The following is a 72,089-nucleotide window of genomic DNA, read 5'->3' as shown; positions in this document are numbered from 1 at the left end:
AAGTTAGCGCCCCTCTGATTGTTGGCAGGCCCCCCCCTGTAGTTGCGTTGCAGCCTGAGCTTTTCGAACCGCCGCTGTACCGCATCTATGTCTGTGGGGCTGTCGTCATCTTCGGAACCGCTGAACCCGCCATCCTCCTGGTGCATGGACCCCCTGGGTCCGCTGTCAGGTGCACGTCGGTTGTCTCCGTGGCAGTCCTCGTACGCAATGACTTCTCTCGCCACATCGGTCATCGTCATTTCAGGCTTGGCGATCAGCTTCTTCCTCAGCCGTTCGTCTTTGAGCCCTATGACGATCTGGTCCCGGATTCGGTCTTCTAAATCCGGGAACCGGCACCGCCGTGCGGCGTGTCTGACCCGGGTCATGAAGTCGTTTGCTGGCTCGTCAGGGAGCTGAAGTTTCCGTGCGAAGTTCACTCTCCAGTAGAGTTCTGACTTGATGGGCATGAAGTATTTGCTCAGCCCCTCGGTAAGGTCGGCGTAGGAGATAGTGGCGATCGGCTCCGGGGTGAAGATCCCCACAGCGGCATCGTATACGGCGGGCCCGCTGAGCCAAAGGAGGGCGGCTGCCTTGGCCCGGTCGTCCGTAATCTTCTTGACTACCAGGTACCCTTCTACCTGGCCCAGATGCAATTCCCAGCCTTCTGGGTGGCGAGTATCGAATTCTCGAATGTGGCCGTGGTTTGTCATGCTGTCTGTAATTGTGGGTGCCGCTGCTTGCGTTGAATGGAAGTTCAGCTTCCAGTGACTTCAGCAAGTGACCAGCTCGGCTAAGGGAAAAAATCTCTTCTCCCCTTAGGTAGTGACTTCAGCTTAGGCAAGCAGGCATCCCACCTTCGTCGCCAGTGCTTTAGCTAAGAAGCAGGCGAGACAGCAAGTTAACAGTTTAACTTTTTATTCTGAACCAGGCAAAGAAACAAGAGAACAAGACATCTATTTATACTGACAGCTGCCGGCAGTTTGACCAATCAGGGGTGAGTCCGTTCCCGCGCCGTTTGTCTCCGCCAATCGGGGCCGTCCGGATTTGACAGCTCGGAGCTGTCATCGGTAGCGCGTGTTGAGCTGTCAATCGCTGGCGCTTGCGCAGTTCCGCCTGGCAGCTTTTGACAGCTGTCAAAAGCTGCCGCGGTTTTACCTCAGCCCTGTTACTTCTATTTAACTCAATGTGTGAATACATACAATAACACTAAGTAAATACACAACACTTAGCACTTGGGTTTCTGAGAGCAGCTGGCAAAGGGAGAATTAATATTTGTATGTTATCATTAATTTCACATGCTGTACCACAACCAGGGACAGAATGAATTTGTAATCTACTGGATAGCCTGCATGGTAAGATTAATTTGAAAAGCTTTATTTGGGAAATTTGCCATGAAAGAAAAAGCCTTTGAAAAATGTATAGCACTTTTAAGCAAGAATACATATTCATATTTTGTGTAATGTCCTCTGAAATAATTTTTTGTCCTTTGATTAATTTTAAGTTCTGCAAACCATATGTTTTAACTGAATGTATAATAATACCAAACAAGTTTTCTCTTTAGGTCACAGTAAGGATAATGATAATCAATCACAGGACTACTTAGCCTTCCATTTACTTTCATAACCATAAAATCAAAGATAAAAAGAAAAATGACATTAAAATGTGCAGATTTCCAGACCTTTAGGAATTAAACTTTCCTGACAGTTCCATGATAACATATTCTTGCTATATCAAGAATGCACATTCAAGTTATTATAATCACTTGACTTTTAGCAAATGTTTATTCATTACATCCAAATATATTGTACCACATTATTAATAATTCAACAATATTTATTTATGTAAAGCATGTGTAAATTGTTTTCACCTAAAAATCTCAAGGCAGTAACATAAACAATTAAAACATTCAACTCTTTGTCTATTTAACAGTAGTATGATGTAATTCATTATTTTATAAAGGAGAATATCATGAGGCATTCTGTCCAAGATTTTGCTGAGATCCACATATGTTATATCTATGATATTCACTTGCTCAACTGAACAAGCACTTTTGTAAAAGGACATAAAATTGGTCTAGAATGAACTATCTGCAAGAAACCCATGCTGGCTCCTGTTAACTGTAGCTAGCTACAAGTGCTTTGAACATAGAATAAAAGAGTTGGAAGGGACCTTGGAGGTCTTCTAGTCCAACCCTCTGCTCAAGCAGGGGACACTATATCATTTCAGAAAAACTGTAATCCAGTCTCTTTTTGAAAGCCTTCAGTGATGAAACACCCACAACTTCTGAAGGCAAGTTATTCCATTGGTTAATTGCTCTCACCATTAGGAAATGTCTCTCTAGTTCTAAGTTGCTTCTCTCCTTAATTAGTTTCCAACCATTGTGTCTTGTCTTGGTTATTGATGTTTTGGAAAATAGTTTGACCCCCTCGTCTTTATAAGAGCCTGTCAAATATTGGAACAGTATTTGAGGGGCTCCTACAAAGATGAGGGGGTCAAACAGTGCTATCAAATCCCCCCTAGTCCTTCTTTTCATTAGATTACCCAATTCCTGTAACTTTTATTCATATGTTTTACAGCCCCCTAATCATCCTTGTTGCTCTTCTCTGCACTCTTTCCAGAGTATCAACATCTTTTTTTTTTAAAAAAAAGTTTTACAATACATTTTGACTTTAATCCCCCCCTCCCCCACCCCTATCCAACCCTCCCTATCCCTCTCCCCCATTCCCTCCTCCCCCCCCCCGACTTCCCAGAGCTAAATACAGGGTATAAAATCGAAAAACAAACGTAAACACCCCTATGTTATCAACAATAAACTATAAATTCTATCTCCCTCTAGCTCATATAAAATGAATACAAACAATATTAATATTACAAATAAAGTAAAAAAGAAAAAGAGGAAAACAGAAAAAGAACTTTACTCAAAATAAATTTTCTTAATCCCAGTCCTTATTCATATTAATTTCAAAAAAAAAGAAAAAAAACTTTCACCTGCTGTTTGCATTCTCCCACCTTTCTCTAATTTCCAAACAAATTCTCAGTTACGCGCCAAAAGCGCCTATCTCTGTTAACCTTAATAATCTCCGACCAAACTAAACTATGATAAAAAATAGTTCTTGCATATATCACGCCAAATGTCTCGCCGTTCCAAATCATCCTTGAGTTCAAATAAAAAGAATATAAAAAGAAGGTTTAGGCAGTCTCTAAGACAACTTGTTGTTAATTAGGAGCTTACGTACCCATTCTTAGTTCAACACATACTTTAAGTCCATAACCCTAATATACTTTTCTAGCAAGCAAATAACATCAATCTTAAATTGTGTAAAATATTAAAAAAAAACTTTCTTTCTCCTCTATGATAATTTTACTCCATTGACATTCTAATTTAAAAATTTAATCAGCAATCTTAACACCCCAAAACTTTTGGAGCACATCTGTCATGACCCCCAAAACTTCTTTAGACCGCTCCCCTCCCAGATCTTCACTGTAAGCACGCTTTGGAGATTCCATAACTTTCTGCTGGTCTTGCTCTTGCTCTCATCACACTCTTCTTAGGGCGGCACGCGTCATCTTCTGGCCTCCTGAAACATCCGATGAAACTGTATCTTGATCCCCTCCAACACCATTGTCCTCTGTCTGTCTATCTGCAACATCTTGAAACTTTCCCACACCGTATCCTTTTGCAGCTTCCAAAAAAAATAAGGGGGTTGCTTTTAACACATTACTATAAAAATCACGTGCCTGAGCCACAGTAACCAAACGATGTCTTTTACCTTCATGCGTCGCCACCAATCCAACATCTTTTTTGTATTATGGTGACCAGAACTGGATGCAGTATTCTAAGTGTGGTCTTACTAAGGCTTTGTAACTTCACATGATATGCTCACAAATATGCTGTTTGATTATCAGTTTGAATATTTTACTCAATATAGATATGATATGACTGTTTTTTTTTAGTAGTCCTCATTTCCCTTTTGGAAAACGGGAATGACATTTACTTTTTCCAATTTTCTGGAATCTTTCTGCATACAAAAGTGATGTTGTTTTTTCCAATTGCTATGGAGCCAAAGAGCAGGTATGTTTTACAACAAATTGGTAGTGTTTCCTGTACTGAATAAAACAAGCCAGCATAGAATGGTTGAGGAAGAATATGAAGATTCAAGTGTTGTATTCTCAGCACAGGTCCTATATGATTAAGGCACTTAACTTTCTCTGCTCCTTACTTTTCAGAGTGGAAGCCTAAGAGGCTGTATTTCTATGTTTAAGAAGTCATGCAGTTGTTTTGTATGTTGATTTTTTTCTCCCTTTATTTTTTTTACTGAGATGGAAAGCTTCTGTTTCGCTCTGTTCACTTCTCTTAATCATTCTGCAAAACTGCCTGTCATGATGCTCTGTGCTTGACTGAAAATTGACGTAAGAGCTGCTTTTAATAGCTTTGTGAAAACAAATATATTTTTGTATACTACTAATTATCCTAGTAGTATTCACTGATGTTTTATAATATTAATTTGGTGTGTTTCATTTCAACATTTTTAATTTTTTTTATTAAACAAAAATGTTAAAACATTTTGCTCTGGCAAAAGTGTATCTCAGACAAGAAGGAGACATGAATTAATAATACTTAGCAATATATTTAGCTTTTGAAAACTGTAAAAAGAAGTTAACTAAAAGTGATAGTAATAAAATGCTGTTCTCGTAGTATAATATACCGGTACATAGAATATGCTTTCTTAAAGGATTTCCTTACTTTCCCAAAATGGAGTATCTCATTTTGGTAAAGATGTATAAACCAACATTCTCATGAATGTACAAGACTGAGTGTTCAAAGCTTGGATTGCATCCATATCAATTTACAGCTGGTATAAGTTCTGCCCATACAATGGTTTGTTGTTAAAACCATAATAAATAAACAATGAAATTCTATTTATGTATAAACTTATATTGCAACTTTATTGATAGCTAGTCAAGTATTTCTCTACTTCAGCAAGAGACTAAACACTTCTGCAGTGTTTTTGCTTCAAGCAGTAAGACAATATAGCATTTGGCAACTTAACAGTTGCAGTTGGAAGATCATGACTGCAGTAACAGTGCAGTATAATAAGTTTGTTTATTCGTATCAGAAACATCACAATTAAAATAAGGCATACTATATGACATAAAAATTAAATATAAATATAGATTAAAGTTAAACAGAACTTGACCAGCAAATAGCAACATTAATAGTGTTCTGTTGTGCTGCCATGAGGTCTCAGGTATATACTGATCAGGACACAAATAGCAAGTGTACATATGTGTTGTTGTCTGCAGGTCACCACAATTGCAAAGAGTAGAAGCCACTGGATAGGCCAATTTGTTCAGAATATCTCTGAATATAATAAGTATCAGCAGTATTAACAATGATTTCCAATCTCCTTGTAATCAAACCATGCGCAGATAAATATATCCACTCAATCTACAGAGTAATAACAACTCTTAATACTTTTATTCAGATCTTGTTACTAAGTGGCCTGGTAGCATAAACCAATCGTTTGTCTCTTAGTTGCCATTATTTAATGCATGTGTAATGAGAAGTACTACACACAATTGGAAGTTTTAGAGTCTTTTAACTTGCTATTGGTTAAACTTTTTTTGTTAGTGTCTTGAATGCTAATTTGAAAAGTAGAACATGGTTATCTGAACTATAACACTTATTTTATTAAATAAAATAAAGCATTTCTGAGATTCAGGAACTTAAGTAAGGGTATTTTTTTTCATTTTATAAATCATATTACCCTGTTTGAAATGACAACACTTTCTATTCTTGTGGTTATTTTTATTCTGAAAAATATTACACTCAAGCTGAAAACTTTAGTGAGTGTTAGTAGTTCTACTCTGCAATAGCCTTAGTTAAGTGTAACATGATTTACTAGCTAAATGTATACAGGATTACTTTTAATGCAATCTATTCAACTTTGCACACATATTAATCATCTTTATTAAGTGATACACATTACAGTTGTTTTAGTTTTGGGAAGCGTATTTTATTCAAAGGCCCTTAATCCCACTTCTTGTCATATCAAGAATTTGGTACCCTTTTAGGAGTTCACTTTAATTCATTCAAATATCCCTTCATGTCAATTGAGCATGTACTCAGATATTTCCAGAAGCTGGATAAGATCTGAAACTAAACTATAAATGCAATCAGCTGAAAGGGTGCACCTCCTATTGCAATTCCTGTAATTTAAAAGTTTATGCACAGTATGTAGTTTGAGTCTGGGTATACTTGCTGAAGTGTAGTTTCTTGTTTTTCAGATTTCCAAAGAAAATCAAATCATACTATACTCCTTTTTTCAATGCAGAACATGCCATCATTTACACTGAAAAAAATTCTCTAGGAATAAATAGGACCATATCTAAGATGAGTAAAAATAATTAAAATAATCAAAACCAATGACAAAATATGTCAGCTCCCAGAATATTTTTAAATAGTCATTTTTGAATAAAAATATTTTAAAGACAATCATTAACATGACAATGTTGTGCAATATTTCATTAGGGATCCAGCTCTGGTTTAAACAAGGATTACAGGGTTTTTATTTGTTTTTTTTACAATACTGTATGGGTAAATCAATTCATTCAAGACTGTATTATTATCTAGTTTTAATTAAGAAAGCCTTATTTCAGATCCTCTTATAAATTTATGAAACATGTAAAACAGCACATTTTCTGTTTCAATAGAAATAGGAAAAAAATATTTTAACAAGACAGCTGAATTAATGACATTCCGCCCTACATAATGGAAAATCAGTATCTAATTATCAGAAAACTAAGTGATTACTTGACCTTCTTAACTCTTATATTTGGGCTTCTTATTGGGAATAACACTTCAAAACCTCATGATGAAAAGATTAAACCTTTTTAATACAAGACTGAATTTTGAGATTTGAAGGAAGTTTAAATGGATAAGATGCTTATAAGGAATCATGACAATTACTGTCTTTTGGTATCTCACAATTTAGTTAACTTTCTACATTTAGTACATAAAATGTCACAAAAAGCTGGTCCTTGAATTTACATATAAAAGTATTTTATTTCATAATAAATTTATTTCACAAATGAATAGATTTACAGAACTGAAGCTCACAGCCTGAATTAAAATAGGTATTAAGCATGCTTGTCACATACACTGATTCCCTGTCACCAGAACCTTCTATGTATGTATATCCACTGTGTTTATCCTGCCATCTTCACATCACTTACTATATAAATGCTCAGTATTCTTAGAACTTGGGATCATAATGTCAAAACCCTCCAAGCAAAATGGATGGGAACTTCCAATCTCTCATTACTTCTATCCTGATTATCTGTGGCTGGGAAAGTACTAGATTAATCCAAATCCAATGGGCAGTAATGATTATACTTTGCTAAATTTGACAATCTGCTTGATCTGTAGCCTCAATTATTGTTAATTATTAAAAGAGAATACCTTAAGAACTGCTACGTAAGTGTGTACACCTAAGTTGCTTCCATTATTTTTAATGACTTTCATGAGCTGTATTTTGTGATGAAATCTTCAGGTATTTTCACCACAGAAGGGTTTTCTTTTTATGACTAATTTTATTCCATAGAGCTAATTACTTTTACAGAAATAAGAGATAAAAAGATACTATGAATTCAAATTATTCATAGTATCTCCAATTTTAGTGTAATTTTGGCTATTGCCTTCCCCAATACAATGTAGCAAATGATGAAAATTACTACTGCATTAGCAATTGAAATACTTTTAGAGATATTGGCTTTATTTCAAGAAGCTGGACTTGAGTTCCTCAGTCATTGACACTGCTCATTAAACTGCAAAATGTGAACAAAAACATACAGGTACAAAAAAGTTACAGATACAAGGAATGGACTTCATGATTTATTCATTTTCTAGGACATATTCCTTAACAACCATGTTTGAAGACTGGAATCCTCTTAGTGGCCTGCTATACAGACTCAGTGGCAAGGATGGCCTTTTATCAATTTTATCTGATATGTCCTTACCTGTAGAAGAGAAATTTAGTTTTAATGTACCAAAACCAACTAGTAGTTCCTTTACCATTAGTAGAGAATCCTTCATATATCAAAGGTGAAACTAAAGCTGGTAACCTAGTCTCTATCTTTATCTCTCTTACTAAAAAGTACTTTATGAAAGCATACTAGGCATTGTGCATGACGACCAAAGCATCTATACTTTGCATAAATTTATCATTGCATGAAGACTATGAATCAGCAGATAAAACAAAAGGGGGAGGGGGAAGGAACACATGTGTTGTGTGTCTATGAAACTGAAGTGAAAGAATGCTGGGGTGATTTGTCAGAGAATGGATTGAAATCAATACTATAAATGCTAATATCCAAGACAAAGGGTTAAATAGCAAAGTCAGAAATGTTGTGAGTGTTGAAGAAAAAGAAGGCTACAGATATAGATGTTATCATTCAATAAATATTAAAATATTGGTTTATGGAACATATGTTTGACTGGTTTAAGATAAGTTGGAAAACTGAAAAAATATCTGATGGTTCCCCTGTAGAAAGGGAAATGTAGAACGAATAAACAGAAACATCAGAGAGGATTTAGTTTATTAAGTTTGCTGAGGAGGCTATTTAGCAGATCACCAACTGGGAGTATACAAGAGGTGAGAAAATGACCAAAAATCAGGATTTCAAGCGTAATTAGCCTTATGTAGTCTGGTGTAATAAAATATTGTTTGCCTAAAGAAGCAAAAATGACTGTGCATAACAGCTTGCTCTAGCAGACATTATTATATGAAAATCAGAACTGGGTATGATATAAGAAATAAAATTACACCAAATGTAGTAAGAATGGAGTACTTTGGACATCTATACTTTAAAACTAGAAGAAACAGAGTCAAGCATGAATGGATGTTAAATAAACATAGACTGAATGTGAAAGTGAGTGACCAGTATCAACAAAGTAATTGAGGTGATATGAACACATAGAGAAAATATACATTGATAAAAAAGTAAACTGAACTGTGAAGGAATAATAAATAGACTGAGTGAAAGAAGAATACTGAGAAAGTCATGGCTGTATAGACATGATTAGAACCCAAGATAGAGAGAGGTAAGAAGTTTAAAGAAGAAAACAAAACTCTAAAATGGTGTATGGACATGTAGAAGCAAAAATGAAAAAGGTAAGGTAAAGGTAAAGGTTCCCCCGCACATGTGTGCTAGTCGTTTCCGACTCTAGGGGCTGGTGCTCATCTCCGTTTCAAAGCCGAAGAGCCAGCGCTTGTCCGAGGACGTCTCTGTGGTCATGTGGCCGGCATGACTAGACGCCAAAGGCGCACAGAACGCTGTTACCTTCCCACCATAGTGGTCCCTATTTTTCTACTTGTATTTTTACGTGCTTTCGAACTGCTAGGTTGGCAGAAGCTGGGACGAGTAACAGGCGCTTACTCTGTTACGCGGCACTTGGGATTCGACCCGCCGAACTGCCGACCTTCTGATCGACAAGCTCAGCATCCTAACCCACTGAGCCACTGCGTCCCTCTAAAAATGAAAATGAAAAATGAAAAATGAAAAAAGTATGGCGCAAAGGAATATTGAAGGCTTTTGTCAAAATTATTAAACTTTGTGATTCCCATATTCTCTCTATCTCTGACAATCACCTCTAGTTTTGAGAGATATATTGAAAGATTTGATGTAAACTATTTGCAGTATTTTTCCTTTTCTGTTCCTCCTCCTCTTTTCTTGTTCAAAAATTATGCCTTAATTTTGCTTATATTTCTTACACATTTTCTTTATTTAGCATAATGTTGCTTGCTAAAAATGGTACACATACAAATATGAGTACATACCATACAGTAATAAAAATATCTTGGGGAATGAGTTCCCCATATCTTTTAATTTAAGTTATTTAACACATGCTAATTTAGCTTAATATTCAGTTTTTGTATTAAGGCTCATGGGATAAACTGAAGATGAAAATATACTGTCCTTTATGGCAAATAAGAATAACATACTCAAAATTTTGAAGAAACAAAAACATAAATATATATTTTATATGATTTTGTTATTCACAAGAATTTAATGTTTCATCCAGTTGTCTAGAGAGCATATCTATATGTTTGTTTATGGTTATGGTTTATCATCCTATCTAATTTTTCCCAAACTCTTCAATATTTAATGAATATATCAGACACAAAATATAGTATATAGTACCGGTTTTGGTTCAACTCTTATTAATGTAGGAGAACATGCAAACCTTTGAGAAAATCTATAATTGTGTGTGTGTAAATATGTATATGCATGTGTATGTATATACATGTCAGTAAATACATACACATTCAAACACAGATATATGTATGACCTATACATACATACATACATACATACATACATACATACATACATACATACATGCAAACATACATACATACATATTCTTCTGGTCAGTGTCTTACCTACATTGCATATGTTGAAATATTATGAGTAAAATCCAGTACAGCATTGGGAAAGTTGAAGTGCCAAATCACATATTAGTTTCATGAGCGCAACTAATGATTCATTAAATTAATAAAACTAGGACATTTTAAACAGTGCCCCAGGACTAATAAGGATAGGGTTGGGAATGGAAGGTTTTAATCAGGACATTTTCTTGCTTGGTATCATCTTGACCCCAATTTGCATTATTCTGGCTGCAATTTAAATGTTTACAAACTAAGAATAAAATGTAATATTCAGTTTGACTCTAAAAGTACACTTTATGTTTAAGAGTAAGTTTTGCTCTTAGCTGAAAATAATGACATTTATTTTGTACAGAATCAATTACTTGACAAACTAAAATTTATAACTAATCTATTTATATAGCTGAAAATGTGCTATTCTGTCTATTAAACTGAACTGTGCAACACAGCTACAATATTATTACTAGCAGTAGGTAACTAGCTAGGTTTTATATATTAGCTAATGAAAGTCACTAGGACTAATAGAAAAATGGAGAAAGCATTATTGTTATTGTTTACTTGTATCTTAAGTTAGCAGTATTAAATAATGCAGCCTACTTCTAAGATACATAAATTGCACTAAATGAAAAATAGCAATAGCACTTAGACATATATACCACTCCATTGTGCTTTACAGTTCTCTCTGAGCAGTTTACAACATCAGCATATTGCCCCCAGCAATCTGAGCCCTCATTTTACTGACTTCGGAAGGATGGAAAGTTGAATCAACCTCAAGCTGATCAGGACTGAACTCCTGGCAGTGGGCAGAGTCAGCCTGCAATACTGCATTCTCACCTCTGCACCATCATGGCTCTTATAAAATCTAATCTATTAGAAAATTTTTCTTAGTTTTGTTAATCAATATCCCTATTCCAGCATTTTGGAAAGAGTTTTTAAAAAATAGCTAAGGTTTGCCAAACTCGCTTCCCCTTAACTAATAACTTCATTCAGGGTATGTCGGCTTTTTGAAAGATTGTACCAGATTTTCTACCTGTATATGCACTATTCTCTGACCCGGCGCAGATCCCAGCGAGCCCCATGGTTCACCGAGGAGCTCCGGGAGATGAAGCGTCGGAGACGGGGCCTAGAGAGCCGTTGGAGGTCCAGTCGATCCGAATCCGACCGATTGCGACTAAGAATCCTCACCAGGTCTTATCTCGCTGCGATAAGGGTGGCAAAATCCAACTACTTTTCCACCCTCATCGCGTCCGCAGATAATCGCCCAGCTGCCTTGTTCAGGGTGACTCGCTCCCTATTAAACCAAGAGGTGAGGGAGGAACCCTTGCAGGGTCGAGCCGAGGAATTTGGTCAATATCTGCTGGATAAAATCGCTCGGATTCGAACTGGTCTGGACTCCAACTGGGCTGAGATGGAAGAACAAGACATGGACAGTCTTGTCGACGTCATCTGGGAAGAATTTGATCCTGTAACTCCTAAGGAAGTGGACAGGATTATGAGAAGGTTAAGCTCCTCCACATGCTTACTGGACCCGTGCCCTTCCTGGCTGGCCTATGCAGCTCGAGAGGCGACACGAGGCTGGTTCCTAGCGGTCATCTCTGCTTCTCTGAGTGAGGGTCACTTCCCCACCGCCTTGAAGGAGGCGGTGGTGAGACCTCTCCTCAAGAAGCCCACCTTGGACCCATCCTCTTTGAATAACTTTCGTCCAGTCTCCAATCTTCGCTTCCTTGCGAAGGTTGTTGAGAGCGTGGTGGCGCACCAACTTCCTCAGATCCTGGATGAAGCGGTTTATCTAGACCCGTACCAATCGGGTTTCAGGCCGGGCTACAGCACGGAGACGGCATTGGTCGCTCTGATGAATGATCTCTGGAGAGCCCGGGACAGGGGCCATTCCTCTGTCCTAGTCTTATTAGACCTCTCGGCGGCTTTCGATACCATCGACCATGGTATCTTGCTGCGACGCCTCAGGGGACTGGGAGTGGGAGGCACGGTTCTGCGTTGGTTCTCCTCCTTTCTCCAGGGTCGCTCGCAGTCGGTGCTGACAGGGGGACAGAGGTCGACCCCGAGGCCTCTCGCTTGCGGAGTCCCTCAGGGGTCGGTCCTCTCGCCTCTCCTGTTCAACATCTACATGAAACCGCTGGGTGAGATCATTCGCAGTTTTGGAGTAGGGTACCATCAGTATGCTGATGACACCCAGCTTTTTATCTCAACTCCAAACAATATCAGTGATGCCCTAGACGTGATGTCCCGCTGCCTGAAAGCGGTCCGGGAATGGATGGGGAGAAACAGGCTTCAACTGAACCCGGACAAGACTGAATGGCTGTACGTACCGGGAAACCAGGAGATTCAGAACGTCCCACTGCTTAACATTGGGGACAAGTTACTTCCCCCTGTTGATAGGGCCCGCAACCTGGGTGTCCTCCTAGACTCGCAGCTCTCCCTGGAAGACCACATTGGAGCTGTGACCAAGGGGGCCTTCTCCCGGGTTCGACTAATTCGCCAACTACGGCCTTATCTGGACCTGGATTCCTTACGTACAGTCACCCATGCCCTTGTGACATCTCGCCTAGACTATTGTAACGCTCTCTACATGGGGCTGCCCTTGAGATCCACTCGGAAGCTTCAACTGGTGCAAAGTGCGGCGGCACGGACACTCTTGGGAGCCTCCCGATACTCCCATATCACACCTCTCCTCCGTGCGCTGCACTGGCTTCCGGCTGCCTTCCGTGTGAAGTTCAAGGTGCTAACGATGACTTACAAAGCCCTACATGGCATGGGTCCGGACTACCTTCGGGAGCACCTTCTGCCGATGTCAGCACCCCACCGTCCTGTGCGCTCCCACAGAGAGGGCCTCCTCAGGGTGCCACCGCTCAAGGAATGTCGGCTGGTGGCCCCCAGGGGGAGGGCATTCTCAGTGGGTGCGCCAGCCCTCTGGAACACCTTACCAACAGAAATCCGGATGGCCCCTGACCTCCGTACCTTCCGTCGTGACTTAAAAACTTTCCTGTTTCAGCAGGCTGGCCTGGCATGATAGCGTTAATTGGGGTCCCAGTTTGTGTTCATTAGTGTTTCTTATTATTTTTATTGTTCGATCTGTATACCTTCCTTCCTCTGTACACCGCCCCGAGTCCCTCGGGAGAAGGGCGGTTTATAAAAACTAATAAATAAATAAAATAAAATAAATATTCAAATTTTAGGATCAGGTCTTAACAATGTTGATGTTAAATTTCTAAATCAATAGCAATAGCATGTTGAGTATCATGCACATGAACCTCACCCCCAACCAAAACCTTCAGTGTATTCCTATTCTTTCAAAAGCTCCATAATTAGCATATTTTCATTTATTCAGTCATCAAATTTATGCCCCAATCCAAACAAACTCTTATGTTTACACATAATAAAATAAAAAAATATATAGTAGTATCTCCCGCAAAAAAATCTTGCCAACTAAAACAACCCTTTATTAACACAGCTGTGTAGTGCATGTTATTCAAAAGCAAATACATTGCATATAGATGAGAAATAACTCCAGTAATCTACATTTCTCGGTAAGAGAAAAATAGAAAGAATGACTGAGAAGTTATTGTTTAGTTAAGAAAATAAATATCCAACTTGAAATGTTGCTATGTTTTGAAATGAAAAATGTCAATAGATCTGCAGTTCTGCCATACCATACAGCAGAGACATATCAGTATTTCCAGCTAGAAAAGATGCTATTATAATATAAAAGAGGTTAGAAATACAAGGGACATTATTAAAATTGCATTCCATGCATACTTTCATGAATGTAAATTACAATGGTGCCTGTGGAGCTTATTTTGAAGTAAGTATTGATAATCAGATGAAAAACCACTGAAGATCAAATTATCTGAGTTAAACTTTAAAGCATTTGATAGTGAAAAATAAAATGAAAAGAACATCTTATATGAAAAAAAGGATGAATAGTAAATTTGGTAAAATATGGTTCTCTAAGTTTTTACAGACATACTCCTAATATGAATAGTGAGGACTGTAACAATGTAGTTTCATTAATATTCATTTAGTGCAATTAAAATTGAATACTTAACTCATCAGTTTTATAAATATTATCATGAGTAATTATTTTACTCAATTAAACATATGTCCTTTTAAATTTTTATAAGCATCCCTTCTTTAAAAAACATCACCAAATGCCATTTTTGTTAAAACTTTGCTTGCTCCATCCATGCATTTCTATTTAAATAAAGATTGATGGCAAGCAAATTTAAGAAAAATTGCTGATAATGACAATTAACAGTGTCTTTTTAAGTCTTTGACTTTTAAGGATATTCAACATGTACTTTTTATTCTAAAATGATGGCTCTTTAGCCTTCCTGCTATCTTATTAGCATAATTTACATTTTCACTTTGAATGAATTCTTTTATCAGCTTGTGCATCTTTTTGTAAAGCCTCACAGCAGTATATAATGCTTGTCTTATTTCAACCCTCTACGAATCTTGAAATGAAACACCTTTTCTTGAAAAATCTAGTGCAAATGCATCATCATCATTTGCATGAATATTGTGTGAAACAAAAATAACAACAAATTTTAAAGGTTTTGTAATGATTATTTCCCTATCATTAAAAAATAAAAAAACATTTTACCAGCTTTTGTAGAAGTGGTACACACACATACTATAGCTCTATTCATGTTCAGATGTCAATTTATTCACCACAGATTACTCTTTTTATTAGGACTAGGTAAAATGTCATGAAATAATGGCAAATTTTCTGAATTCTGTCAGGCTGAAGTTCAGTGAGACAACTACAGGCTGATTCTATATATAGAATCATGGTTTCAGGAGAGAAGAACTGAAGGACAGAAGTGAGAAGCAAACTGAAGCAGTTTCAATCTTTAGATTTTGAAACTCAAATACTATACTTGCTGATTTGATGTAGTTGATCCATGCTTCATTGATAACAAGTCACTCAAAGAAATTATTTAAATCTTTGAGAAACTTAAAGTAGGAAAGGAAAATTCGCTCTAAATAAGGAGTAGTGTGTACTAATGCACAGTTATGATACATGAATCATCCAGATCCACAATCCTGTGTAAAAAATTGTCATATGTAAACTTTAGTCAATGTTGAGAATTGGTTTGCTTGTTTCTTCCTGAAGTATGAATATGTGAGGAACTATTGTCTCACCTTTGGTCACTTGAAGTAAAGAGATGAGATTCAGCTAGTCAATTGTTCAGAAATTGTGTGTGTGTATGTCACCTAATGGTTTTGTTTCTCAGAGGCATTCCATTTACATTTCATCAAAGTAACCAATTAAAGTTCAGCACAATTGCAGTAATTAAGCAGATTGCTTAAGTCTTTTTTGTAAAGAATATATATTACAGAACTTGCAGAAAGTGGCAGTTGATGTGCAATCACTCCGTGGGTTACTTTGAGTGACTCAAGGGAATCAATATCAATATAGATGAAGCCAACTGAATCTCATTATTGTCCTCTTTTGTAAGATCCCAAAACCAAATAAACCTTGCATTATGACAGCAACAAGTTGACTATTGTTATACTGGCTTTTGCATTGGAAGGACAAATCTATGGCCTTATAACCATGATAGCCAACCCAACTTAATCCAACTGTTAGGTATACCATTCCTTGGACAAAGTTGGGTACTTGAACTGTCAGAAGCACAGTTTTTGAAGTAGAACTCAGCCTTAAAATGCCTGCAATATTAATGTTTTTAAAGACTGGATAAGAATAAAAAAAAAATCAACCCATGTAAAGTAATCCTCTGAATACACAGGAATGACTGATCGCGTAGAAAAGCCTTGGTTGGTGAGTGAATGACATGGTTCTTTGGACCTTCCTTCTTTTTCTAATATAGCTACTGAGCCTAAGAGACCTTACTGCAGAAGAAGGAAACTGAGGCAAATAACTTGATTCACACCTTAAAAAGCAATCTGTCAGGCTTACACTTGTCTGTAAAACTGCCAATATATTGTTCAGAAGGTAAACTAGACAATTAGATGTAACATCATTAGCACAAATTAGATATAATCTCATTAGTGCAAAGGTAGGTGTTGAAGCCATTTTAAATTAAAAAAGGCAACAAAAGGCCCAGAGCTTTCTTAAATTAACAAAGGATAGACAAAACCAGAAATGAAGATTTTTTTAAAAAAAAAACTTAAGGAAAATAATAAAAGCAAATGCATTCTTAGACTATTATCCATAGCTGAATGTTCTTCAAAGAATTGACAAGAAATCATAATTTTAAAAAATCAAATCTGCAATCAATTGTTTTAAAAAGGGAAAGTCTAAAAAAATAGAAACAGGATCTATTTCTATTTTCAGATAAGTAAATATTCAGATAACTAAAAAAAAATAAGAATCACACTGACCTTCCCAACTTTTACAAATGCTTTTTGCTCTGGTTGTTATTGGCTTTTAAAAGCAATCACATTTTTGGCTCTGTGCATGTGCTGAAGAATCCTTGACTGACAAACTTAATTGGATTAGAACAGTATCCATATACCACTCATCTTCTTTCTTAGATGGTGTGACTGAATATCACCAGAAGATGGGAAGGCAGAATAGCTTTATTTTCAATATATGTGGTGTTTGGAGTTTACTTGTGCTCCTGACCAACTGTCCTTCCAAATATTGCACTAGAAATAATCGCTCTTGGTGACTTTAGGTATAGGTGCAAATTCATTAATGTGCAGTTGCAGATTGGCTTTTAAGTAGTTGGACAGTCCTTGTTTTTGATGTGCTGCAATGTGCAAAGTAGGTGGTAGCAGCAGAAACATTAAAACTTATTGGATTATTTGAGCTTGGGAAGAAACAAACAGTACCATGGATATGTGGGGACTGTCATATGGGGAAGATCCCCCAAGAAATGGATCCTTTATCTATTTAACTCTATTTCTTTTTTAAAGATTTCTCCCAAAGAAGTCTTATAAAATATTGATTATTGAATTTGTATGCTGTCCAACTTCCAATGATTCTGCCTTTTACTATGAAGTTAGAAAGCCTTTCTTCGTTACCAGACAGAATAACAGATTTGGGAGGGACCTTGGAGATCTTCTAGTCCAACCCTCTACTCAAGCAGGAGACCCTATACCGTTTCAGACAAGTGGTTGTCCCATCTCTTTTTAAAAACTTCCAGTGTTGGAGCACTCACAACTTCTGAAGCTGTTCTACTGGTTAATTGTTCTGTCAGGAAAGTTCTCCTTATTTCTAGATTGATCCTTCTCTGATTAGTTTCCATCTATGGCTTCTTGTAAGGATGATGCGATCAATTGCTACTTTAAAAATGCTCCTGATGAATTGCCTTACAAATGAGTCTTCCCTTGAAAATGTCGGCATCCTAACTACAGTACTTGGGAATTCATAGCACTACCGCTGAGGACCTGGCTTTTAAATATAATTGAAGAAAGAAAATAAAAAGATAAAGTATTTTTATCTATTTATCAAAAGTCCAAAAGACACAGAACTTAACACATTTTTTTTAAAAAAAATATGCTAAGAACATTGGAATAGACTAGCAGTCATATAATCCCACATACAGAGGAATATTTTTACTGATAATTTCCATACATAGATTAATAGATGGATACATGCCCACACAGAGATTTACTTAATTCACTTGCCACTCACAATTGAAGAGTACACCCTGATTTGGGGGTAGAATAGATGACAGGAATAAAAATTTCAAATAAAAATATATCAAAGAAAGTCTATATTCTCTAGTTATTTATTATTTATTGTGTAGAATCTTGGGGCTGAATTCACGTTTAGACTTTCATGCTATATCCCATATTGTTGTACAAATTAAATCATACTATTGGGCAACAGGCAAGAATTGTGAAATGAATTGTACTGACTTGTTTTAGTCTTTGATATTGATACTGATATAGTCTTTGATATATCAAAGACATAGATTTTTTATATATATTCTAGTACTTAACAAAGAGTTGCAAAATGACAGTAATGTGTAGAGTGCTAATGGATACAGATTGTCTTGTGCTGGCTATTGAGAACACAAAATGGAACCTTGGTGACATTTTAAAGAGAGAAAACTAATCCAAGGTCACTGTGTTCTGAGGGGAGAAGGACATTCACTACAAAGAAATAAATAACTTAATAAAAATAAACAAGAAAAAGTTTGCTGCAGGAAAGCATGGGTGCCAAAGATGAAGTTATTTTTTTTTACTTATGTTCACATTTCTTGTTTGTTCATCCAATAAATAACTGAATGAAGCTGCTTTAAGAGAATCTTCTAAGAATGCATTTACTTTTAATGAAAATATTTTTAGATTCACAAGTTAAGATAGATCACAATACAGAGCATGGATTGAAAGGAAAATGCAGTATACAATTGATCCTATAAAAGCAGATTAATAGAATAGCAATTAGAAGGTAGCAGAACAATAAACTTCTTTTCTATCTGTGTTGTGAGATCAACCGTAGAGAGAGTTTTGTTTGGTTTGGTTTTGTTGTTTTGACATTGCAACCAAGCAGAAACGAAAAAGATGATACCATTATGTGGCAAAACTTTATGTGTTTTGTTTCTGTATGATAAAATGATACATTTCAACTTGTCAACCAAAATAAAACCCTTAGTTTTGAGCTAACAACTGACCTTTGGTTGCATTTTCTGAACTGGGGCTATTTTCTTGTCTCGTTGGTGAAAATATAAGAGTTACAAATCTGAATTAAAAAAACCAGGATGCTTCCACACTTTTTAGCTTGCTCTGTCTCTGTCTCTCTCTACCCAACCTACCTTCCTGGGTTACCCAGCATATGGTGGGAGGAAAAGCTTACATGCAGCTCTGGGCTTCTTGAAAAGAAACACATGTTGGAAATAGCAAATATCCAGACGGAGTTACATTATCCTGAGTGTAATTTACTATATGCCTGGCTAGGTTGAGGTGGCCTTGGCCAAAATGAAGAGGCAAGGAAAAGAACATCATAAAAGGAACAAGACAGATCCTTTCCCATCAATCCCACCGGATTCTTGCATGGGCTGATTCCAGGCAGGGGAAAGGGCAGCGTTTCCTTGGGGAGGCCGGGGGGGGGGTTAGCTAGAAGAGACCCGGGTTTTACTCACTGAAAGTGGGTGCAGGAAACGTGGGAAGCCGACCTGGCCCCTGATTTGGCTGCCAGAGTTCACCCTTACGTCAAGCAAGCTGAGGGAGGAGCATGATATTGGGAGAAATCAGGAGAAAAAGCAGCGAGGGCGCCAGCCAACACACGCCGGCTGCTGCTGGACGGTCGCTCCCTCAGTGCTCGACTAAGCGCCGCGTTCAGCTGCTGGGGCCAGGAAGGCGGGGAAAGGGAGGCAGCCAAAGCGGTCGGGCTTTGTGAACCTCGGGAGTCTGACCCGGGTGGCGTTCAAGTGTTGGCAGTGGGTCCCAGAAAAAAACAAAACAGAAGTCTTTCCACGCTCAGCTCAGGCTCGACTGTGGGAAGTTCCCCGCTGCTAAGGAGCAGCAGGGCAGGGACGGACCTAAACGAAGGACAGCGCGGTCGTGGGGAAAGCAACAGCTTTGGGCGCGCGTGGAGCTTCTTTGACAAGCAAGAAGCAGCGCCGGCTCGTGTCTCCCCGTCCCTCCTCTGAGCTGCTAGTAGGCGCGGTGGGGAGGAGAGGAAAGAGGGCTCAGCCTCTGGATTCTCCCCGCTGAGTTTAGCGAGGGAGAGCGGAGAGGTTCGCCGGGGCATCTTTCCGAGAGGATTTCCCGTGGGAGCCACGCGGGACCCGTCGCCTTCCGAGTTTCCTTTCCCAGACGGCGCAGAGCATGGCAGCAGAAGCCCCTGCCGCTTCCAGCGACAGGAATCACACCTGGGGCTCGCCCCCCTGGCTGGACTTCAATGCCTCCAGGTCCTCCCTCCCTCAGTCCTCAGAGAAAGAGAAAGCCGGCTTCCTCTCTGAAATTGGCGTCGAGAATTTTATCACCTTGATTGCCTTCGGCCTCATTTTCACCTTGGGGGTAATGGGCAATTCTTTGGTTATCACGGTGCTGGCCAGGAGCAAGCCGGGCAAACCCCGCAGCACCACCAACATTTTTGTGCTCAACTTGAGCATCGCTGACTTGGCTTACTTACTCTTCTGCATTCCTTTCCAGTCTACCGTGTACATGTTGCCCAACTGGTCTTTGGGCACCTTCATCTGCAAGTTCATCCACTACTTCTTCACGGTCTCTATGCTGGTCAGCATATTTACCCTGTCAGCTATGTCTGTGGACCGCTATGTGGCCATCGTGCATTCCCGGCGCTCCTCATCCGTGCGGGTGTCCCGTAATGCGCTGTTGGGGGTAGGGATCATCTGGCTTCTCTCTATTGCCATGGCTTCCCCTGTGGCTCACCATCAGCACATTGTCCATGAAAAATTCCTCAACCAGACTTTTTGTTGGGAAGTGTGGCCCAATCTCCAGCACAAGAAAGTGTATGTCTTGTGTACCTTCATCTTTGGCTATTTGCTACCTCTGCTGCTCATCTCCTTTTGCTATGCCAAGGTAAGTGAGGCTGATAAGGACAGATATTCTACCCAACAAGTGCATGAGATAGCCTCTCTCAGGATCATGGGAACTCGGTGCACCAAAAATAGATAGTGGTTTATCCAGTGTCTATATCCAGTGATAATATGGAAATATGCAACTTGTATCTTACCTCTAATGGTGCTTCTTGCTATTTCTTTCCTGTGAGGTACATATAACGCTAAAAGCAAATAACAAACACTTGTGTGAATAGTTTGAGAGAGGATTGTTCAAGGTGCTGTTCAGACATTGAACAGCACTGTTTAGTGCTCTTCAGTTCCAGTACGTAATCTTATGCAGGATACAAATATAACTATATATTGAACAAACATGACAAGGGTTAAAGTTCCATTTGCGGACATTCTGTTGAGCACATAAATAGTTCAGATGTATAGATGCTAAAGGAAGTTATAGATGAAGTATTTTTGAGGGTATTTTGGAGCAGCAGATTTCAAGTTGGGTAGCACTCTGATCCCTCAAATGATAAATGAATTTATGTCAGATTCTCCCTTAAAAATTAAAACTAATGGATTTGTTAGAATTAGATTTGAAAAAGAAATAAATGTAACACTTAATAATTAAATGTTAATTTTTGCACCAGAGAGGTTATTAAACTTTGTAGTATTATAGCTGCCCATCAAAGGAAGAAGCATAGCCCAGAGCAAGTTTTGCATTGCTCTCTCTGCCTGTGTTAGGTTAATCACAGTTGTTTGCTTGTTTGATTGCCTCCCTTTAAGTTGGTCGTGAACCTCTGTTTTTCTGAATCACCTACTAGGAGTGGACAAAAATTAGAGGTTTCTTGAAATATATCCCAGAATAGCCGTTGCTAATGAATGAAATATTGACTGAGGTTTGAATTAACTACCGGTATTACTATCAAGGGAATTTTTCTGTTATGTTGGTAAAGTATGAATTGTGACACCAAGAAAGACAGCTGGTCTATTTTATCCTAATGCTGCATCATGACTATCATTTAAAAATCTGCTAATTGATTTTAGTGTTCAGGATAGGAGACAATCCACTGATGAACATACTTGTATATCTGGCTGAAAGAGAGAGAATTAATAGAAATCCTGATAACTTAAGGGACCTAATCACTGTATTCTGACTGATGATTCACTTTCTCTGAACCTTGAATCTGGTTCCATTGAATATGGAACAATTCAAACAGTTCTTTCTCTAGAAGTTAGTACTTGTTGCTGGCATGCAAATAAACTAACACCTACCTGAAATCATCAGTAATATTGATAATTTATCTTCGAAGCACTCGCTTTGTCAGCATATGCACTAAAATTGGAATGATACATAGAAGATAATTTATCTTTGAACAAAGTTTCTTTCAACTGCATAATGAAAAATCAGCTAATTTCAGAATAATTGTAAGAAGTTTCACTTGGGATATCTGTAATTCCAAGTTTTCCAATGAAACAGAAAAGTTGAACACCACACACCTGTTCTGATTTACCATCTGCATTAAACAGGAAATCTTGAAAGCTAGAAAGTTTTTTTAAAAAATAAAATAGGAGAAATATTCCATTTTAAACACCAGAAATATCAGAACAATCTTTTTTCTGGGGGGCGGGGAGAGGATGGAAGGGAATATGCCCATGCACATCTTTTTAATGGAGAATGAAGCAATAGGACTCTTCTGCTGATCTATGTACAGTCTTATATAGCAGTAAGTCTATTTTGTTAGCATAGAAGTCTCAAAGCTTTCCTTATGTAGCTGCCTGCCTTGTGAGTGGATAGTAGAAAGTCTGCCTAATGGTAACATGCTGGGATCTTGCCTGGATTCTCTTCAAGCCACATGTTATGGGGAATGCTTGAATGGAACAAAATCCTGTTCTATATTCTGCTTCTGGAGACATATCTCTATTTAAGTAATGGCCAGTGAGGTGAAACTGTTGGTACCCAGTATGTAACATCTGAGTGGAAATTCCACACACATACCTCTACGTATTGAGTTCTTGATATTCTCTAAGCTTGGCTGGGAAATAACCAAGCTTTGATAACACCAAGAACTCAATGGTTCCAACCAGGAGCTACATATATTTTTTAGTATTGGATACCTTTACATGCTATAATTAAAGAAGGATTATCTGATTAGCAAAGCACAAGCCCATACTTGCTAACTCAATTTGTAACCAGTACAGCCTCTTGACAGTATTTGGCTACAATTTCCAACTTTACTATATGTATAAATGCTAAGGATATCAATGACAGGAGAAAATGATTTGAATGTTAGATATTTCCCTTAAGATCTTCTATTAAAACCAATTCCTAGCTTTCTTCTCAGCAAATGAGAAGTCTTGTGAAAGATCAGCATAACAGCTGTCTATTTTCAGATAACGCTAATACTACTTGCAATATTGTTGAATGCAATGCTCAAGCAACACTGCTTGTTTTGCCTCTTCTCCTTTTACTTGCTAGCACAAGATATCCTTGAAGTTCCAATTATGCAGTTCTACAATTATGAACATGTTGTTTGGCCACAAAAGTTTGGCTTCAGTATCCATGATTTGATGTTACTATTTGTGAAGTAATTGAAGGGGTGTTTGTTTGTGGGGAAATAACATCCATGCTGACTTCTCTTTTCTCCATCTTAACATCTGGAATTGTTACTAATTTTTGAAAAGGTCATTAAAATAACAGCATTTTTAAAAATCTAGGAAAAGAACCAGATATAAATGTGCATAAAAGATTATTTTTTTATTTTTGCTATTCCCCAGAAGCAAAAGGAACTATATACTTAGTAATTATTGGTTCTATTCCACTCAACCCATGAAATATCTCATAAGAAATTACTTCGTATATTTATGTATATTTTTATAGATAATTGTGGGATATTTTTATCTTTTAACTTCTAACTTTATGCATAAAATAGATGCTGGTGAGGAATGGAAATGTAGTAGCAGAATTTTTCCACTTACCCTTAATTACTTCTAAAGATGATGACTTATGATTTTGTTTGGTTGCCATATCTAAGTGTTTTCTTCCAGTCCATCACAGACAGTGTCATTAGAAGAGAGAACTGAATGTCAGCCTCTTCTGTTGAAACTTATATCTTCATTATTGCACTTGAGTGGCCAGTAAGGTATCAAAAGATGAACAGGTAGGATCAAGGTACGGGACATAACTATATTTAAATTTTATTAGTGTGAATAGTAGATTTATCATGAAAACTAATGAGAGTGGAAATGCATAGAAAAACATTAAATGATTAGCAAGCCGCAAAATCAATTAGCTTAGCTAATGAGGAAAAAAAAGGAGCAGATGACCTGGAAATTGTTATAAACAGAACTTCAGCCACCAATCACATTGTTTGAAAGTCATTCATTTCTCCCTTAAAAAAGAAAAAAAGAAATTCAGATCTTAACATCAATACATAACAACACCTATGCTGCCAAAGGTACAAAGCTATATTTTCAGATTTCTATCATAATTTGTTTTATCCAATCCTTGGCCTGAAAATTTGCAATTGTAGATTATGTTGATAAATTGCATATACTATGGTTATAGCCAAGAAGATATGCAGTCTTAATGCAAAACAGTCGATCCAGAATCAAAAACCAATAATCCAACTAACCTCAGCCCTCAATGCAACAATAGCAGGAAATGACCAAATCACATAGGTTACTATTCCAATTTCTGAATAACATTTCTAACAGCAAAGTGATTACCACCAACCCTATTAAATAACCTCTGAGGTGTCCAGGATATATGATAGAAATGGTATTAAACTCATTTTGAAGTCATAGGAAACTAATTTCATATTGTGCATTGATTTTCTACTTCCCTCGATAAGCTTGTTATAAAATGAATAGTTAATATTAATTTCTTCAGTTTCCCCAGAAAGAATGGCTAAAGAAGTAAACATAATTCCTCCAGAATATCTCTCTATCATGGAGGTAAAGTAACATTTGTGTCTAAACCGAGTAAAATAAACATGTGCTTAAACTGAATATGTAGCCCAGAGCTAAATCAAGCTAATTTGTCCATTTGACAAGTTTTAAATCCAATTTCTGCAGAACTAAGTTGACCCAAAGAAATTACATTATGAGAGGAATGGGTTGTTCACTGCCTTCCCAAACCTGATGTAATCACTACTTTTAAACTGGGATTATAATATATGCTTATCTTGGGTCTTTTCATATATACCTTACAGAGGCATTGAAACTAATCCACAGAAATTAGTTATAATTGTAGTAAGAGTGGTTTACCTGCATGAGATAGAGATAAACAATATTTATACAGAACAGAATAGAATTTGGCCAAGTGTTATTGGACACATAAGGAATTTGTCTCCAGTGCATAAGCTCTCAGTATAAATACAAGCAACAAAGTGATAAATCATAAAATGCAATCATAATTCATAAGATACAACCAACAAGTGATATCATAGGAGTAGGAGTTGATAATAGGAAAGATGAGAAGGATAGTAATAGTAATACAACTATTTTTGAATATACTATTCAAAAGATAAAAAAGCTAAGAAGGTAACAAAAAGACTAGAACACTCTAGCATCCAACACTCAAATAAGCAAGGATTAATACCAGGCAAATTATCAGAAAACAATACTCTAATCTCTAATTACCTCTGCCAACACTGGCAGGCCAAGCTACTGTGTATAAATGTAGAGCAAGCCCCACAATCCCTAGCATTGATGATGTTACCTATCTGGGAAATGAAATGTCTGCAAGCAAATAACAAAACTCCTCACCAAGTACTCCACAGTTAAAAATTGAGGTATACATACACACCTCAATTTTTAACTGTGGAATATATATATATATATATATATATATATATATATATATATATATATATATATATATATATATATATATATATATATATATATATATATATATACCCTTCTATTCGAAGTGATAGTGTGACTGAAAGAAATTGTGGTAGGCTTACATGTTACTACCATCTTTCCATTAGGCCCTGTGCAGGTTATTTAACCTTGAAGGAAGTAAAACATCACTTTCTACTAATATTTAGTTATATTTTAGTGGAATTATCTGTCTCTTGGCTTACATAGAATCCACTGTCTCAAAATGAGATGTGATATAGCTGAGAGCACCTCATAATTTTAAATTCTTTTCAATCACACTAATAAATATAATACAATATATTGGGTCAGTCCATGCATTGTTACTTAATTATAGTTCATCAGAAAATACTCTGTTTAATCATGCACAACATTTTCCAACAGGCCTATACAAATTCTAAAATGAACAAGTAGCCAATTGTATTTATTTGCTAGATTTATGTAGTGGCTTTCCTTCAAGAGTTCAAGAGATGACTTGAGTTGGTGAGCACACTCCACTCCACTGTTTTGGCCTAAAATAGTTTTAGCAACTAGCCCGTAGTTTATTTTATTTACTAGATGTTTATCCTGCCTTTATTACTTTATAGGTAAGTCAAGGCAGTGAATATATATAATCCTTCTTTGTTGTCCGATTTTTCCTCATGACAACAGCAACCCTGTGAGTGGGTTGAGTGGAGAGATAGTCACTGGTCTAAAGTCCCAGCCTGCTTTTGGGACGTAAGAGGGGACTAGAACTTATAGTCTCCTAGTATCTAAGCCAGCACTAGCTCTCTGTTTCTGGTTCCAGGCTCAGTGTCTTCAAGAAAAGCACATTAATAATGCTTCTTTCAAAGCAAGTGATACTATCTCTTTTCAAAGAGAAGTTTATAACCCCTTGGCTAGTGGTGGGATTCAAATATGTGATCAACTGGTTCTCTGTGTGGATGCTGCTTCTGGAAGTCCATTCTGGACCTGGGCAACAAAAAATTAGCTACTGGTTCTGCTGAAGTGGTGCGAACTGGCTGAATCCCACCCCTGCCCTTGGCCTTAACTAATAACATCACTGGAAACATGGAGAAAGTAGTAGTACTGTTCTTTTTCCATTTTATTTACACCATTTTCTTTTGAGTTTGTTTAACCACCCTTTCTCCATATTTAGTTGGCATTAACAGGACATTTTTATGTAAACCTTTCTTTCTAGTAGATATCCTAGTGTTGTAGGGCATCCCAGTGAAATAGCATTTTAGTAACTTTGCAAAGAGGTCTGTTTCTAGTGCTAACTAATAAATAAAGGTGGATGGTAAAACTAGTAATTTAGGAATCAGTCATAAATGACGTGAATTTCTCTCAACTGGAAAATAGTTGAATTTGTTTCAATCATCAATTCTCTCCATTCTCTAAAACAATCTATAATATATAATTTGACATCACTTGTAAGAATGCTTTATTTTTAGACAGTTTAGACAATACTATTCAGATATGTCCCAAACATGCTTTTTTCATGAAGCAAGTGGACTTTGTTTTCCTTTGAAGACATTTTGCTTCTTGTTATGTATTGGGCTCAGTTGTAACACCACGTGGTTAGCTAGAGCAGCTAACGGCTCTTCAGCAGCTCAGACTCTCCGTCTCCAGAGCTGCTATTGGCCGCCCTTAGGCGGCAATGGGTTGCTTCAAACCTATTGGCTGCTGCCTAGGGGCCAGGCTATAAATTGCTGCAAGCTGCAGCCCAATTCTCAGTTCAGATCCTGCAAGCAATAAACCATGAGCTTTGTTGAACTCGCTTGCCTCGTCTCCTTTCCTGCGCGAAGAACTCACTACACAACACTTCTCATCCAAGAAGCTTCTTCAGCTCTGACTGTATGGTGGAGAATGGAAGGATTTATACTCCTTGCAGACAATCCTTCCATTCCCCACCATACAGTCAGAGCTGAAGAAGCTTCTTGGATGAGAAGCAAATGTCTTAAAAGAAAAACAAGAAAGTCCACCTCCCTTGCGAACTATAACCTGGATGACTGAGAATCTCCGTAATTATTCTGATATGATAAATTTACTATAGTATTTAAATACCAATTAGGCAATTTATATACAATTTATTATCTTACATTTTTCCAGAGATAAAAAGGTTTTATATATATTTCTATTTATTCTTGATTCTGAAAACAGCATTATACAATTATTCCCTACTCATTCATTGATTCATAACCTCAACAAACAATTTAAGTTCCAGAAAAAAATAGTTTTTAAAAGCGGTTCTTTGTCTGAATGCTGAAATGATAGAGGAGGATTAGCTCAATAATCAAAATGAGCAGAGAACTGGATCCAAAGAGCTTTGTATATGAACAAAAGGTATAATTTGGCTACATGTATGAAAATTTAGACTGTTTTCCTTGGAAATGTTATGATATTGTACCACATTTTGTGCTGGAAACTGTTAGAGTGGCTGAGATCTCACTATACTCAATCCATGAACAGAAGCTAATATGCCCAGTATAATAGAGACTATGGAAGTAATGAAGCGGTAAGAAATTGCACAATATATAAATCACAACAAGAATAATTTTGAATAATGATCCTTTTATTTTTTAAAAAAAAAACTTGCTGACTTTACAGATTTAAAGACCAGTAATTTAAAATAATTGTAAAATATTATTAATGGCCTGGAACACTTTTTTTTTATCTTATTACCAAGAAAAATATTTTTGCTTCTTGACAAAAATGCCAACACTTCTTTTGCCTACTCTATTTTTTTTCATCCTTAACAATCCAGTAATAAAGTTTTATTACACTAAAGAGCATTGCGTTGAATCTCAAGCAGCACTTTTATAAGAGGAATAAATTTCTCTATTAAAGATACCGGTAAGTTCCTTCTAATAGAAAACTGTCTTTTAATGAAATCTGTTTTGATCCACTCCTGTATATGAAAATGATCAACAGGTTTTTCTAAATTCAAAGAGTAGGAAGGAAGCAAATATTGAAATATTTTGTTATATTGGTTTGCAATGTCCTACAATGAGACATATCTAAGGTATCTCTGGGTATTGTATTATTATTATTTTTTTAAAAAAACAAAATCAACAAAAGAATATGTTAACTCTGCTCTCAGGAAAGGATAAAAGTCTAAATGTGTAATATACATATATAGGCATTTATCATACATTTATAGAAAAAAGATCTATAAGAGGGATTTTTCTCTACAACATGGAAATTTATAAATAAAAAAATAATGGTTATGGTGAAGGTGAAGTATGGAAAATATGGAAAATTAATGTAGTGATCCTACTAAATATTTGAGAATTATATCTGTGTATGATTTCTTAATTTTCTGTATTATCCATTCTTTTGCCAATTGAAAAAAAAATATCCATTTTTTTGATTCTCTAACAGCATAGTCTTACATCAGTCTACTTGAATTAAATTCTATAGGATTCAGTGCACATATTCTTCAAATTACACTTCTATGCTCTTGTACATATCTATAATAATTTATAACATGCAACAGCTGGTCATAACATATAACTGTATTTATTTCTAATACAAGGATTTGTTTCTATTTCAAGTGAATAAAAATAATGTAGACTATTTTTACATAGCTTTGTGTACCTTTCCCTCACTGCCAATGACCTCAATAAATTACTTTTTACTTATTTCTAAGTAACTATAGCCAACTGAGACATGTTTCTGATATGGTAAGCTTATAGATGTGAGATGTAGGCTTGGGGCTGAAGATTAAAAAAAATACTTGGGAAAGAAGGAAATACATCCCTCTGATTTTATTTTATAAGAAAGGTAAGGGATCTGAATGGACATATATTGTATTTTAATCGGGCATGCATTTAATTATCTTTTAATTTTTGTAAATTTCTGTGTTTTATTCTTGCCCTGTACACCGCCCTGAGTCCTTCGGGAGAAGGGCGGTATAGAAATGATAATAAATTAAATTAAATTAAATATAATGTTTCACTTTTACACTGAACTAAAATGTTTATGAGATAGCCTTAAACTGTTTGTATAAACACAAATATTTTTCAGTTTTAAAATTATTAACGTGGCAAATGAGTCAGAACTATCTAGTTTTTCTTACTAACCATAGTAAAGTTGCTATAAAACATTTGTACTATTCATTATCCTCAAATAAAAGTATGAGCACTGCATCTCCATATACAATAAAATAGTTTAAATAAATTTAATTAAAGTTAATAATTTTCTGATTTTAATGGGTGCCAATTATATTTTATATATACCATCTATAATTATGAATAGCATGTACATAACCTTATACTTACGATGAAACCAGACTTTTCTGTATCTATTTTTATATTATATTGACTTGTGAAAAGTGCATTAATCCTAACGCTTATCACATTTTCAAATTTCTTCTTTCTTACATTTTCTAATATTAAAGCCTTTAAAAGCATTCTGAGTAGAGGCAAAAATTACCTGCATAGTTTATTTTTTCACCAAGTACAAAACCTGTAGATAGTGCAGCTTCTTTGTGAAGGAAAGTTAAAACTTTATTCTTTTTATGCATAATACATAATAATTTGCTCATTTGGCATTCTGTTATATTATTATTTAACATAATAAAAAGGTAAAGGTTCCCCCGCACATGCGTGCTAGTCATTTCCGACTCTAGGGGCCGGTGCTCATTTCCGTTTCAAAGCCGAAGAGCCAGCGCTTGTCCGAGGACGTCTCCGTGGTCATGTGGCTGGCCTGACTAGACGCCAAAGGCGCACAGAATGCTGTTACCTTCCCACCGTAGTGGTCCCTATTTTTCTACTTGCATTTTTACGTGCTTTCGAACTGCTAGGTTGGCAGAAGCTGGGACGAGTAACAGGCGCTCACTCTGTTACCCGGCACTCAGGATTCGACCCGCCAAACTGCCGACCTTCTGATCGACAAGCTCAGCGTCCTAACCCACTGAGCCACCGCATCCCTTATTTAACATAATAGACTTCACTAATTTAGCACCCTCCAAATTTTTGAACCACAGTTCTTATGAGCCTCAACTTGGCGGTTAGAAAGGCTGCTGAATGGAGCATGGGATGTACCACTTTGTTTTTTTTAGAATAAAATATTGTAGTTCAGACTAGTAATTGCATGCTTTCCTGGGATATTAGTTTGTTTATGGTCTCTCAGTTTTGTGTGAAAGAAGGAAATTCATTCAGTTCCTTCTTTTCTATTCTTGTCTCCTAATGTCTCACTCTGCATAGAAATAATAGATAAATTACTTTTTAGAGAAAATTACACGTGGGAACCTCAGGAAAAATCAGAACCCATTAAATCCATGTTGTATATTTTTGGGGAAAATAAACAATATAAATAAAAAAGAATATAAACAAAAAAAACCCTCTGTTATTCTGTAAGCAATACGACAGCTATGCCATCAACTCCATGCCACAATTGTAATGTGTGAGAAATTTGTAATGCTAGTGCTGCAATCCTACATAAAACTAGGATTAAATACTGAACCCAATAGAATTAATTCTTAAATCTTGAGTGAGACTGTAACATAAGAATGTTACCAAGCCATACTCACTTTCCAGTATTGATGTGTAGAATTAATATGGATACTCACTTTAAAACTTTCCCTCTTGCCTGTCACAAAAACTAGCTGGAAGTTAAAAACAGATGATGTTGATATTGAAAGCAGCACACACATCTATTTCTCTAATCTGTTTTAGAAATACATTTTCCCCTCTATGTTTCTCAAGTGCCTCTAGCTAGGTTAGAGTATTTTCAGTTTGCTTCAATCTAGCCACAGTACAGTAGTTCAAAGGCTACTCTGCAGATGATCACCCATTAGTCAATTGCAAAAGGTAGTTTTACTTACATCCCATGACGATGCCTTCAAAACCATTGAACAACATTTGCCTATCGACGGTCATTGGGAATGGATTGATAGCTGGATAAAAATATCTAAACCAGGGATCTCCAAACTTTGCAACTTTAAGACTTGTGGACTTCAACTCCCAGAATTCCCTAGCCAGCATGGATCTAAACATCTGACTGTGCTAACCATTATACTCATAATAATTTCTGAGCTTGTTCTCTCTTCCTTTTTTCCCTAATAAATACAGTTCCACCACAACAACAATTTCTAGTTATCTGAAAGAAAGTCTTCAATCTCAGCTTCTCAAAAACCCAAGGACCCTATAGGCTTGTCTGGAAGCTGAGTGAAACTATTTTATCTCAGGTAATTAGAAAACCAGTGAAACAGTGGAATTGCACTTATTAGATAAAGCAAAGGAAGAATGAATAATAATAATAATAATAATAATAATAATAATAATAATAATAATAATAATAATAATAATAATAATAATAATAATAATAATAATTTTCCTGATGGATTTTGAATTAACAAAATTTGCTGGTGTTATATAAAAAAAGAGTTTTACTGACTATTCTATTCTACAAGTATAATAGAAGCAAAACAGCCCTTTGAAGAGATGTAGAGGTAAGGAAGATTTTATTAAAAAAAACAAAAAACTTTGTCATGGTTTATAAATGTGTGTGTATAAGTTTGTATGTGTGTCTGCAGACATAAAAATACTGATCTTCAGGAGGATCTACCCATAGAAATAAAAGGGGTTAGTAATGATAATTGGAAAATACAAGTAGGTGGACATAGCAGCAATGGGATGAAATGATAGCCTGAAGTATGAGGTGAACACTTATAAACTGATGCCAATTTGAACAGGATTTTCTTAAACTGGCTTAGGATCAGATTTGATAGGCACACAGGACAAGTATGTTGTGCATATATGCTCTTAATGAATGTGAATGTGGCAACAGGTGAATAGCAATCACATGTTAAGGTGTTGCCATTATATAGTGTGAATGTTGTGGTATGGACCAAATGAAAACATGATTTATTTACTGATTTGATTAATTATAATTTATACAAAAATGGTTTGGAACAAGAGGTCCATTTTCCCCCCAATAGATTTTAGCAAACCGTGCTTCAAATATTATTTTTCTATGTTTGAGGAGAATTAATATAGTTAGCAAGTTAGAGATTACAGTTGTGGGATGTATTAGATATTTCTGCTGAGAAAATTGGTTAGTATTTATTTGAAAGAAAATGCCAAATAGTGCAAATAAACTAATTATATGAAAGGTATTTATACTTTTCAGGTCCTCAATCATCTGCATAAGAAGCTGAGGAACATTTCAAAGAAGTCAGAAGCATCCAAGAAGAAGGTAAACAACTTTTCTTATAAAACAATCTATAGTAGAGCACCATATTTATTAAACCAATTAGTATGTTACAAAGTAATTTGCATGTTTGAGTTCCCTTTGTCATACTATGACAAAACAAAGAAAAGAAGGTGGAAAAATGATAGCAATCAAAATTAGAGCAGAAGTGTGAGATAACAGGTAACAGATATTAAGCTTTATTGCTTTCTGAGGAAAATTTTTGAAAAATAAATATACTGTCTTGAAATGCCATTTTTTTCTGCCTTCATATATTAACCAACCCTAAATAGTCCATCAAATTAAAAACAAATTGTTAATTTACCTTGTAATTTTAATATTTTTCTCAGAAGTCCTGTCCAGTTGTGGGGAGATCACTCCATTTCAATACAGGTAGTCCCTGACTTACAACATTTCATTTAGTGACTGTTTGAAGTTACAATGGTATTGAAAAAAGTGACTTATGACCATTTTTCACACTTACAACCATCACAGCATCCTGACGGTCATGTGAACAAAATTCAGATGCTTGGCTATTAGTTCATATTTATGACTGTTGCAGTGTTCTGGGGTCATGTGATCACCTTTTGTGACCTTCCGATAAGCAAAGTCAAGCCAGATTCACTATAACAACTGTGGTACTAACATAATAACTGCAGTGATTCATTTAACAACTGTTGCAAGAAAGGTCATAAAATGGGACAAATTTCACTTAACAGACATCTTGCTTAGCAACAGAGCTTTTGGGCTCAATTTTGGTCATTAAGTCTAGGACTACCTGTATGTAATCAACACCAACTTTCATAAGAAAAGTAATAATCTCTCCATACCTTGTTTTTAAGAGATGGCTTTCATCTCATTTGGGGAATAGAGTCTCAACAGTTTAGGTTTAACCCTATGTGAATTAACATCTACCCCAACAAATCTGCTGTGTTTATTAGTCAATGCAAGTTGTAGTTTAGTTTTAGTTGAAGGTTAATATAAAAATACAATTCATTTTCTCTTTTTCATTCAAGGATTCTTCATTTAAGTATTTATAAATGAAATATTTCACACCATTCTTATTATATGAATCTCTTGTAAACAAATAATGTCTTTTTTAATTTTAAAAATTTCCAGTAGATGTTGACTTTTTCCAAGATAAACCAGAAATATAAAAGATAAATGATTTTTCAGACCTCTCTCCTCAGCAGATACACCTGTGACTTTATTTAGCAGATCAGTGCCAATCATCAAGCATGCAATCAAATAACATTACCAAGAATTATATTTATTTTCTGTCTTGCTTAAAAGCAGAAATTATGTCCTTGCTTATGAGCCCTATACAGCAGTCTAAAAACAACATGATGTAATAAAGGAACTGTTATGTACTGGGCTCATTAGTAACACCACGTGGGTTGCTGGAGCAGCTAACGGCTCTCCAGCAACCCAGACTACAAGTTTCCAGCGCTACAATTGGCTATCCCTAGGCGGCAATGGTTGCTTCAAACCTATTGGCTGCCGCCTAGGGGCTAGACTATATATTACGGCTAGTTGCAGCCATTTGCTCAGTACAGTTTCTGCACGAAATAAACTATGAGTTTCCCTGTACTCAGTTACCTCATCTTCATTCCTGCGCCAAAGAACCTGCTACTTAACACTGGCGACGAAGGTGGGATCCTGCTTCACTGAAAAAAGAGTTGAAGTCTATGAGGGGAAGGCAGCGCACGCCGGAGGGAAAAGGCATTTCCCCCCCCTCTCAAGGTCGGCTAGCAAGCTACGCTAGCGACCTCATGCTCAGAGGACTCATTCCCTGAACCTGGAAGCAAGATTTGGAAGGAAATGCAGGAACCAGCAAAGACAGAATGCTGAAGGTCAGGAGACTTCGAGAATTCGACGTGAAGCACCTGGAAGAATGGACATCCTATTTGTCCCAGGTAGAGAACTACCTCAGGGCAAATCAGATCATGGAAGAAGCGCTGAAGGCCACAACTCTACTCTGTGTGTGCAGCCCAGCAACCTTTGATTTGGCCGAGAACCTTTTCGCGCCAACACCGATTGAAGCGGTCTCCTATGCAGACTTCAAAAAGAAGCTAACCGGACATTTCCAGCCCAAGATGTCTGAAATGGCTTGGTGGTTCAAGTTCGACCAGAGAGTGCAGCAACCCGGCTAATCAGCTTCCAAATTCATAGTAGGCCTGAGGCAGGCCGCACATCTTTGCAAATTTTCAAATCTAGAAGAGCGACTACGAGACCAGCTCATCTGCAGCCTTCAGGACCAAACGCTTCAGCAGAGACTCTTTGCCAGACCAAACTTAATGTTTTCAGAAGCACAAGACGAAGTGATGGCTGATGAAGCCGCCGTGGGTGCAGTTCAAACAGTACAGCCCGCCAAAACGACAAAGTTTGAAGAAACGGTCCACCTTGAGGATGCCAAATGCACCGATGAATCTTCCAAGGAAGAAGAGCCTGAAATTAACAGACTCCAAAAGCAATCCAACGCATGACACCGAAACAGCCAGCAGCGAGACAATCTCTTACCTAGATGTAAGGGGTGTGGCAGCAACCATTTTTGCACCGATTGCAGATTCCGTTCAGCCATGTGCAGAGCTTGCGGAAGGACAGGCCACATCACAGTGGTTTGCAGAGCCCACCAGAGAGACCAGCCACCCAAACACCAGTCAGAAGAACCAGCTAGGAGAGGTACTGGAGCCCAGGGTACAGTTAGTGTGGGGTTTTCAGAAGCTATAGAAGCGTGTGCTGCACTGGGGCTTGAAGCCCCCTCAAACCTAAACTCAGGCTCTTGGTAGAGCTACAAGGAGTTCCATGTAAGATGGAATTGGACTCTGGCTCTGCAGTCTCAATTATATCTCAAGGCACTTTTAACTTTGTGTGTAGGTGCAGTAACAATTGGGCTCAGTGGGTTAGGATGCTGAGCTTGTCAATCAGAAGGTCGGCAATTTGGCGGGTCAAATCCTGAGTGCTGCATAACTGAGTGAGCGCCTGTTACTCGTCCCAGCTTCTGCCAACCTAGCAGTTCGAAAGCACGTAAAAATGCAAGTAGAAAAATAGGAACCACTACGGTGGGAAGGTAACAGCGTTCTGTGTGTCTTTGGCGTCTAGTCATGCGGGCCACATGACCACGGAGATGTCCTCGGACGAGCTCTGGCTCTTCGGCTTTGAAACGGAGATGAGCACCGGCCCCTAGAGTTGGAAACAACTAGCACGCATGTGCGGGGGAAACTTTACCTTTACCTTTTAAGGCCCTCAGATATAATCCTAACTGACTTTCAAAATGCTCAAGTTAAAGTTAAGGGAGAAGCCACTTTGACGGTAAAATTTAAGGGGTTTTTTGGGCACCTGGATGTCACTGTAGTATGGGGGCAGAGAATGAGTCTCATTGGACTCGATTGTTTTGATGCCTTAGGTATTCAGATTACTGGTATAAACCAGACACAAACTGTAAACCTCGCATCAGTATGTGAGGATTATGCAGATGTTTTTGATTCAGCCCTAGGAACATACATAGGCCCGCCTATCTCATTTAAGCTAGATCCCAACGTAGTTCCAATCAGGGTTAAGCCTGGCAGGGTCACCTTTGCCTTAAAACATAAAATTGATTCAGAAATCAATAAGCTTGTAGAACAGGGCGTGTTACAGCCTGTTGATGGTGGGGAGTGGGAAACTCCTATAGTCACTCCACTTAAAGCCAATGGGGATATTCGTATTTGCACTGACTATAAATGCACTCTAAATAAAGCCCTCAAGCAACACACTTACCCGGTCCCAGTGGTCAACCACATTTTAGCCTCCTTGCAAGAGGGTACTATTTTTGCTAAACTTGATTTAGCACAGGCCTATCAGCAGTTGCCGGTTGATGAGGCCACAGCTGCAGCTCAGACAATTTTAATTTGAGCAGGCCTCAAATTAAAAAAGAGCAAGTGTAGTATTGGGGTTCCTTCAACAGAATTCCTGGGTTTCTGAATTGATGCTAATGGCATTCACCGTGCTGATTCTAAAGTGAAGGTCATTAAAATGGCTCCTAGACCCAAATCCAAAGGAGAGCTAAAAGCATTCTTGGGCCTCCTAAAATTTTATCACACATTTCTACCTCATAAGGCTGCACTAGCAGAGCCCCTCCACAGGCTTCTAGATAAGAAAGCTCCATGCAAATGGAGTAACTTACATGAAAAAGGTTTCCAGGACTTAAAAGCACTATTGTCAGAAAAGTCCACTCTAACTCACTACAAAGAATCTAAACCATTATGTCTTGCATGTGATGCATCACCCTATGGGGTGGGGGCAGTTTTAAGTCATGTAGAAAAAAATGGAACACAAGTTCCTATAGCATTTTACTCAAGGACATTGTCCCCTGCTGAGCGCAACTATGCTGAGATTGACAAAGAGGCCCTAGCCATCGTTGCTGGAATAAAAATAATCCATGACTATTTATATGGCAGGGACTTCACGGTGTATACAGACCACAAACCTCTGTTGGGACTTTTCACAACAGACAAACAACCCCCCCCCCACATACTTTCTCCAAGAATGCTGAGATGGTCTATTTTTCTATCTGCATAGACTTTTAAATTGATTCACAAACCGGGCAAAGAAATGGGCCATGCTGATGGCCACAGCAGACTACCACTGCCACTAATGGAACCAGATCTGGCTCTGGCTGCTAGAATACTGTCCATATAGGACATACCTGAATTTCCTCTCCATGCAGGAGACATTGCTGCTGAAACTGCCATAGATAAAACACTTAGTAGAATATTGTCATGGGTATATACGGGCTGGTTGGATAAAGTTGCCCTTATTCTCAATTTGATAGTGGATGAAATGGCCAACCTCAATGAAACTTGGATGGACCTCTTGGCCTTGTGCCCACCTGGGTTTTGGGTTTGGCACTAGCCATGAGGATGTGAAGTGGTGGTGGTCCTCTGCAATTCGTTACTGGCTTTCAGAAGCTCTGCCTTACAAATAACTTGGCTGCTTTAAGACATGTGGACTTCAATTACCAGAATTCCGCAGCGGCTGGCTGAGGAATTCTGGGAATTGAAGTCCACACATCTTAAAGCGGCCAAGTTTGAAGACCTCTGCTCTAGGGCATAGAGGGACTGTTGCTGTTGTATCACTCTTGTGGGTGATGTGTGCCTTCCTCAATCTTGGGTTCTGTATCAGAAACCTGGGGGCTGGAAGGTTCTGCACAGTATCTTAGCTGTTCTGAGCACTGCACTCTTTTGGACAGAGAGCTCTGGTGCTTTTTCCTGGGGTCTGTTGAAGCCTCTCTCTCAGCTTAGGAGTCCCAGTCCTGAGTGCTCCTACCACCACTGAGAATACCTTGGTCTTTACTTTCCACATCCTCTCCAATTCCTTTTTCAGGCCTTGGTACTTCTTCAGCTTCTCATACGCCTTCTTCCTGATGTTGCTATCACTTGGTGCCGCTACATTTACCATCACCTCTGTCTTCTAGATTACTAGATTTCTATATAGAAACCTATATATGGGTTTCTAATTGTAAGCTTCTCAGAATCATTTGGGAGATGGGCAGGATATATAAATTAAAACAAACAGACTGGGTGGATAGGGACATTAATGTACTATTCAGAGATAAGTCATGCTTAGGACTTACTCACAGACATATTGTGTACAATATAAATCTCCTTGCTGAAAATTAACCCATGATAACACCAGTGGTAAATTAAAACTAGAATAATACAAATGGCTGAAATCTTGGATGATATCTAAAATGTTGGAGTCCTTACAAGATTAGGTGGGTTTTTTTGTTTTTGATATAAATAGGTTTTACAGCCTAGCTTTGACGTGTAAACATAAATGATTTTAAAATGTATTCGGTCTTTGGGAGAATCACTCTTCAAAGGTTTTGCTTTTTATAAAATTACAATAAGCAAACAATAACAATAATGTAGAATCTCCCTCGTTGCAAACCATACCAATAACAGTACAATGGCTTCTGGGAGTTCCGGTGGCGGCGCGGCACCGGAGACAGCCGTTTCGGGCTGCCCGCTGCTCAGCTGTGTTGTTTTCACCCGAAACAGCGCCGATCAGCTGTTCGGGTGAATTTGAAGCCCCCTCCTCGGGAGAAGAGGAGGGGGAGAGGCCCCAGGTAGGGGTTGAGTTCTCCGGGGCCACCTGAGCTTAAAGCTTGGGCGGCTGAAGGATTGAACTCCCCCGTAGCCTGGGTTGCTCCCAGCTGTTCAGCGTCTCTGCTCCGGGATTCTTGGAGCAGAGCCAGGCGTTTGCGACCACCCCTGCCAGAAGGAAAGACCCTGGAATAAAAGGAGCAGGCAGAGCGGTACAGGAGGAAGAGGTGAAGAGGACTTTTATTTTTACTCTCTAGCTTAATGGACTTTTTAAACTTAAAGTGAAAGTGCGTAATAAGTAAAAGTAAAAAAGATGGCGGCCAAACCTCCCTCAAAAACTCTTCGGAGTGCTGGAACTTCCCCGGTGCAACAGACATCGTTGCAAGCCTTGCTTCCTCCTGCTGCATTGACATCGAAGGATTTACAAGATGCTCTTGAAAAACATGCCCAGGTAATTTTAGAAACACTGGGTGATAAATTGGCAAAGGTGGAGGAGAAATTGGAGAAAATGGAGGAGAGGATAGAAGAGAGGATGGAAGAGAAATTCAGTGCGATGAGGGTAGACATTTTGTCTACAGTGGAAAGTGTGGCTGAATGTGTGCAAGGTTTGGAAGAAAAAGTGGAAGATTTGACTCAAAAAAATGCTATATTAGAAGTAAAGGTATTGGAGAATGAAGAGTTAAGAGATAAAATGGACAGAGAATTAAGTCTTGTTCAGTTTCATCAGATGCAGTATGCTGTTAGAATCAGAGGCTTAAAAGAAAATATTAAGGAAGACCTAAAGCAGCTGATTTCTGAAGCTCTGGAAGCAGTATTGGGTCAGCCAGCATCTGAAATAAAGGGATGCATGGATAAAGTTTTTCGTGTAAATTCATGGATTGCTAGACAGAGAAAGCTACCTAGAGATGTGGTGGTTTATTTTGCAAAGAGAGAAACTAGAGATGAAATTATTCAAGCCGCCTATGATACTAAAGTAATGGTTGCTGACCAAGAAGTTTTGGTTTTAAAGGAAATTCCTCCAAAGATTTTAAGGAGAAGAAAGGACTTTGCATTTCTTGTGCAGGAACTTAAGCAACGTGATATAAGGTTCAGATGGGAGATCCCAGTTGGATTGGTGGTGATGCATGAAGGTAAAAGATACCGTCTGGTTACTGTGACACAGGCGCGTGATTTCTACAATAATGTTTTAAAAGCAACCCCACTATCACTTCTGGAAGCGGCAAAGGGATCTGGAGAAGAAGATGGACAGACAGAGGAGAATGGTGCTGGAGGGGATCAAACTATAACTTCGTTGGCTGATGTTGGAGAGCTGAGGGTGACACGTGCTGCTTTAAAAAGAGCAAAACAAATAAAAGAACAAGACCAGCAGAAGTTTATGGAAATTTCAAAGCGTACTTATAGCGAGGCAGTGGGAGGAGCGCGGCCCAAAGGCGACAGAGGGGCTATTAAAGATGTGCTCCAACAGCTTCGGGATGACAAGCATGGCGACTAAATTTCTAACCTGGAACGTTAATGGACTAAACTCGCCTCAGAAGAGAAAGAAAGTTTTTCAATATTTAAAACAATTTAAGATTGATGTTATATGCTTGCAAGAAACGCATATTAGGGCTATGGACCAAAATTTTTTATTGAACTCAAGGTTGGGTACGCAATTTGTCGCCTCTGCAATGAATAAGAAAAACGGAGTGGTTGTCTATGTTAAAAGTGCTTTAACAGCGGACTTAATTGAAGCAGATAAGCATGGAAGATACGTAATGATAGATTTGTTGTTAGAAGGCAAAAAAACGCTTTTAGTTGGACTGTATGCTCCTAATCAACAACAACAACAAGCTGACTTTTTTAGTTTACTTCATACAAAGCTTACTCAGTTGGATTACAAATCGTTTATTTTTATGGGGGACTGGAATGGTGTTTTGGACGTACAAATGGATAAGGCTGGTTTTTTTAAGCGTGTTCCGTGTCATGCCAGACTGCCTAAATCTTTTTTTGAAATGAAGGATGATTTGGAATTGCGAGACATTTGGCGTGACACACACCCGCATGAAAAGGATTATACTTTTTTTTCTGATAGACATCAATCTTTTTCCAGGATTGACTTCATTTTGTTGACTAACAATATTTTTTCTAGGATTAAGAAGGTAAAGATTTGTGCAAGAGCTATTTCTGACCATAGTCCAGTATGGTTAGAGATTAATAAGGACAATAGAGATAGGCGCTCGTGGCGCGTAAATGAGAACTTGTTTAGAAATCAGAAAAATGTGGAAGAGTGTAAACAGCGAATGAAGGATTTTTTTGAAATTAATATGAATAAGGATACTTCTATGGACATGGTTTGGGATGCTAGCAAGGCCTATATGAGAGGGGTGTTGATATATATGAATAATAGACACAGACGTACTTTGGAAGCTAGAAGGAAAGAATTGGAGAATGAAATTAAGGAAAAAGAGAATGCCTTGATTCTGAATCCATTGGATGTGAAGACTAAGGAGGTTATTGTTATGTATGTAAATAGTTAGCAATAGGCCTTGGAAGAGATTGCAAACACAGTGCAGCTTTGCAAGGTTTTAAGCGGGAAAATAAGGTGCATTCATTGGACGCCACAACCAAGGAGCGGGAAAAGAGACTGTTTGTATTGGTTACAGTTCAAACGCTTTCCCTATAAAAGGGTTGCAACATTTGACAGTTAGCAGTTGACTTTGTGTATTCAATAAACTCATTCCTTGTTAAACCACTCTGAGTCCTCGTCTATCAGAACCAAACAACTGGCGACGAGGATGGGATAGACAGAAGACCAGAGAATCGGCAGAATTGTCGCGCAAAGGCGGCGGAATTCGAATACGTGTCAAGTCAACTCAGCGGCCGCGGCAGAATAAAAAAATTCTCCGAATGGCGCAGATTGGGTCACTGAAGGAATTTGACCCTAACTTCCCCGAGGATTGGGAAGAATACATCGGGCAGGTCGAGGGATTCCTGTTGGTGAACGGAATCACCGACGACCGGAAAAAAGCGGCGGCACTCTTGACAATCTGCGGCACACCGGTCTACAGAGTTGCTGTCGGGCTGTGCCAGCCTCAACCAGTCTCCAGCGTGCCCTATGCCGACCTCCTCGCAAAATTAAAAGTTCACTTTACTCCCCGAAGGTCCGAACTCTTTTGGCGGCGCATCTTCGAGAAGCGGAATCAGAGACCAGGGGAGTCCATACAGAAATTCGTCGCTGCCGTCCGGGAAGCAGCAGTTCGTTGCAAATACGACAATTTAGAGATTAGAATTAGGGACAGAGTCGTGCTGGGCTTACGCGATGAACAATTACAGAATAGAATAATCGCCAAACCTACCGGCGATTTACAGGAAGTGTTAGACGAACTCCTCACGTATGAGTCAACCGGGTACCGCGACCCCCCCCGCAGTAGCATGGCGACAGCACCCGAAATTAACCAAGAGGGCTATGTGGACTGCGGGGAGGTGGATCAGCAGTGGGAGGAAGAGATCGCAGAAGTCTCCAGGCGATTCGGAAAGATGGCACCAAAACAACTCAGAAGCGAGGGGCCTGACCCCGGCCGCCGGCAACAACCCGCAACACCGCAAAGACCACCGACCGGGGCACAACGACCGTGGCGGGACACAGCAACCAGACCGCGGGACAACGAAACGCAGAACCGATGCGGCAGCTGCGGCGGCAACCATTCCCGCGCTTCCTGCCGATTTCGTACCGCCAAGTGCAGGGCTTGCGGCAAGACTGGCCACATCCAGGCCATCTGCAGAAGTCGCGGTCGGGACACCCGTCTGAACGAAGTCGATGTGTGGCCAGAGGGTAAGGTAACCCCTAATGCTAGTGGCAAGGAGACCCCTAAACCCCGGGTGGAAAGTCCAACTCTAAGGGAGGTGGCCCGCGTCAATCGGAGACGGCGGGGAAGGGGGCACAATTTTCCGGACGGAAAATTAAAAATTACAGTCCTTCTGCAAGGGGTCCCTTGCAGAATGGAAATCGACTCAGGGGCTTCAGTGTCGATAATTTCCACTGAAACCCTTGAGAAAATTGAACAACTAAGTGGGAAAAGAATTCCACTTAAACCAACAACTATTCAATTAATGGACTTCCAAAAAAGTCCAATAATCGTAAAAGGGAAGACCAGCCTTAAAGTAAATTTTAAGGGGTTTAAGGGGGTCTTAGATTTGGTAGTTACGGAGGGGAATAGGACCAGCTTAATAGGGCTTAATTGGTTTCCAGCCCTAGGAATTTGGATAGGGGGAATAAATTCAGTGATTAGAAATAAGACCCTCGAATCCGTCTGCAAAGAATTTGCAGACGTATTCGATGGATCTCTAGGCAAGTACAAAGGGCCCCCCATTAACTTTAACCTAGACCCCTCAGTAAACCCGATCAGGCTAAAGGCCCGGAGAGTGCCTTTTGCCTTAAAAGAAAAAATTGAGGCCGAGCTCGACCGGCTTGTAGGCCTCGGAGTTCTAGAACCTGTTGAGGGCGGTTTGTGGGAGACGCCGATTGTCACACCCCTCAAACCCAATGGGGATGTGAGAATCTGCGCCGACTATAAAGCCACCCTCAACATTGGGATGAAAAAACATGCTTACCCGGTCCCGACGGTGAAGCAGGTCCTCGCCACGATCCAGGACGCCGCCATCTTCGCCAAGCTCGACTTGGCGCATGCGTACTTACAGTTAACTGTTTCCAAGGAGGCTGCAGAGGCACAAACAATTGTTACCCACAAGGGGGCGTTCCGAGTCCACAGGCTGCAATTTGGAATTGCAGCAGCTCCAGGCATCTTCCAAGAAGTGATGGAGAGGACCTTAAAGGGCATACCTGGAGTATGCCCTTACTTTGATGATGTCCTAATAGCTGGAAAAGATGAAGGAATGTTAGTAGAGCGGCTGGAACAGGTACTGGGCAGATTTAGGAAGGCTGGGTTAAAATTAAAAAAGGAAAAATGTAGCATTGGGGTTAAATCCACTGATTTTTTGGGGTTCAGGATTGACAAAAGTGGAGTCCATCCTACCCCTGAAAAAGTCAAAGCAATAAAAGGGGCTCCTGAACCAAGGAACAAGGCAGAACTACAGGCCTTCCTAGGCTTGGTAAATTTTTATCACACTTTTGTACCACATAAGGCTGCCATTGCAGAACCGCTGCACAGACTCCTAGATAAGAAGACCCCTTGGCAATGGCAGAACAAGCACAAAGTGAGTTTCCAAACTCTAAAAGACATCCTTTCCAGTAATTCAACGGTGACTCACTTTATTGAAAACAAACCAATCTTCCTGGCATGCGATGCTTCGCCTTATGGCGTAGGGGCGGTGATCAGCCACTTAGACAACCAAGGAATACAAAGACCCATTGCATACTACTCCCGCACACTAACCAAGGCAGAGCGGAACTATGCGCAAATAGACAGGGAGGCATTAGCTATTGTGGCAGGAGTTAAGAAGTTCCACGATTACCTGTATGGTAGGAACTTTACTATACTGACTGACCACAAACCCTTGCTGGGACTGTTTACCACAGATAAACAGACTCCTCAGATTATGTCACCCAGGATGCTGAGGTGGTCCATTTTCCTCTCAGCATACTCATTTTCCCTCCAATACAGGCCAGGTAAGGACATGGGTCATGCAGACGCTCTTAGCAGATTGCCTCTAAGCACAACTGAGGAGGACCCTGCCCCAGTGGGACAAATAATGTCCCTACAGGATATTCCTGATTTGCCATTAACGGCAAAAGACATTGCTGAGGCAACCAATAAGGACCTCATCTTAAGGAGAGTAATGGCCTGGGCCATGAGTGGTTGGCCCAACGCCAACCCGGACGTAAAATACAGTCCATTTTTCAGAAGGAAAGATGAACTATCAGTTCATATGGGGTGCTTACTCTGGGGAACTCGTGTAGTCATTCCGGAAATCCACAAATCAGCTATCCTAGTTGAATTGCATGAGGGACACCCTGGAATAGTAAGGATGAAGGCCCTGGCTAGGAGTCACTTGTGGTGGCCAGGATTGGACCACGACATTGAGGAATGCGTTGCCAATTGCCATCTGTGCCAACGCTCCAGGCCTGAACAACAACACATCCGCACACATAAATGGGAGCTAGCTAGGAATCCTTGGTCCAGGATCCATATTGATTTCGCGGGACCTTTCCAGGGGTTAACGTTCCTTGTAGTGGTCGACAGTTACTCTAGATGGCTAGAAGTAATACCGGTCAGTTCAGTAACGGCAGGCAGAACAATACAGGCATTAAGGGGCCTCTTTGCCACTCATGGGTTGCCAGATTTAATAGTGTCAGATAATGGGCCACAATTCACATCTATTGAATTTCAGGATTTCCTCAAGGCCAACTCGATTAAGCACAAGACTTCTGCACCCTTCCACCCCTCCACCAACGGATTGGCTGAAAGGAACGTGAGGACCATGAAGGACGCGCTTAAAAGGATCATTCGAGGTGACTGGCATCAGAGACTAGCTGAGTTCTTGTTGGCTCAACACACAACCCCCTGTTCGGCTACGGGGAAAAGCCCAGCTGAAATGAGGTGGGGCAGGAAAATATTGACCAAGTTGGACAGATTACATCCTGACAGACTCCAACCAAACATTGAATTTGACATTCCTAACAGAACATTTGCAGTGGGGGACTTGATTTGGGCCAGGAACTACGCCCAAGGGGACAAATGGATTCCAGGGGTGGTAACTGAAATCTTGGGTCCCCTATCTTACATCATTGAGGGGGAAGGGAATAGGATTTGTAAAAGACACATAGACCAACTGAGGAAAAGATCGAGGGGGTGTGTGCCTGCTGAGGGGGACCAAGGATTAGTAAGGGGAAACAGTACAGACAACATTAGGCCTGAAAGCGTTGTGGGGGTTGGGCATGATAACACATTCCCTGATGCCCAACAACAACAATTCAGTCCAATTGATTGGGAAATACCCCTGCGAAGTAGGCCAGTGACCACTGAATTCCAAACACATCCTATTATTCAAGACAGTACATCTGTAGACAGTAACCCAGAGCCCAGGTCCAGTAGTAACCAGCAGCCTAGCAGTCAACCAGAAAGAAGGGTCCCTAATAGCCAAAGCAACAGATACCCGTCCAGAATACATAGGCCACCAAAATACCTAAGGGATTTTGTAAGAAAATGACATCAACTGGGGGGTAAGGGGTGTTATGTATGTAAATAGTTAGCAATAGGCCTTGGAAGAGATTGCAAACACAGTGCAGCTTTGCAAGGTTTTAAGCGGGAAAATAAGGTGCATTCATTGGACGCCACAACCAAGGAGCGGGAAAAGAGACTGTTTGTATTGGTTACAGTTCAAACGCTTTCCCTATAAAAGGGTTGCAACATTTGACAGTTAGCAGTTGACTTTGTGTATTCAATAAACTCATTCCTTGTTAAACCACTCTGAGTCCTCGTCTATCAGAACCAAACAGTTATTAAGTTATTAAGAGGACAATTTGATAAACTAATGGCTGACCAGGTGGCTACCAATTTGCGGTTTGCCAGGCATAACACTTTTTGCAATGCTAATAAGCCAGGTAGATGGTTAGCTTATAGACTAAGGAAAAAGCAGAGGGCTTCTAATATAGACAAAATTGAATATAAGGGAAAGGTAGTGTTTCAACAGGATCTTATTAAGGAAGCCTTTGTGGATTTTTATTCTAAATTATATGCTAAGGAGAAGATTAACGAAAAAGACATTGATGTATATTTGGAGAATGCTAGCATTCCGGCTCTTACGCAAGTACAAAAAGAGGAGATTAATCAACTGATTACAGAAGAAGAAATACTTACAGCAATTAAGGAGTTGAAGGTGGATAAAGCGCCAGGTACAGATGGTCTGACTGCGGCCTACTACAAAAATTTACAATTAGAGATGATAAAACCGTTAAAGGAATTGTTCCAGATAATCCAGAGAGGGGGAAAGGTGCCTCCGTCTTGGAGAACTGCTTTTATTTCTTTGATTCCGAAGGAAGACCAAGATGTTACTCAAGTAAAAAACTACAGACCGATATCACTATTAAATACAGATTATAAGATATTTGCTAAGGTGTTGGCTAATAGATTGATGAGGGTTCTGCAACAGGTGATTCATGGGGATCAAACTGGGTTTATTAGTGGTAGGCAAATGAAAAATAACGTGAGGCATATAGTTGATGTGTTGGAATTTTTGGAAAGGAACAACCAGATCCCTGCGGCGCTAATTTTTTTAGATGCTGAAAAAGCCTTTGATCAATTGAATTGGCAATTTTTGATGAAAGTTTTAGATAAAATGAATTTTGGGGATAAATTTTCGCAACCAATTAGGGCATTATATCAAAAACAAACAGCCCGAATAATAGTTAATAATAGCTTGTCAGAAGCATGTAATATCGAGAAGGGTACAAGGCAAGGGTGCCCGTTATCGCCTTTGTTATTTGTGTTAACATTGGAGATATTACTGGTAAAAATACGGAACTCGGAAAGAATTAAGGGTATACAAATTAGAGATCAGGATTATAGATTGAGAGCGTTCGCAGACGATCTGGTTGTTACAGTGACCCAGCCGAAGAGTTCTGTTGTGGACCTGATGGAGATAATAATGCAATATGGGAAGGTTTCTGGATTTAAAGTTAATGTACAAAAAACTAAAATTCTGGCTAAAAATATGACAGCATCGCAAAAGGCCCTTTTAGAAGGGTTAACTGGATTTGAGATTGTTAAAAGGGTCAAATATTTGGGGGTGCTTTTGTCGCCCTCTAATACAAAACTATATAAAAATAACTATGAAAAATTATGGGGAAAAATCCAAAAAGAAATGGAGAGTTGGGAAAAACTGCAATTGTCGTTGTTGGGGCGAATTGCAGCAGTGAAAATGAATGTCCTGCCTAAATTTTTATTTCTATTTCAAATGATACCGGTTCTTAAGAAAGATTCTAATTTGGAGGAATGGCAGAGAGGTATCAACAAATTTGTCTGGGCAGGGAAAAGGCCACGAGTTAAATTTAAGATTATGCAGGATACTCGTGAAAGAGGTGGTCTTAAAATGCCTAATCTTAAATTATATTATGAAGCTGCTGCGTTAGCAGGTATAAGTGATTGGATTAATTTGACACAAGAGAGATTATTAAATCTTGAGGGCCATGATTTGCTGTTTGGCTGGCATGCATATTTGTTGTATGATAAGAAGGTAGATAATGTGTTTAGAGTGCATATTTTAAGACAGGCATTGCTGAGAGTTTGGAAGAAGTATAGACATAAGTTAGACTGTAAGATACCATTGTGGGCAATTCCAAAACACGCAATAGAAAATATAAATGTTGGTTTTAAACATGATGTGACTACGTATAAAGAGATTTTAAGCTTGGAAAGAAACGTCTGGTGTTTGAAACCATATAGCCTCTTGCGAGATGAAGAGATTGTTCAAACTTGGTTTCAATATATTCAGCTACGGGCCAGGTGGAAAGAAGACCAGAAAATTGGCTTTACAATGACTGATGAAAATCTGATAAAGCAAATTAGAAATCAGGGACCAGCACATATTAAACGGATATATCTTGCATTGATAGAGATTGACTCAGAAACAGAACTTGTTAAGGACTGTATGGTAAAATGGGCCCAGAACATCCAAGAAGTTATTACAATGGATATGTGGGAAAAGATTTGGGTGAGGAACGTAAAATTTACACAAGCTCAAAATTTAAGAGAGAACTTTTATAAAATGTTTTATAGATGGCATCTAGATCCTAAAAAGCTTGCAAGTATGTATCCGAATTATCAGCCAAAATGGTGGAGGTGTGGTGATGAAGATGCAACATATTTTCACGTATGGTGGACTTGCAAAAAGGTTAAGGCCTTCTGGATTAAAATTTGGTGGAATATGCAGAAGATTTTCAAGCAAAGGATAAAGTTTTGTCCGCAACTTTTCTTGTTGGGAATAATTACAGATGCTACGGTTGTGGACATTAAGCTGATGTTGAATTTAATTACGGCAGCAAGACTCTTAATAGGTCAGTATTGGAAGAAAGAGGAACTGCCGACCATAGAAGAATGGACTTTAAAGGTTTCTGACCTGGCAGAGATGGCAAAGATTTCGGCTTATTTGAAAGATCACTCGCAAGAACGTTATATTATGGAATGGAGAAAATGGATTGAGTATATCCAGAACAAATATAGGACTAAAAAGTTTCATGTAGCATTTGAATAAGTCTTCCTTTTCTTTTTCTTTTTCTTCTTGTTTTCTCTATATATAATTAATATTAATAGTGTTTGTATTATCCTATATGAGCCAGAGAGTGATAGATTTTAGAGTTTATGGTTGTTAGCATATGGATGTTTATGATTGTTTTTTTTTTGTTTTTATACCTTGTACTTAGCTCTGGGAAGTCGGGGGGGGAGGGGGAGAGGGGTAGGGAGGGAGGGAGAGGGGAAGGGGAGGGGGGACTGTTAAAGAGAAAATGTATGTTAAAACTTTTCAATAAAAAAAACAACAGTACAATGGCTTCTGCTGTAACATAATACGGTGTTGCAAGAGATTTTCAGCTTATTATATACAATTACTATTTTCAAAGGGCTCCTTTCTTATTATTTTAAACTGTCATAAGTTATAGCATATATACCTCAGAGTTTTTTAAAAAGGACAAAGGAAATATACCTATAAATTAAATGTAAAGAAATATCTTTCATTTCAGCTACGTTTATAGATTGCCAGCGGACAATACCCAGGGGGAGGGCCTTCTCTGTGGGTGCGCCTTTGGAACCAGCTACCTGTAGAGCTTAGGACTGCCCCTAACCTCCGCTCATTCCGCCGGGACCTGAAGACCTGGATCTTCGAGCTTTCTGGCCTGGACTGAGAATATTAACTGGGGTTTTAATTGTATCTTAATTGTTATTGGGGTTTTTAGATTCAAGGTTAGTTTAATTATTTTAATTGTTTTTAATCTATGTAATTTGTTGTACTGTTTTAAAAAAAACCTTGTGAACCACCCTGAGTCCTACGGGAGAAGGGCGGTATATAAGTTTAATAAAATAAATAAATAAATAAATAAATAAATAAATAAATAAATAAATAGAGAGAATTATGGTTCATTATTATCAGCAGATGATACAACACAGGTTGATTGATTTTTTAAAAAAAAAACAACTCAGTTAAAATAGTGACAATCAGAGCTTTTTAGATGAAGATAAATTATAATTTTTATATTTATATTTTTTATAATGATATCAACTGCCAATTCAGATAACCTATGGAAAATTGGTTAACTGGTTATCCACATAGGCATCTGACATAAAATTTTCTGGACCAGTGACTATCATATCTCGGTCTGAAATCTCTTCATGGTTAGTTAAGATCTGCGAATCTGAAGAAGTCTTTGAGTTTTAAATGTTTTGACAAGGTTAATACAGAAATTTCAGCACACCAATGGATAATTTACAAAGCACTCCTAAGGCTATAACTCAGAATTGAATGGCTCTTACTTCAACTTAAGTGTTTTTAGGATTTTTATCTGTGGATTTGAAGGGGTAAATTCTTATCATAAAGTAATACCTTGCTCTTATTAAACCTCTCAAGCCACTGGAGGATTTGCTTACATATATCCTTTCTATTTTCATTGCTTTTATGATGCATTAGTAATTATTTGTATAATTTAGGGGAGCCAAGATGGTGGAGAGGCAGCAAAGGCTGTAAAGAGCTCCTCCAAAAGTAAACGTTTTATTTTATTTTACTTTATTTTTATTTTAACTTTTTAACCTCTTTTAATATTGTATTTTAACCTACCCCTTTTTAACTTTTTAAACCCATTTTAACCTTTTAAACCATAGTTTTAAACTTATTTTAAACCTGTTTTAACAAACCTGAATGGGGAAAAGAAGGAAGAGACAGCACTCTGCAGCAGAAAGTATATCCAAGCCTTTGAAGCAGCAGAAAATGGAGGATTATATTGCAAACAGACAGTCTGCTCCAGTAAGTAACTCATTCTCAGGCACCTTATCAGATAAATTTAATTTATGTGACTCATTGGAATGGGACTTACAAACCGAACTGGAGAGCAGACAGCATGTGGAGTTGTCCTCCTCCCTCTCAGAGAATGGCTCCCCTCCTTGGAATCTGGCAACAGCCTTTTTTACACAGGAGGGAGATGTAGCAAATTTGAAGGGGGAAAATGTGACAGACTTCCTCTCTAGACAATGCTTGCTTACAGCTCAAACTGTAAACTCAATATATGATCTCTTGTCAATTGTCATAAATAAGGTCGACTGCCTGAAAGAATCTTTTGCAAAGTTTGTTAGAAGCCACCCAAATATTGTAGAAGGACTTGGGAGGATAACCATGGACAGACATGGGATGGCTAACTCAGAAAATGAAAGTAGAGAAGGACCTTGTTCTCCTCCCAAAAATTTGAACACCTACAGAGAAAACACTCAATCAGGCAAAGGTCTAAGAGATGACCAATATAACTACAGTCTGCAAACTAACCAGGTTACTTTGCAAATTTATGACAAGAGAGTAAATAGAGGGCGTTGGAGCAATAGAAAAGCTATTAGGCTGTCCCTGAGCCAGCTGCTCTGCTGTGAATTCACTCTGATAGATCTACTACATGCAGAGTGGCTGCCAGCAAGAACACAATGTATGAGAATTCTCCTATCATTCAAGCAGCCCACAATTCCCTCCATGCTCTTCAGAATGAAACCCTTTCTGAGCTCCTTCTCAATATTTCCAATAAGGGTCTTTTGTTCAGAAAAAGTGTGCCCACTCCTGAAACAGCGTCACCAAGAGGGAACTGTCGCTTTAAATCTAGGCTGCAACAGCCCTCACACTACTAAGCCTGAGGCTGCTGCAACTGAACTGACCCTGAGAAAACAAAGAAGCAATATACAAACTGTGTTACCCACAGCTGCAGGAACTGCTGAGGATGTGTCAGAGGAAATGTTGATTGACCTATTCAGTCCATTGCCAGAACCTGAGCAAGTCAACATCATTCAAAGATTGGACGACCTAAAAGAGGCACTGACAACAACTCAATCTACAGCAAAGCCTCTATTTAATTTGGCTCCACTAACCACGCAACCTTGTGACAAGATATTTAATCAACAATCTGCCTTTACCTCAACAGTAAAAAAGGTGTTGTCACATAGGCTGAGAGTGGAGTAACTGCACTGACTGACCCAGCCTCTGAGAAACAACTGAAAGACAAAGGGCTTCATCACACAGTGCCCCCTAAGCTGACAAACACTAAGGACATAATCCAGCTTACATCCTCATTTGATTTAGAAGTTCCCACAACATCTTTCCACAAGATGAACCCTCAGCCATGCCCCTCCAAAAATGGACATAAATCTACATTTATAGACTTAAGCCAGTGTACCTGCCCATTGGAAAAAAAATCATTCTTGGAGCAAGAGCAGAGGCACACTGGCAACCGAGATATAGAGGAGCAACAACAAGTTCTGCAACCCATGAGGAGAAATATCGAACCTCATAACAACTGTGTTTATATGGGAAGCTTAGATGATATTGACCCAGCTCCAATGTCAAGTTGACATCTGGCATTTCTACCATCTAGCCAATCAACTAAGTCAGACCACCTTGCCTCTGGGAACCTCATACAGTTGATGACCTGGAACATAGCTGGCTGGAAAGGGATGGTTGATAGTGGACTAATGAGCTTTCTCTCTAGATTTGACGTAATAGCCTTTCAAGAAACCTGGCTAACCGAAGTGGATGAACCAGTACAATTGCCAGGCTTTCAGGGATGGGCCTCCCCAGCCCTAAAAACAAAGAACAAAGGGAGACCCTCTGGTGGGCTATGCATTCTTATAAAGCAAGAGTTGCAATGGCAGGGAGAGAAATTATATAAGGAAGATAAGTATTCGTACTTTTTAGCTGTCAAATTTGAATATGACCAGTTTGAGTTAATATTGGTAAATGTGTACATTCCTCCAAGCACATCCCAGCACTATAATTTGGAATATTGGATGGGCTTGGAAGTTATCTTAGAAGATATATCTATACTGTACCCTCAGTCCATAGTGGTATTATTAGGAGATCTGAATGCTAGACTGGGTCCCTCTCTGTATGAGCTTGCCCAGAAGAAGGGAATCCCAGGGGAGTTCTTTGATAATCATCCTCAGTGGCTCTCAAGAGACTGTAAAAGTAATGCCGATGGCCTGCTCCTAGTCTCCTTAATTTTTAAGGGTAATCTCCAAATTTTGGGAGGTAAGGACAAGAATTATACATACCCTTATACATACCACTCAGCCAATTCAAGTAGTGTACTGGATCTCTTTTGTGTGTCTAGAGATAAGGCTGACCTCTTCTCAGAGGTCACAGTACACCTTAGTGACAATAGCGACCATCAGCCTGTAAGTGTGACATTACGAGGCTGCTCAGATTTAAGACCATATAACATGGCTGACAGATGGCTCACCAAAAAGGTAGAGGTGACCCAAAATAAAAGGTTAATTTGGGCCAAAGTTGATACTAAGGCAATATTAGAATGCCTTAAAACAGAGAATGCTACTAAGTGGGCTAGAACAATACAGTCATCTACTACTGATTGGATGTCAGCCTTCAATGCATTCTCCAATCTTTGTAACATACTGAAGAAACACCTAACAGCTAAACCTACTACCAAAAGAGCCCAAGTGGGTAGACCTCGCTGGTTTGATTCTGATTGCCAGCGACAGAAAAAGAAATTGAAGGCAGCCATGAGGCTTGCCCAGAGAAATCCTACTGCCCATATACAAGCTAAGATGCTGCACACAAGAAGGGAATATAAAAAAAAATATAACATTAAAGAAAAAACGTTTTGCCATTTCAATTTGGTCAGAACTTGAGTTGGCTGCCAGAAGTCTTAATTCAGTATTATTTTGGCACTCTGTAGCAGGTATCCTGAAGGAATGGAGATTTGCATTTGACATACCAATCTCTGCTGCGGACTGAGAGAATTATTATCAGTGCTTGTTTGCCCCCCACCGAACCGGTAAAGAAATTATTTTTAAACAGTGATTTGGTAAATCCTAGAACTCTCCGCCCTTGGCCACCAGTCTCAGAAAAGGAGATACAGTCCATCATTAAAAGCTTAAAGAGCAATAAAGCCCCAGGCGAGGATTTTTTACCAGCAGAATTATTTAAAAAAAAATCCCAACTGGTGGGGCCCTGTATTAGCAGGTCTTTTTACACACATAAATAACACCTGCCATATACCAGATGGGTGGAAGATGGCAATAGTTGTCCCCATATATAAAAAGGGAATAAAAAGGATCCTAGTAACTATAGGCCCATCAGCCTGATTGACATTGTAGCAAAAATATATTCTAGGTACCTTTTGAACAGAATTGAAATCTGGGTAGAGAAAAACAACATCCTCACAGAAGATCAAGCAGGTTTTAGACAAAACAGATCTACTATTGATAACTGCTTTGTTTTGAACCATCTATTTGCCAAATATGCCTATAAGAGGAGACCCCTGTTTGCTGCTTTTATAGACCTTACAGCAGCATTTGATATGGTAAATAGAGACGTACTATGGAGTAAATTGACATCTCTTAAAATAGAACCCAGACTCCTGGCCTTGATTAAAGCCCTTTACACAAGTACCTGTCTGAGGTTGCGGTATGGGGTTAATGGGGCCCTGACTAACAGGATTCACACAAATAAAGGGATAAGGCAAAAGTGTATCCTGGCCCCATTATTATTTAATTTATACATCAATGACTTACCAGGGTTAATGAAAGATACCATGGTACACATGCTGATGATCCTAAATACTTATTGTAACAGCTTACTTTATGCTGATGATATGATTTTATTATCATACTCACAAGTAGGATTACGTAGGCTATTAAGAAGATTCAGCTCTTATTGCCAGGATAACTCCCTAATCATTAGCAAATCCAAATCGAAAATAATGGTGTTTGGAAGAAACCATCAGAGACATAAGTGGCAATTAGATGGCGAACCAATTGAGCAGGTTAATACCTTTGTATATTTGGGAGTAACTTTTTCCAAGACTGGATCTTGGGCCTGCCATCATCAACGGAGTACATTTAGAGCAAAAGCCCGTTTGAATTTATTGCTCAAACTAAAGAACCATAGTTACCCAAGGTCCCTAGCTCCATTACTCAAGGTTTATAAGGCTAAGGTTACGACAATGCTCTTGTATGGAGCAGAAATTTGGGGTCTTTATTCAACCACAGTTTTAGAACAAACACAGTCCCAGCATCTGAGATGTATTTTGGGTGTAGATCCAAGAACATCTGCTGCAGCAGTTAGAGCTGAATTGGGAATTCATACAATTCAGGCATTATCTAAAATTAGAGCTTATAACTACTGGTGCAAAGTTAATGAAATGGAGACTGATAGACTCCCCAAATTATGCCTACTAGAGCAAATAAAACTACAATCACAAATCTCCTGGATCACCAAACTAACAAATTTTGTAAGAAGCTGTGGCCTTCCTGTTTCTTGTGTAACAGGAGAACAATCTAAAAAAGAGTTGCCCAAAGAATTAAGGATATAGAAGCACAAACTGATATAGCTATCCTTAGTAAGGTGGGTAACTTGAAATGGCTGAGTAAATACAAATGTACTTTTCAAGTGGACAGTTATTTGAAGTTACAATTCCCAAAACATCTTAGGGAGATATTCACGAGAGTGAGATTCGAACAGCTTGATACAATGGTCAGATATGGGAGATTTCATGCTATACCATACAATGAGCATCTCTGCATTTACGGAGCGGCAGAGGTAGAGGACCTGGCTTACATCCTATTTGACTGTTGTCTGTATAAGAGGGTAAGAGACAGGTATCTTGGTCTATATACCAAACGAATGACCCATTGGGATCCCCATATCAAAATAACTTATGTCCGGTCAGAACTTGAAAATAACATTTAACGTAGCACAGTATTTAAACAAAATGATCCAGTTAAGATCTGTATATGTGGGACTGATTGGGGTAGATTGCAAGGGCGACTCCGAAATATAATGTTATCATATTTTATCTATATCTTAAATTTGTATTTTATTACTATTTCATCTTAAATTGTATTTTATTTTAATTCCATTTTAAATTGTATTTTATCAAATTCCATTTTGGATTGCTTTTATCAAGTTTTGGTGACGGTTTGTTGCTGGAACTTTGCACTTTGATATGGCCCAAGGGCTAATCAATAAAGTTGTTGTATAATTTAATTGTGTGACAGCCTTTTCACATTATGTATTGTTTTTTTTTCTCTCCCTCTCTCTTAGACTGCTCAAACTGTCCTTGTGGTTGTGGTGGTTTTTGGAATATCCTGGCTTCCACATCATGTCGTTCATCTCTGGGCTGAATTTGGAGACTTCCCCCTAACTCAAGCTTCATTTTTCTTCAGAATAACAGCACATTGCCTGGCTTACAGTAATTCTTCGGTGAATCCTATTATATATGCATTCCTTTCTGAGAATTTTAGGAAGGCCTATAAGCAAGTGTTTGAGTGTCAGATTGGTCACAATTCTCCTCTGAATGCAGTTAAAGATAATAAGAGTAATATAGATACGCCCCCAACTACTAATTCTACACATGTTTGAAGAATGAATGTGGTTGGCTGTTCTGCTGCTGTTTCATAGGAATGGACTTGCTCTAGCTGCTTTGATTTTAAAAAATGCAATTCCCAAACTGAGAAAATATTTCAATTTTGTATGGGTCATTAGTACTCAACTAATTGAAGTTCAGTTTATTTTGTTGCTGAAAGGAGTAAGAAAATCTGATTCATAGACAAAACACTTTAATGGCATTCTTACTGAAAGAAGTTTGAATGAGAATTCTTTTTAAAAATTAAAACAGAAATTGAATAAGATTGATATATAATTCATCTTGCTCTAATGCATTTGTGTTATGCTTAAAATATTGGGGTTTTTTCTTATACAAGTTTATTAAATTGCTTAAGCCATTTGTAATTGTAAGTTGAGAACTTTCTGTAGAGTAACTCTTGCATAAAATTAGTTTGTATAGATGTATTTTTAGATTTTGAGGAAAGTAATTCAAAACTAATAGTATTAATTTTATTCTGCTTCTGTCAATAGTTTTATGCATAGCAGATAATTTGATTATTTATTTAAACAATTCTGTAACTTGGATCCATGCTAACTATTTATCTCCCTGGTTTATGATTACAGTTGATTTCAAACTATTTTTTTCTGGTACTTGATACTTACATAAACTGTACAATGTCAGAAATACAAATTATGGGCAGTGAATTTGGTTATTTACTATAATTGCAAAGAAGGTGATGAAGCAATCATGCTTCATATGCATTTTTTAGAGGAGGACTAGAATAAGTAATGAGCTGATATATAGTTGCTTTCATTCAGACCTACCAGTTACTACTACTTCTAAGTGTGTTTGACAAAGGCACAGGATACATTCCTGTACATTCTGTGATGAACTGAATGAAAAGGACAATTATATTGGAGAATTCATCCTATCAAGCAATATATATATATATATAAAGTATTTGTCAAGGCTTTTTGAATATATATATGTCTTTTAAGAAGGCTAGATTTCAGATTGTTCTACAGATCTGACATGTTGAATGAGGGAGTAAGTACACAGTACATTGTGGCATATTACAAAATGCTATTTCTCCATTTTGATGAGTTCCTTGGCTCTGATCATTCTGAAACTAACAGTCAAAATGCTCCAAAGTTGGTAGAATAATAATAATTACAGATCAGATGCTGGAAACCCAGCTGTAAAAAGGATGAGATCATAAGAGGCAGCGTTAGAAAGAAAAGGTACAGAACTAAAAATACAGGTAATCCGCACTTCATGAATGCCTCATTCAATGACTGTTTGAAGTTATAACAATGCTTAAAAATAACTTTAAAACCAATGCCTGCATTTACGACTTTTGCAGCATCCTGCAGTAGTGGTCTTCCATTGTGGAATGGAGAAACTGAAGAAGAAGAGTTCACAAGAGAGTAAGCAGCCACCCTGTGGGGAATATACATTGAAACAAATGCTGTGGTACTTGCAGCCACAAGCCTGTTTGGAGCTGGGAGCAGTGAACCAGCTATGCAAACATTCTGTTGTATACCCCATTGGGTGCCTTATTATTGTGAATTTCTTAATCAGATGTGTCTTTCTCTGTTAATTTCAGCACATAGGGATTCCTACCCCACTTTAATCATGGTATAGGTCAGGAGTAGGCAACCTTGGCTCTTTTATGACTCATGGACTTCAACTCCCAGAATTCCTGAGCCGCACAACCAGCACAGTTGCCTACCCGTGGTATAGGTGCATTACTAACTGATGCATATTTGATGATTGACGAAAAACTAATTTTTTAGATTCTTTTAATCCTGCCCTTATTGTCTTTATAAATAACTCAAGGTGGAAAACATATTGAATATTTCTTCCTTCACTATTTTCACCACCACAAAAACCAAGAGAATTGGACTGAGAGAGAGAGTCACTAGACCAAGGTCACCCAGCCAACTTTCATGTCTAAAGTGGGACTGGAACTTAAGATCTCCCAGTTTCTAGCCTGGTGCCTTAACCACTACTAGACCAAACTGATTGTATATCAGGTGGATATGTCTTGCAGATATATTTAGATGTTTATCTCACTGATATATCCATGTGATCGGGAAGGAAGCTTGTCAGGAAAAGCTGTTAAGCACAATGACTAGCTGTGCTAGAATTTAGGGTGAGGTAAAGCAGCTTTGGTATGCTAGACACCTTTTTTTTAAAAAAAAGAAAAAAGTGACAGCAGGTATTTTCTTCAATATATCCCATTCTCTTGTTTCTCTTCAGATTGATCATATCCCATTTTGCTCAAGGATTCTGTGAAAGTGTTAGGTACTCAAGGTTACTTCATTATTATACCCAATTAATCATCAGTATCCAATAAATGGGAGCAGAAGAAGACACTCTACTTTAATCTTTAATCTGTGTCCTATACGGTTTTTCTCTAATGCTTGATATTGCATCAGCTTAAAGTTCCACGTATGTTTGAATTTGATCCTGAGAATGTCTCAATAAACACCTTCGGAGCAGGTTGTTGACGCTGTCTTCTGGAAGCATTAAGAAAATGGCCTTTCTTTTTAGAGGGAGATCATAGTCAGGTGCATAAAGGTTTTGCTAAAATAAATATATAAATAGATATGCCAATTATAAAGATGTTAATTAAGAGCTGTATATCCCCCAAAGTAAAATTCTTTTCTATCTTGAATGATTCAGTGATTCAAATAATTCAGGCGGAAGAAAATGCATGTTTATGAACATTACTCTCTTTTGGATACTTACAAAACAATATTTTTCATGGTTGTGCATCTCATAACCTGAAGAAAGAAGCATCGCTAACATGTAACAAGTAAATGAGAAGAAATGAATGCTGCCAAGACTGAATTTAATTCAGAGCTGTGCAGAAAAGATCACAAAGCAATGACTTTAAACAGATTGCGTTACTTGTTTAATTTCTGGTGTTTGTTTTTCCGTTTAAAAATTCCATATGTATTTCTGTACCTGATTGTATAACACAAAAATAAACACTGCTTGATACTGAATGTGTGCCTTAATATTGCATTTAATTTTAATAGGCATTTTTATGAGTTTTTAATTTACTTAGTCACTGGGTAGCCATGTACAAAGCTTTGTAAAGACGCATCTTTCTGCATCATCTTACTGGACTAAAATTTCTTGGCCCATATGTATATTTCTACAAAAGCAGAAGTTCTGCTCTACCATTGATATAAAATGTCTTTGTCAATGTTGAGACTTCCTTTACATACAGATGCAAGAATGCATGTAACACAACAGTACAGATAGTCCTTAACTTACAGCAACAATTGAGCCCAAAATTTGGCTCAACCGTTGCTAAGTGAGACATTTTAAAGTGAGTTTTGCCCCATTTCATGATGTTTCTTGTCACAATTGTTAAGAAAATCACTGTAGTTGTTAAGTTAGTAACATGGTTGTTAAATGAATGTGGCTTCCATATTGACTTTGCTTGTTAGAAGGTTTCAAAAAGTATTCATATGACCCTGGGACACTGCAATTGTCACATGTCAATTATCAAGCTTCTGAATTTTGATCATGTGACCATGGGGATGCTGCAATGGTCATAAGTGTGAAAAAGTCAGTGCTGTTGTAACTTTGAATGGTCACTAAATGAGCTGTTGTAAATCGAGGACTACCTCTACAGAAGTGCTTTAATACTATGTACAGACTAATGTGCACCATATACCACAGTACCCTTCTAGATTCCTTTTTTTTCCTATTTTATTTGTTTACTTCCCAGTGTATCCCACAAGTCTGGTGCTCTCTGGTAATGTGCTACTTACATGGCCCAACATTATTAGTGTTTAGGTAAGATAAGCCTGATGATGCAATTCAAATTGAGACTCAAACAACATTCAACGTTTACATATAACAACAATAATTTCATCTAGCTTTATAACTATGATTTGTGACAATTGCCCACCCTGTACGTATCTATTTCTGCAAAAGAATGATAAGTAAATGTGATGAACATTGTTTTAAGCTGAAATTCCTAATTGTTCCAACTTTTAAAAGTATGATAATAGTGCCAACTATTATTGCTATGCTGTTTGTAGAAGTTTCTGCTTCCAAGAGTCAGAGAAATAAACAGTAGCCATCAAATTGTATTGTAGTGACTTCATTGATAAAAGGGTAAATAAAATTATTGCAATAGCTAAAACCTATTTAAAAGCATCAGTCTGTCTGTCTGTCTGTCTGTCTATCTATCTATCTATCTATCTATCTATCTATCTATCTATCTATCTATCTATCCATCTATCTGATGTGCATCATGACATAAATTGGTGTTTGAATGATATTTACTTCAGTTTGTTATTTGATATTTATCTTGGTGTTTGACAGATATAAGTGTCTTTTGAAAGCCACATCTGTCTCTCTCTTGCCCTTTTTGCCTTATATAATACATAAATTCATGAATCCAGTTTTTCCCCAGTGTCATTTCATCGTGTGTTAAACTAATCCCCCTGTCTTATCATATTTAACATTTATTCATCATTCTTTGAATCTCCTCTTACCTGCTTCCAAATCTGTTTTTATGCAGCTCTATTCTTCCACAGGTGTATTTTTTGTTTTCCAGTTCATAATAATGTCAGCAAACAAATACATGCAGAGGGAGTGTGAGAGAGAGGTAAGGAAGGTGAGAAAAATAAATGCCTTTTTCTTCAACTGACAAATGTGTTAGTAAAAGAAAAAAAACAGCTATTTTGTTGATCTGAATGAAAACCAGATGTTAGATTTGGCAATTTTTATTGAAAAGTTTTAAAATACATTTTTAGAACATATACCCCATCTCCCCCACCCCCTCCCCTTCCCGCCCTTCCCAACACCCCCCCCCAACTTACCAGAGCTGAATACAGGGTATTACATCATACAATCTTACTCTAAAATAATCTAATTACTATAATTACTTTTCAAATCCTATCACACTTTAACTCTCCTTAACCATAGAAAAGATAAATAATATATCCTCTAATTATAATAACTAATAACTATTCATATGCTAAATGATACTTTATAGTCCCATATTTATTCTGAATATAATCAATCCATCTTCTCCATTCTGCTGTATATCTTTGTTGTGAGTGATCTTTCACATATGCTGAGATTTTGGCCATTTCTGCCAGGTTCGAAACTTTCAAAGTCCATTCTTCTATAGTAGGCAGATCCTCCTTCTTCCAGTATTCCACCAGCATGTCTTGCAAATTCTCCTGAGGATTCTCTTTCAAACATCTGATCCTCAGGGCAAACTCCATATCTCTGTATCGTATCATCACAACCTCTTGATCCATTTTATCCATATTATATGCAACTTCACCCATTTTGGCCTCCAACATCAGATTATTTTGTTTCACTTCTTCCACCCACTCATTCAGAGTCTCAATACAACCTGCAAGCCCCTGAAGTGCTAACAGAATGTACTCCCGCATTTCCTTGTTCTTATCCTCAATAAGCACAGCGACCTGTTCAGCTATTTTTTTCAGTTATTTTTTCAGACTGAGTTGCTAAAGCCACTTTTAAAGCATCTAGTAAGTCCTTTAAAGTTACAGGTGGCTTATGAGTAGATTTTAGTGGGATATTGTTATTGGTACTTTGTTTGTAGTTATGTTAAAGGGGAGTTAAAGCATATTATGAATTTGGTTAATTGTATATTATGCATAATTTTTATTTAGAATATGATTATTGTAACTATAATCCTGTATTTAGCTCTGGGAAGTGGGGGGGGAAGTGGGTGGGTTTGGGGTGGGAGGGATTTGGGGATATATTGTAAAATTTTGTTTTTGAAAAACTCTTTAATAAAAAAAAAGTTACAGGTGGAGCAGCTGCGGGGGATGATGTCAAAGACTGCAATCCAGATTGCTGAACAGGTGATGTCCCTGCACTTTTAGTAACAGGGATTCTAGGAGGCTTAGAAGCCATTTTATAGCCAGTTAACTCCGTACACACTTTCACTTTTCTTCTCCTTTAACAGCTTAAACCAAATCTTGTAAATTTAAGCAGGTCAAGTTTAAAGTCCAATTCCTCCTCAATATCCCAGCAAACACTTTCACTGTAAAAGAAGTGAGAGAGGAAAGAAAAAAAAAACCCTTCACTTCTTATAAAAAAAATCTTCCCCTCTCTTTTCCCTGTTCACTCAGGCGCCATTTTCCCTTTCTTTTCCAAGTAGTTATTGAGACGAGAAAAAAAATATTTTTCGAGAGTTAAAGCCTTGTACTTGCTATTTATATGACTCCTGTATCCGCTGTGCTGCTACAATGTTTCTAGATGTCAATCAGATCCAGCAGGAGTGGATTCAGCATCTTGTTCTGCTTGTAGCGGAAGAGTCCTCCGCTCCGTAGATTCCCAGGCTTTGGAGGAGCTCTCACCCTTCAAACCCCAGAACAAACGTTCTGGGGCTCTAGGGGAGCTCTACTCCTACCTGGGAACTCCCCCTCCCTTCTTCACCCGAGGAGTGGGGTTTTCACGCTGCGGAGCAGCTGATTGTCGGCTGCTCCGTGGTTTAAACAGCAATGAAGGGCCGGCGGTCGATTCCAACCGTCCACGACGCTGGAGAGCCACCCGGAAGTTAGACTGGCAATTTGAATTCACAACCTGCTTCCCTTTAGCACTGAGTAGAGATTTACTTTGCTTTGTTTCCCAATTAAGATGCCATCCTTACTTAGAAATACCATCAAAAGTTTAATTTTTACTGCCAATAATCAATTTTATGTATGGATATGTTAATTGTATACTGATTAATATATGTCAATAGTTCACAAATACTAGAAGAACTGAATAGAATATTTTTATAAAATGATAAATATATTAAATTATGTTTGTAGGCCTAAATATGTGATAAGATGCAGCACAGAGATGTTGCACATTACATTTGAAGTAGTAGTAGTAAATATTTACTGGATATGATTGAGACTAACTTCAAAGATGAGAATATTTTAGCTTCAATAAAGAATGGAGATGATGGATGTATTAACCCAACTAAAATTTGACTGCTGATTATAAATTCTAATTATGCAAAACCAACAAAAGAGAGATGCTAGTTAGGAGGGGAATATTTTATTAATTTACTCTCAGAATTTATTGGAGTTATTGATGTAACCAGGCAAATCTGGAACATAGTTCAATTTCAATAACACAGCGCTCTCTCTCTCTCTCTCTCTCTCTCTCTCTCTCTCTCTCTCTCTCTCTCTCTCTCTCTCTCTCTCTCTCTCTTCTCTCTCTCTCTCTCTCTGTGTGTGTGTGTAAAAGAGAGAGAGAAAAGAAAGTCAAAAGGAAAGGGAAGAAAAGAAAGAAAAACAAAGAGAAAGAAAGAAAGAAAGAAAGAAAGAAAGAAAGAAAGAAAGAAAGAAAGAAAGAAAAAAAAAGAAAGAAAAAGAAAAAAAGAAAGTTTATATGTACACAACATGAAGAGGATCATCTTTTATTACAAATTTTATTAAAAGATAGTAATACTGGGAAAAATATTCTGTACGTCCATTTATAATACTTCATAATTAATTCTATACCACTATGTCCTCAAGGTATACTGTACTTTTGGCAAATCAGTTGATATATTTCCTGGTCAGCTTCAGAATAATCTACATTGGAGTGACCTTTCCATTTGCAATGTTTAACAGCCTGGGTCCCATTATAGCTTTTGTCAATTTGGGCTTTTACATAATACCATTAATCAGCTTACAGAAAGTGTAAACCTGTGCCATATCCATTATTTCTTGCTAATGAGAAAGACAATACAAGTCAGCACGAACGTATTTTTAATAATATAACAATAAGCACAACTAAAGCCCAGTTTTACCCCAAGTGTCTTCCTACCAACCTATGCAAGTGTCTATGGAGATTCTCAGTCATCCAGGTCATGTTTGTCCTAAAGGTGTTTTTCACAAAGCAACTGGACTTTCTTTTGTTTTCTCCTTGAAGATGTTTTATTTCTCATTCAAGAAGCTTCAAGATAAGAAGTGATGGATGAGAAGTGAAACATCTTGAAGGAAAAAACAGAAAAAGTCCAGTTGCCTTTTGAAAAGCACATTTGGGACAACGCATGCAAGCTAGGATTTTGAATCTAGAGATTATTTTGCTGTTGTCCTTTTCCCACATGGTAGGAGATAATGTTGAGTAGTGACTTGCTTAAAATGCACAAATGTTTCTGTCATTCTATAATCCCATTTGTATGGATTTCAGTAGTTTTTTACATCTTCCTTTATTCTTTCCAATTGCCTCTATTAAATCTCTTCTGTAATTATTCTTCACTATTTCTATTTCAGTTATAAAATTTCTAATGAAATTCATTCTCCTGTTATTGTTATTTTCATTTATTTGTTGACATTCTTAATTGAGATATCTGTCCTTGTCTTTCCTTGCATAACACTGCAAATTTGCATTTGATAGTCACAAGATTTTCTATCTTTCTTTTGCTAAAGCTTATTCTTTTCATCTGAAGTGTGGGAATATTTTTTTCTGCTTCTATTTTCAAAATGTCGCTTACCTTTTTCCATGGTTCATCAGTTTTTTTTCTTCTTCTTTGTAAGTCTATTGAATCTATGCCTTACAGTGATTCCATATTTGGATCGGACATCTTTCAATTCAAGGCTTCCATTATACTTTACCGTTATCCATTTTTCTCTGTATATTTCACACCATTAGTTCATCCTCTGTTCGACAACAATCACATAGCAATAAACTTTCTGTCACTTCTTTCTCTCTTGTGGTTTTATGCCGTGAATAATCCATGGAAGCACCTGATCTGAAGTGCCTGTTCCATGTCACCTAACTTCACTTAAGGTGCCCAGTTTGGTAAACTATATTTCCATATTGTCAATTTCAAATTTTCCTTGAATCATACGGTATTTCATACTCTATCCATCCTTTTAAAACAAGGAACTCTGCTTTCATTTTTACAGTCAGTGACCAGTTCCTTGTAGTCTTTGGAACTATTTGTGATGTTTCACCCAAATTTCTCTTAACATTTTCAGCTATGTTCACACAGCTTTCTAGGTAGCAATATTGTATAGCAGTGGGTCGCCTGTTGTGTTGTGGGTTCTGAAGAGCAGGAAAGACGCCAGGCAGATGAGTACAGAAGAATCATAGGTTTATTGTAACTGAACCTGCACTGGGGCTTTGGGGTAACGTTGCACAATATATATAGTCCAACATACTATGAACAACCAATCAGATTGAACCCATTATTCCCGCCAAGTTAACTGCTGCCAGGACTGGAGACGTCCTGTCTGGGTTGCTGGAGAATCGTTAGTTCTCCAGCAGCACACGTGATTAAACCCCCCAAAAGCTCAGTACATAACATCGCCATTGCCTTTTGGATCTGTCTTTCCCCACCACAACTTTATACCATACTGGCAAGAGTGAGCCTACTACGAACTCCCTCTCTTTCAGGTCATGGAGACTATAGAAGTCTCCCACAAACTCACTGTGATCAGCTTTCTGGCAGAAGGTTATGAGCTTGTCAGATATTGTTAAGGATTATATTTGACTGTGACTTTTTCCTTTTATTTTAATTGGCAATTCTCATTTTTCAAGTTCAGTTTGTGTTATTATATTGATATAGCTTTCTTCAGAGTCACTTATTTGAGATGGGTGTCCACAGAAATTGAATAAAATAAAAATAAATTAAATATCTTAGGAAGGGTTTGTGAATAAATGGCTTTGGCTTCAAAACATTATTGATCTTGCAGAGACAGACTTAAGAGAATTTTTTTTTAAAAAGTAGAGATTTTGCAAGTAGTCTGAAGATCTACTATGTATACATTGTTAATTAGACCACATTTTGTAGCATATCCATTTATTTAAAGGATGAATATGGTACCATTTTCTGCTTTTCTCTGTCTTAAATGCATGGCTTGTTTCTTAGGCTCACTATATAAAACAAACAAACAAAAAAGAATATGCATAACTGATACTGATCAACTTCAGGAGTGAAGCTTAATTGTGAGATTGGTTAAAGAAGCGCAAATGCATAGACAGTCTGAGAGCACCTCATTATTTTCATGGTGTTATTTCTTTTATATAAGTGCTGAAAGTTCATAGGAGACCAATCATTGTAAATAAAAATGTTTCTATATCAAATAGCATTGTCTTCATTAATGGGAAAAAAACCTATAAAAACATAATATAACGAGAATGCAACATATGGTTTATTTATTTATTTATTGATCAGATTTATATGGTTGCCCGTCTCACGAAAAATTACTCTGAGCAACCTCTTCCAAGAGGTTTATAAAATAGTTAAGAGATTAAAATATTTAAAAAATAAAATCACAAAGGCTACAATAGGACAGCAGATGTTAACAAAAGTGGAGCCACCTTGGTACCTTGCTGGTTGCTGGGCCTGAAGGCATAACTAGATTTTAAGTGACTTTGGGAAAATCAACAAGGACAGAGTCAGCTTTACTCTATGTTGCATAAGGGGCACCACAGCAGAAAAAGCCTAGCCTCTGAGGCCTGCCCTTGTAGCTTCCCAGGAGATGATATCTGTAGCATGCCTCTTCTTCCTGATCTGATAGGATAGGCAGATATACTCAGGGAAAGGTGGTCCCTCAAATAACCCAGTCCCATGTCATACACAATTTTAAAGGTAAAAAAACCGTACTTCAAATTGGAACCAGAAGCAGATTGGCAACCAATGCACCTCATGGAGCAGAGATGTAACATGCTATTCCATAGGCACACATAATAGCCCATGCTGCTGCATTTTGCACCCAGCTGAAGTTTCCAGATATTTCTAAGGGCAACCCCATATAGAGTGTATATATAATACAGTATACTCTACATGGGGATTATAGAGTCTACCCAGGAGGTGGCTGGGGTATGACTGATTGAGTTCTCCCAGTTTTAAGCCATTTTAATTATGGTACACCTGCAAGAAAAACAACCTTGATGTTTTTCCTATGTTTTTAAAAATAACTGCATAGAAACTATGCAGAAAGTTGAATATTTGGTCTTATCAAGGAAAAAATGAAACTAGAATAACATTCCCAGCTCTGTTACAGCTCTGCAGCTGGTCCACAATTCTAATGTTTTTTGCTTGTGTGTGTGTGTGTGTGTGTGTGTGTGTGTGTGTCTGTGTGCACATGCACACAGACAAAATTGCACTATATATTCTCTCTCCTTTGGGGTTTTCATAGTCTTATAATTCTTTCCCTTTCCCTGTTACACTCTGTAGTGTGAGCAGAAAGAACTGGGTATAAAGTATTTGCAATATTCATGGTAGCTATCAAGTCATGAAATAGTTCAAAACTCCTTTCTCTTTTTGGTTTCTACGTATCTTGCTTAACACAGATGCACCAAATAAACAAGAAATCTTATCAACCACACAGGCAGCCCAGAATCACCACATTTTAATGAGCTAATTAAAACTTCGGGAGAAACCCATCTTATTGAGTCATATTTATTCTTTGTAGAGCCTTTTGCCATTCACTTATTTGAGGAATGTGGGTTAAAAAAATGACAGACAGAGGAAACGGAGAAGAAAAATTGAAACAATGTCCAGTTTGAAGGTATCACAGTAAAATAATTGTTAGTGTGGCATGTTTTCTTTTAATAGAAAAAAAATACAGTCTTGTAACTTGTAAGAAAAGAGCAGAAAAGCACATTTATGTATGCATATGCTTTACATAAGTGAATCTTTTGGTAGGTCAAAATCAAAAAGTTTGAGCTGCAATGTATTAATCATGAAAGCAAAATTTTCAGCCACGGATAAGAATATGTAAATAAAGTGTCCTGCCAAATGAATGGAACATTCAAAGCAGACTTTTAACAGATTGTTTAAAAACTGCATACAATATCATAAGAAAAATATTCAGTGTACGTAGGAGACTGATTTTATATGTGTATGACATAGTGAAGTATAGTGGATGATTTTTGCATAAAATAAGTTTATACTGTCCTTTTCATTTTCCTAGTCCATGCCTTAATTTCTTAACCTTCATTTCATCATAAACTATATTTCAGAAGCTAACTCTTGAAATCAATATCTTTCAGCCTAATGAACTTTGCTATGTTGTTATGAATATTATGTAAATCACATCTATTCCCACAGAGAGGGCCTCCTCAGGGTGCCACCGGTCAGAGAATGTCGACTGGTGGCCCCCAGGGGGAGATCCTTCTCTGTGGGCGCCCCGGAGCTATGGAACCAGTTACCGGTTGAGCTCCGGACGGCGCCCGATCTTCGCTCCTTTCGCCGCGATCTGAAAACATACTTGTTCGAGCAAGCCGGCCTGGCCTGAGGGGGGATTGGTGGTGTTTTTACTATTTTTATTGGGGTTTTTAGTATGTATTAACTGTATTTTTTAATTGGGCATGTATTTAATTACCTTTTATCTTTTGTAAATTTCTGTGTTTTATTCTTGCCCTGTACACCGCCCTGAGTCCTTCGGGAGAAGGGCGGTATAGAAATATTAATAAATTAAATTAAATTAAATTAAATTATTGCTACACAGCCTTTGTATGTAGCAGTATCTGGGTTGGTAGCTAAGCAAAACTAGATGCAATTCCCATGGAATCTCCAGAAGTGTAATCCACTTTGAGCAATTTGTTTTATTGCTGAAGGCATTGTATCATATCCCTTCAGTGAGGGATTACATTATGTATTTTCCCATTGTTTCTGGTTTTCCCACCTGGTCTGGAGGTCAGGACAAGAAAATGGGTATATGAATTTTGCATGACTAGAATCTCTGAAAACTGGGAAAAATAATTCATGGCTAAGGTACAGTTTGCACATAACTACAGTTTTCAATTATTGGTGGGTATGTTCTATGCAGATTAATAGCCAACCAAAAAAGTAAAAATCAGATAAACAAATAAACAAAAATATAATAAACTTAATACCAAAATAATATTCTTTATCTCCAGTACTTCTTTCCATTATATTTCTTTGTTAGGTAAATTTTAGCTAAAAAGAGCAAGACAACATTTTCAGTTCATTTTCAGGAAGAAAAAAAGGCAACTCTAATAGTTACTTGATATATTCTTCTACTTACTGGTTGATGAAATTGAATCTTGCATGAATCTCAACATAATAAGCATGTCACAAATGACTTTGGGGAGTGAGTACAAGTTCATTATCACCATGAATAGGTTAAATGACAGATTTCCAAGAACACAGGTTAGTGAAATTTAAGAGAAATCTTAAATCATAAAGCACAGTGAAAAATGCAAAGGTCAGAACAAAATGTAACAGCTAAACAAGCTTTTAACATAAGGTATATTAGAAGTAAACTGGCTTCAGTTGACTTCTTTTATCAAGCACATGATCTAAAATTAATGTTCTGCTCTGCTAATATAAAGACCATTAAGCATAACATAATAGTTCAGTTTTAATTCCACCAATCACAATAAAATACCCATTTCACAGCAGAAAAGAAAAAAAGTCTAATACACTCTGAAAAACTACAACTCCCCAAAACTCTCCTCTTCCAATTTCCCAGATGGACTTAATCACTGCTCTTCAAACTACTTTTTCTTTAAAAAGACAAGCTGTATTAGAAAACATCTTGTTACCTTGAGTGCTGCAGTCTGGTTGGGATAACCTGCTTCACTTTGTGCAGGCTAACTCAGCAGCTCATCGTTGTAATCATTACGCAAAAGAAGGACCACCACCACTACCACTGCTCCCGCCAGTCAACTGAGCCAGTGCTTTTATTTTTTTAATAATTTTATTAAGCTTATCAAAATATAAAATATAAATGAAAATGAAAATAGTGGGAAAAATGGAGGAAGGAAAATCGAAGAGAAAGAAATAGGGTAAAGGAGAAAAAAGAAAGAAAAGTATTGACTTCCAACATTAAAAAAAAGTAACACCCTCAAGTTTTATGTACTAGACATTTCTACAACAACAGACCTAATCAGCAAAACCCAAAGTCAAAGTTTCATGTTTTTTCCATCTCAAACACAAAATCTAGAAGCAGCTTCCAAGTTGAAACAAAATTGGATGTGATTTTTTTTTCTTTGTTTAAAGTTAAGTTAGCCATCTCTGCCAATTCTGTCAGTTTTTTCATCCATTCATCCATTGTGGTAATTAAAATATCTTTCCATTTTTGTGCATAAAGCATTCTTGTTGCTGTCAAAATATCAACTGAGCCAGTGCTTATTATGCACTTTAGTAATTTCTATACCTTTCTTTATCAGCATGCTGAAATAGCACAGTGGTTCATCTTTGCTTCATGTGGAGAAGATTGCATGTTTGAAAACACATAGAAATTTTATGTCTGTGCATTTTAATGCCTTTCTTTTTCCCAAGGAAAATGTATTTTCCTCTGGGCTTTTTTCTTGTTTTATATTTAAACATCCACAGATTTATTTTTATACCATTGTTCTGGTCACTGTTTAATTTAGTCACCATAGAGGCTATTTTGGTATTTGGGAGCTGGGACTGACCTCTGCCATCTCAAGTGTCTACAAAGGCTGGCTGTTAAATGGTAAACTTTTATTTTGTAAAGCCTAAGGAAAAATCTAGCTACTCAAGGAAAGAAGAATATTTTTTTTTAAAAAATGACATTTCTTCTGAATTTTGGCTAACAGCCTTTATTATGATGAACATATAACCCCTGCACTATTTTAGCAATGCTGACATAAAACTTATTAGTTCATACAGAAAAAAAAGAAATCTCTTTCTTAAAGCTGCTTATTATGCCTACTTTTGTTTGTTTGTGTGTGTTTAAAACTTTCAGTTAAGATGTTTTCATCCTGCCCTAGGCTGATTCAGATGAACAATAATAAAACTTTTGTAAATTCAGTAAGATTCACACACATTAAAAATCGATTGCCATTATTTTCCTGGAAATCAAATGTAGGCACCTACAATAGCAGAACTGTTAGCTTGTAGCCTGGACTGAATATCTTGCAAAAGTTGTTGGCAAAGTCCCTTTGTTTATTCAGGTTTTGCTTAAATTGGCTCATGCTGGCATGAACATTGGACAAGCACAACTTAAATGGTAAGCGTGCCCTCTTAAACGGATGTAAATATTGACAAGCGTGCAGTGGGCTGGATAGCTGTAATGTGTGGCTGCCGTGGCCTGTGTTGTTGGAGCTGTGTATTTCTGAAGGGATAAACATGTTTGGTTTAATTTAGCATTTGTACAAATACAGGCAAACACATGCAGGGACTTAATATATGAATGCACTGAAGCAATGTTGAAAACGTCCCAAGTGCCCATTTGAAACCATTCATTTAGATGCACTGCAAAAGGTACACACTCTTCCATTTCAATGAAGCCCAAGGGAATTTGATAACCCTAACATCCAGTAATGGATTGGGAACTGAGTTGCTGAGAAGCGATGAGGGCGGTTAGTGTGAGTAAAAGCACAAGCAAGCTACACAGGCTGCTGAATGCAATTATCAAATGATCCTTCTGTTTTCTCCAGCCCTCTAGTGGTGCTTGAGGGAAAGCAAATGCCACTGAAGGGCGAGTTGGAATTGCAGATTTGACTTGGATGGATTTCTCATTACACCTGAAGTGTACAAACAATTACATGAAATATGAAGAGCCAGATTCTCAAGGCTGCTATTGAGCCTGCATGGTTTCTGCTG

The 72,089-nt window shown here is 38.0% G+C and overlaps 1 protein-coding gene across 1 annotated transcript; it reads left to right on the top strand.

Moving 5' to 3' along the window:
- Positions 1–20,077: 20,077 nt before the first annotated feature.
- Positions 20,078–56,662, top strand: GALR1 (galanin receptor 1). Its single transcript, XM_081322773.1, has 3 exons — positions 20,078–20,909; positions 32,885–32,950; positions 56,266–56,662. The coding sequence occupies exons 1-3, from the start codon at positions 20,193–20,195 to the stop codon at positions 56,581–56,583; spliced, it is 1,101 nt and encodes a 366-aa protein (XP_081178899.1). The 5' UTR covers positions 20,078–20,192; the 3' UTR covers positions 56,584–56,662.
- Positions 56,663–72,089: the final 15,427 nt, after the last annotated feature.

Source organism: Vipera berus (genome assembly GCF_964194415.1).
Source record: "Vipera berus genome assembly, chromosome: 3".
In the NCBI taxonomy this organism is placed as follows: domain Eukaryota; kingdom Metazoa; phylum Chordata; class Lepidosauria; order Squamata; family Viperidae; genus Vipera; species Vipera berus.
Note: the sequence above shows the minus strand (reverse complement) of the source record. Positions and strands in the feature narration are given on the sequence as shown.

Bases quoted from the DNA above. Each gene is read 5' to 3' on its own strand.
- GALR1 (XM_081322773.1), top strand. From the start codon at position 20,193: ATGGCAGCAGAAGCCCCTGCCGCTTCCAGCGACAGGAATCACACCTGG. The intron at 20,910-32,884 runs GTAAGTGAGGCT...TATACTTTTCAG, and splicing joins TCTCCTTTTGCTATGCCAAG to GTCCTCAATCATCTGCATAA. The intron at 32,951-56,265 runs GTAAACAACTTT...CCTCTCTCTTAG, and splicing joins CAGAAGCATCCAAGAAGAAG to ACTGCTCAAACTGTCCTTGT.